Source organism: Lolium perenne, chromosome 1 (assembly GCF_019359855.2).
Source record: "Lolium perenne isolate Kyuss_39 chromosome 1, Kyuss_2.0, whole genome shotgun sequence".
NCBI classification, from domain to species: Eukaryota; Viridiplantae; Streptophyta; class Magnoliopsida; order Poales; family Poaceae; genus Lolium; species Lolium perenne.
The window spans coordinates 56,790,388-56,861,203 of NC_067244.2; the positions used below are offsets into that span (position 1 = coordinate 56,790,388).

Genomic DNA, 70,816 nt, shown 5'->3' on the forward strand with positions numbered 1-70,816 from the left:
TGAGTTGGGAAAGTTCAAGATGAGCATCTCAAGAGGATCACATGCTTGAAGCTTGCCGTCCATTTCATGATAATGGACATGTGAAGATGTGCTTAATGAAGCTATCCCATAGTGGCGTATGGGGGAGCAAATCATGGGTCTTCACGAAACAACAATGATCAAGTGATGCACTCTGGCTTGATGAAACTTGAAGCGTTGTCATCAAGATCAAGCGGGATGCGCAAGGAAAATCTATGGCCTTGCTAGATTTTCCTTTTACCGGTCTCAAGGTGGTTGTTGGGAGACCAGGTTACAGGATAGATAGCCGCACTATCAAGAGAGGCTTTCGGTTGGGTAACTTGATCACATCGTCTTAGGGAGATCAATCATTTGCATACTTTGCATATCCCTATTTCTTCTTGGTGTTTCTCTGTGTGAGCTTCTTAAGCTTGTTTCTAGCTTTACAATAAGCTAAAGTTCTTCGAAAACGGAATCCATATGCATCTTCTATTGCATTTTCAAGTTTGGAGGTTTTACCGGTGTATCTTTTATAGATAGGTCAAAACATTCATCTTGTGGTTTTTTCTCTGTGGGTGGACAATGATGTTTCTATACATAAAGTTGTAGGGCTTATTGTTCTGATTCCAACAAGCCCAAGATCATCAAAATCGAAGTCCGAACGCAAAAGTTATCACTCTTTTTGTAAACATATGTTCCTGTTGGTGAGGCTCCTGGTCGACTGGCCGCCCCACCGGCCCACCCGACACCACGCCCGGCAGTGCCAGCTGCCTCACACCGGTGCACACCGGACGCAATCCAGGGGCACTCAGTGCCCGCCTGGTGTCTTGCCCAGTTTTTGCCGGGCTGGCCCGGTGCCACGCCCGGCGTGACCGGCCCACCCACCAGGCGGCCCGGTGCCACGCCCGGTGTGCCGGCCCTCCCACCAGGCTGCCCGAAAACTCTCAGATTTGCCCCCAAACGGTCATATTTCTTTTGGCTATAAAAGGGGCTTCTTCCCCAACGGTTTCCTAGTCTTCTAGAGCACGTTTTTTACCACCATTGTTGAACCTCTTGAGCTTGCTTCCTCTCCCTTCCCTCCTATGATTCTTGCATATTCTTGGGGGATTTGAAAGAGGAGATCTAGATCTACAACATCCTCCAATCCATTCCTCATCTAAGTGAGGGGAACTCCTGGGATCTAGATCTTGGAGTCATTTGTTGATTTCATCCATTGTTCTTCCTCTCTAATTCCATCCTAGCATTTGTTGCTTTGGTGGGATTTGAGTGTGAAGGATTTGAACACATTTGGTGTTCTTGCTTTGCATCATTGCATAGTGTTGAGCTCTCCACCACGATTAGTTCGAGTGAGAGACCGTGAGCTTGCTACTCTTGGAGGGTGACCTCCTAGTTAGCTTGGTTGGTGTCCCGGTGACCTCTTCGTGGAAGGTTGTGAAGGGGCCCGAGCTTCTCCTTCGTGGAGCTTGTGAATTGGTTGTGGAGCTTGCCATCTCCGAAGTGGAGAAAAAGCTAGCCATAAGGAAAAGGGCTATTCTTTCGTGGGATAGGCTCAGAGAAGAAGTGAGCCTTCGTGGCGTTGGGAAATCCTTCGTGGGATCCCCACATCTCCAAACGTGACGTACCTTCTTGCAAAGGAAGGGAAAACGGGAATACATCTTCGTCTCCACGTGCGTCGGTTATTTCTATACCCGAGTTTACTTTCCTTGTGATAGCCATCGAGGTTGAAGTATATATTATATCTTGCTATCATTTGTTGTTCATATATATATCGTGTGCCTATCTTGCTTAGCTCTAGTTGTTGTTGTTACACTTAGTTGAGCCTAGCATATTTAGGTTTTGTGCTTGTAAAATAAATGTTAGTTTAATTCTGTATCCTTACAAGCTAAATCTGTAAGAGTTTTTAAAACGCCTGTTCACCCCTCCCCCCCCCCCCCTCTAGGCGATATCTCATCCTTTCAAGTTCCTACGGCGAGCAACGAAGCTGGAGGCCATAGTTTTTGGCTTTCGGATGCTGGTATATCTGGGAGGCGAGGAACGATGCAAGGAATAACCAACATATACCTGATCCGTAGCAAACCAGTTTGAAGATCATGGCGTATGTGGATATGATTGTGCGGCACAGCTATAAGATCAAACCAGGTAACATGTGTGAGTCCAGCAAGGTTCAGAAATGGTGACCACCGCCTCCTGGGGAGATGTCGATGCAGCTTTATTCCCTGAGCAGCGCCTGTCTGCCGCCGAAGCAGTCTTCCGAGACAATCATGGGCATTGCATTCTTGCTGTCATTGAGCCTCTCCCAGGTTTTCCCACTCCTGAGATGGCGGAGGCAATGACAATACAGTGGGCGGTGCAAATTGCAAGTGATCGGGGTTTCGACAAAGTGATCTTCGAGTCTGATTGCCTCTCCCTTGTCAAGCATTCTCTCTCTGCTGAACGTGATCGGTCGATGGTAGGAGTGGTTATCTCGGATATCAAGCAGATGATGGCGGGTTTTGCATCAACATCTATCAGACATGTTAAGCGTTCTTGTAACGAGGCGGCACATATTTTGGCTAGGTCGTGTGATTTATCTAGTCAAGGTTTTATTTCCTTTTCTGCTCCAGTGTCAATTCTGAAGACTCTTTGTATTGATGTTTTGTGATCAATAAAGTACCGTTTTTCTGTCAAAAAAAAATGTTAGTGTGGTGTGCCTCTAGAGTGTAACCGGGAAACTATTCATTGTACGTATAATCTATTTCTTGCCTGGCATTGTGTTGTCTTCCAGAGTGATCCCTCTCGTGGGCCGTCGGATCTGCATCTTGCGACACAAAAGAAAAGGCAGAAACGGACAAATCGTCGGCAGCAAAATCTCTCTTCCTCTCCCTTTTCTCCTCGCACCTGCCCGTTGGGGTTCATCCCATTCCCCTCTTCCTGCTCGCTCCTCGCGACCTCCGAAATCGGCGATTCGATCTCGTCGGCGGCGAGCTCCCCGACGGAAATCCGTGGCGGAGTACATCTGGGCAGTTCGAGTAGTGCTGGACCTGCCTGGTCGGCGCGGAGAAGCAGATCAAGCCGTTCGTGGCGCGGACGCGGCCGTGCTTGGAGGGTTCCTTCGGCGGCGGGGCGCGGTCGTGCTTGGAGTGTCCCTTCGGCGGTGCGGGCGCGGCCGTGCTTGGAGGTTCGCTTCGGCGGCGCCGTGTTGCAAATCCGACAAGTCTAGGTGGGTGAGGCCGTCGTCCGAGTGATTTCCGCCGCTGCTCTGGGAGTCGACGCTGTCGCGGCCGTCATCGTAGCAGTCCTCGAAGCAGAGCATCCGCATTTCCGTTGTTGGTTAGTCCTTCGTTCCTACCTTTTTCGATAAAGGGCGATTTCATTACTTAAAAGGTTTAAGTATTACACCCGGCCTCTGCATAGCTAAGATGCACACAGCCGCAACACAAAAAGCAGACAATTCCATGTTTGACCAAACGAAAAGAAGAACGCAGGACGCAGCCTGGAATACTAAGGTATCGGTGGAGCAATCCTGAGACTATGCCGCCACCCATGTAGGGAAATAAAATCCTTCGCCGTGTCCTCCAACCGTGTACACACCTCCGTAAAGAGGTCGCGGTCCTCCATACGCTGCAGCAACGACCATGAACGGAGCAAACTGGTGCACCGGTAGACAACCTGCAAAAGATTAACATTTGTGTTATTAAAAACCTTGTCATTTCTACATAGCCACAGCGACCAAATAACAGCAATCGCTCCCACCCTAATAAGTGTTTTGTACCTATGGTCCACCCCATTAAGCCAATTACCAAAGATATTGGGAACGCTACGTGGTGGATATAAGGTAGAACTCATTTGGATGATTGACCATATAGACTTTGCAAACCGGCACTGGAAGAATAAGTGTTTGATTGTCTCATCTTGATGACAAAAAACACACGATTTACTTCCTTGCCAGTTGCGTTTAGCAAGGTTGTCTTTAGTAAGAATGACCCCCCGACGAAGATACCAAGCAAAGACCTTAGTCTTCAGAGGTATCTTCATCTTCCAAATTAGCTTATTATTAGATACCGGCTCGACGGGTTGGATCAAGGCCGTATACATGGATTCAACTGAGAATATTCCATTCTCATTTAGATTCCATCTAAAAACATCTGGCCCATTTGTCAGCTGGATAGCTTCCAAACGCTGCAATAGGGTATTCCATGATGCTAGCCTTTGTCCATTAAGATTTCTTCTGAACGTCATATTAGGTGGAGAAGACTCCATTACCTTGGATAAGGTATCACCTTTATGACGCACAATATTATATAAGGCTGGATATTGTTGTCGGAGAGGGTAATCTCCAAGCCATTTATCCTCCCAAAATCTTATTTGTGTCCCATCATTGATCAAGAAAGATCCAAATGGGAAGAAGTATCTCTTCGTCGCCATCAGGCCAGCCCAAAAGTGTGAATCCCCGGGTTTCCATGAGACCTGGGATATAGCCTTTGAACCAACATACTTTCTCTTCAAAATGGTTTGCCACACCCCTTCTTCAGTGAGTAGTTTAGCCAGCCACTTCCCAAGCAGGGCCCTGTTCTTAACCTGAAGGTCATGAACACCGAGCCCTCCTTGATCTTTCGGCCGACAAACAACTCCCCACTTAGTAAGCCGGTATTTCTTTTTTTCGCTATCCCCTTGCCAAAAAAATCTTGATCGCAAATAATCTAAGCGACGCAAGACACCTTTTGGGATTTGGAAGAATGATATCATATACAGTACCATATTGGTTAATACTGAATTAATGAGTACCAATCTTCCACCTAGGGATAGCAATTTACCTTTCCAACTACTTAACCGTTTTTGCAATCTTTCCTCGACATGTTTCCATTCTGCCAACGTAAGTCTCCGGAAATGAATCGGGATACCTAAGTATGAGATAGGAAACTGGCCCAACCCGCAGCCAAATAGTTCGGCATAAAGGTTTGCATCGTCTTGGGCCTCACCGAAACAAAACAATTCACTTTTATGGAAATTAATCTTCAATCCCGATAGTTGCTCGAAAGCTGATAAGATCAGCTTCATATTTCTTGCTTTATCGAGGTCATGTTCCATAAAGAGAATCGTATCATCGGCATATTGAAGGATAGACAATCCACCATCCACGAGATGGGGAACCACTCCTTCAATTTGCCCATCTGCTTTAGCACGCTCTATCATGATCGCAAGCATATCCACCACAATATTAAACAGAATAGGGGATAGCGGATCACCTTGCCTTAAACCTTTTTTTGTTTGAAAATATCTACCAACGTCATCATTGACTTTAATGGCGACACTTCCTCCAAAAACAAAGTTATGAATTAGAGCTCGCCACTCCTCAGAAAAACCTTTCATTCTGAGGGTTTGCTGAAGGAAAGACCACTTAACTTTATCATAGGCCTTTTCGAAGTCGATCTTTAGGATAACACCACTCATCTTTTTACGATGTAACTCATGAACTGTTTCATGCAAGGTAACAACCCCATCGAGGATATATCTTCCTTGCATGAACGCCGTTTGAGTAGGGCGAACCACGTGGTCGGCTACAGAATTAAGCCTAATAGTAGCTGCTTTTGTAAAAATCTTGAAACAAACATTAAGAAGGCAAATCGGCCTATATTGTTGAATCCTTTCAGCCTCATTAACCTTAGGCAATAAAATGATCTCTCCGAAATTTATACGGAAGAGCTCTAGTTGGCCCACATGAAGCACCGCAAAAAGATCCATCATGTCCTTTTTGATTATGTCCCAGAATGTCTGATAAAACTCTGCTGGGAAACCATCCGGACCTGGCGCTTTGTTGTGCTCCATTTGGAAAATTGCTTTCTTTACTTCCTCCTCCGAATATGGGGCGGTAAGAAAAGCATTTTCCTCGGCAGAAACTTGAGGTATGTCATCTATCCGGTTCTCATCCATTGACAGATTACATTCCTCAGGTTCACCAAACAGGCCTTTGTAATAATTTGTAATATAAGATTTGAGCCGCTCGTGACCTTCGATAGTGCCCTCTTCTTGTACTAAAGAATGAATAAGTTTCTTCCCCGTGTCTCGCCATTGGCTACACTATGGAAGTATCTTGTATTCGAATCTCCCTCCAGAAGAAATTGAGCTTTCGATCGTTGATACCACTTGAGTTCCTCCTCACGGAGAATCCCAGCTAACTTTGCATTTGATTGACTTTTCAGTTCAATTTCATGTGTAGTTAGTGGTCTCACCTCCGCTAGAGCCTCAATATCATCTATAATTGAAGACAATTGGAGCTTCTCATTTTTTAGCTGCCCAGTCATGTGTCTTGCCCATCCTCCAAGGTATCTATGCGTAGCGCGTAATTTGTTATTCCACCTTTGAATAGGGTCAAGGCCAGCAACCGGTTTCTCCCATACTGTCCTCACCAGATCGACAAATCCTTCCCTGTTGAGCCATCCAAGTTCAAATTTGAACGGACGTTTGCTCAAAGGCCTATGATTGCCAGTGGTGATTAGAATGGGAGCATGATCCGATAAAGACTCAATACGAGGTAAAGCGCGTACAGAAACCATAGGGTATTTCAATTCCCATTCAGAATCCATTAGTACGCGATCCAACTTCTCATATGTAGTAGGCGAAAGGGAATTTGCCCAAGTGAATTGCCTGCCACACATTGTAACCTCTCTCAAGTCCAGACTATCGATGACAGCATTGAACATGAAAGACCAATGCATGCTCATGTTTAGTTTCGTTTTGGCGTTTTGGTCGATGCGATGTTCGATTTTGGTCATGGAGGTGCCATGTTTTGCTTGTCTAAAACGGCTGTGCTCAAACTCCAATTAGCCACAGAGAAGGATGATCTAGTTGTGTGCAGTAATGAGGTTCTCGTCTAGTATATAAGATCACATAGTGTAGTCATGGTTCTCGTCTATTTCTCTGTTGATTGAGCATGTTTATTTTGCAGTCATGGTGTAGATTGAGCATGTTTAATTGCAGGAAGTACGATTTTGGTAGTCTATACATCCTTGGCATATGGTCTGTAGTATTTTATATGCTCATAGGATGTATTTTTTCTTTTTCACTTCGTGTTATATAAACCATAATCAATTACTAGTCTAAGGATGTATAAATGAACAATTTATACATCTTAGAAGCCTGAATTTAGTTTGAATGACCCATGTGGGATGTATTTTCTAAAATTACCTGTAGTTATAATTATTTTTTACATACATTGGATTTATATGCATGTATCGTGCGATGTACAAATTGTGTAATGAGTTCATTTTCTCAGATTGTGTGTATCCATAGGATGCATAATTTTTTTGTTAAATCATAGCCTACTTCTGCGTCTATTTTTAAACTACACAATCTGCAGATTTGTAGATTTGTAGAATAAGCTCCATACAATTGCCACCATGGCTTCTCACATTTTAGAGTCGAGCAGGCCAGCGCTGTTGCTTGCTCATATTTCTGCCTAGGCAAGTGGTGCTTGCCTTCTTTCTGGTTAAGTTCAGTTTAATTCATTGAATAGAGAAGTTCAGAGTAGGCAATGGCAACAACTGCCGCTTTCCGTCCACTCGCAGACGCGGGGGCGGAGGAATATGACCCCATGTTTTTTGCTATCCAGGATGAATATTTTCACTCACAAATAACTTGCGAACTGTACAATGCTGTAACCATGGTCACATTAGAGGAATCTCTGTTGATTGTATATGTTTTTTACTTAATACATCCTGGATGGTTTTTTGTATGCATTTAATACATTTTTGATACGTACATAGTACAAATCCAGGATGACTTAAATTTCTGTATTAATGTACTTTTTCTACGAAAATTACATATTGGCTTTACGCAAACTTAGTCTAACCAACATTCCTTCTTGTTCTGCCTTTCCTTTTTTTACAGGAGTGTTCATTTTGTTTTTAGAAGTAATTTCTGACAAAGGAAACCACTGGTCGATATAATGGTATGGACGTATCTACACTTTTTTATTCGTTAATTATCTGTGTTTCTATTAAGCTTATTTTTTCAACTTCTCGCTTCTTCCTTGTTTCTGTGTTTTAGAAGCCTGCACACACACCGAAAAATGTTGTTAAGGTGGGACACTTAAAATTTAGCAACATGAAGAAAAAACTGAAGTTAAAAGATAAGGTAGATGAAGAAGTTCTGAACCAGGAGTCGGATGATGTTCCAATAAAACAGGATGTTCCAGATGAAGAAGAACATGATGAAGTAGCAACTGAAAATGTTGATGAAGCTCAGCCAGATGTGTTGCCACGTAAAATTAAAAACCAGGTACATGTAATTTTTGCACATGCCTAATATAATAATTGTTTTTCAACTATTTATTTCACACTTGATTTTAACTTTCTTTTTTCTCTAATCTAATGTAGAGCAATCTTTTCAATCGCTCGTCACCCATGAAGCTTGTCAGGGTTTGTAAGAATATGACTCCAGAGCAGAGGAGTTTGTTAACAGATGCAAATTTCGGAGCCATGATCCAGATGAAGTGCTCCAAGCTTATCCCAGAGTTGTGCCGGTTCTTGATGGGATGCTTTGACCCAGAGAAATGTCAATTTGACTTTGGTGACAGGGGCGTGATACCAGTAACAGTAGAATCAGTTGTCAAGGTTTTGGGTCTTCCTATGGGCAGCTCTCCCGTCCCGTACCATGTAGATGCTAACGCCACAAGCTTGGTGCTTAATATGCTTGGGATAACAGATGGTGTGCAACCCAATGTCACAACCTTGGAGATGGAGTTAGGAAAAGAGCACCCTGCGGATGATGCTTATCTCCGGAAATTTGTCATATATATGATTAGCTCTGTATTTGCACCAACAACCTGCATTAAAGTCAGTCCCAAGTGTTATCCTTCAGTGTCAAATATAGAAGCCATCAGTACCTTGAATTGGGCAAGATTCATAATTGACATCCTAATTGAGACGGCTAATGCAAAGGACAAGAAGAATTGGTTTAAGGCCTGCATGCCATATATCATGGTGAGAATTCATGAAAGTGCATCATAATTCATTTTCCTTTGATGACAAGGGGCGTAACAAATATGTGTGTTTTTTTTTTGGCAGATCCTCTATGTTGATTCTTTACAAACAGAGGAAGTTGATCTTCCAGATGATGTGACTCGATGCATAGTCTGGACCAACCAGCTTATATCACTTGTATCTGGTTTGGACAAGACCAGCAACGGATCATTCGGTGCATTAATTCAATGACTCATATATATGCATATTACATTTGTTTCTCAGACTTTCTTCTTTATGTTCCTTTTTTAGTTACATAGCATGCTTATATTTTTTCTACATGTGCAGCTCAAGCCTTGTTTCAGGAAAAAAATATTTCTATTCAATCCTGAACCTGAACAAGTGGATATGTTCATCAGGCGGCATCTGCCAGGAAGTCACACCAATGAGGTATGCTTATCTTTTCTTTTTATCCCACATCCGTTTTTTGATTTTTGTAATTACTGTGTTTGCTTCTTTTGTCATCTACTATTTTTTTTTTTTGATTAAGCACCTGTCTTTTTCAAATGAATTTATCAGGATTTGGCAAAGTACAGGCCAGCAGTGATGAACATGTGTTCTGTTCTTGAAGATGGTCTGGCATGTTTTATTCAAACTCTTGGAGAAAATGTACCCTCTACTAAACCTGCTCAACAGTCAACAACAGATTGTCAGCATGTACCAAAGGAAAAACCAAAAAGGAGGAAGTATGTTCGTTCTACAAACATCAAGCAATCTGAAGGAGGAAAAAAGGAAGAAGTACAAGATGAGCCAGTTCCATTGGATACAGTACATGAAGATACAGTTCCATTGGATACAGATTTCTCAGAGACAATACCAAATGCCAATGAAGATCAATCAAGAAAGCGGAAACTTGTGGGGAATGAGCAAGATGATCAACCGGATGCTGTAAACCAGGATCAAGTTAAAGAGAAGGTTTGTTCTGAAGATAAACAAGTTGTCAACCATATAGCACAAAGTCCACTTGAAGAAATGGTAGGAAAAAAGGAGGATGTAGCTATTGAGACAGATGTACATGCTGGCAGTATAGGGAGTGCATCTAACTTCCGGGATGTAACTCCTGATGCTCTGAAGCAGCTCCAGAGCTATGGTTCTGGTTCCAATTCCTCTGGGAGTAGTTTCATTCCGCACAAGGGAGCCGAAGCAGATTGTGCACCTAGCAAACCAATACAGCAGTTCCAAGATAAAGGTCATGAGGGGAGCATCAGTTGCACTGTACCAAAAACAAACTCATCTGTGAAAGGGAAGAAGAGTGTTACATTTGTGCTGCAGGCAGAACATAATGCACCGGCTCAAGTTCCAGAATCCAATGCACCGACTGTTGTCCCTGCCAAAGAAGCTGTACAATGCAATCCTGTTTCTTCTTTGAAGCCATCTGAGAGCAAAGAATGTACTCCAAAGCTGAAAAGAAAGCGGAACAGTATTGCAATGCAAGTTGCTGATAGCCCTAGGAGAATGACAAGGTTTGCTACAGCTGAAGCTAGGGAAAAATCGAGGAATGCGGAGATGCCTTTGAATCCAACCATTGATGTGCAAGATAGCATGAACAAGAAATTGGAGCTGCAGTTCGAACTCTCTGAGAATCGACCAGAAACATCAAATCAAAGGAATCAACGAGCGCTACTGGAGTACTACCCCTCCTTTGATCTAGGCTTCGATGAACATAACACACAGGAAACTTCAGCTGTAGTTTCCAAGGAAACTGAAATACCAGTCAGTAACAATGATGAGTATGTAGTCATCTCTAGTAATGAAGAGAGTGGGGACTCTTTAGATAAAATTTACGCCAATGTTGAGATGCCAATCAGGACTCCTATCATTGGGAAGCAGCGTGCCCCCGAGGACGATCATGGGATATCTGTCGGCCAAAACAGTTCCACCCCCATACCTGAAGCTCATAAAAAAAGGATTGTCAAGCCAGCCCAAACTCAGAAGTCACCATTTGTAGCAGGAAGCAAGAAGGAGACTGCAACAAAATTTGCTACTGAGGTTTACAACAGGCTTTGTTCCTATGGCGGCGAAACTACAGATGAGTTGAACAAACAAAGGATCATTGATGATGGTAAATTCTTCGTCTACGTCAAAGACCTAGCAGATTCCATTAGGCCAGGAGCTTGGCTAAGCAATTCAACTTGCGAATTGGCAATACGTGTTCTAGCTCCTGAGATGGAAAAGCAGAAGAAATTTGTGATGCCATTGATGATGGCAGTGAGTTTCTAACTAGAATCATTTTGCTATTTTCTACATCCATTCTAGATTTACATATAATCACCTATGTACTTATGTTTTCTCATGGTGGCTTCATGCAGACGAAGCTTAGGAATGTTATGTGCATTCACGACAGAGTAGCAACCAAAGCGTTCAAGATGACTCCTGAAAAAAGACTTGATCACAAAGAGCAGGTTAATTTTGTAATTTCCTTTCTGTTTATATCTTTTTAATTTTGGTTTCTGCACATGTATTTTTATTCAACTTTTTTGTAATGTTTTCATATAATGCTACAGGTACTGTTCCCGGTTTTGCAAGACCTCACCCCAGATATTGATCTGTTCAATGGGCATTACTATCTGATCGTGCTAAACCTAAAGGCCGAGAGGTTCGAAGTGATGGATTCACTAAGATCTAAAGGGAACCGGGGACTGATAAAAGATTACAGGTCCATAATTGGGTCAATTAAGTACTTGTGGGCTGAAAACTACTCGGACTCTAACATAAACATTGAGAAGTGGCCAACAGAGCACATTGTCACCCCAATGCAAAAAACATCGTAAGTCAAAATTCGTTTCCATGATGTATTTTTCATTACTGCCTTCTTCTTTTTCATTTGTGAATTTAATTTTATAAATCCTAAAAATCATTTTTGTCATGCAAGGTATGATTGTGGGTTCTTCATGCTCAAGTTCATCGAGCTCTGGAATGGTAGAAAACTGATCAATTCAATCAACCCAATGGAGATACCAATAATTAGGAAGCTACTCACACTCAAGTGGCTTCAGTGGGTCGATAACAAGATCTCCTGGCAAGAAATGTTGTTCTGAAAAGATCATAATCATCAGGACAGGTAGTTTTTTCATTAATGGTTCACAAGATTACATAAATAAAGTCTACATTTTATTTCCTCGTCTACTACTGTTTGTTTTTGCTTTTCTAGTACTGCTTGTTTTGCTTTTCTAGTTTTTCTGCATAATATCGCCGCCATTAATAATTGCGAAATCAATTTTGATAGTAAAAGTTAAATGTAATAAATTCCTACAAAATACTTCTCATATTCAATACATCCTTAATTTGACAACCATAAAGCAGATAGATATCATACAACCCATATTATGTGTGTCCACACAAATAATACATCCTACTGTGCCTCTCGCTTCACATGTATGTAACAATTGATACGAAGATCATTTAACGTACGAAACTACCTTGTAGTAAGCACATTGTTGGACCTAAAACTAAATTCATACATAAGGACTTTTCAAAAGGACTTGTACATGCTATTGATTCGTTACCTTCACAAACTCATAGTACATGCATTTTTATACCAAAACATTGATTTAACCATCACGATCAGAAAGTTACAAAATCTCTTGACCATATCACTGCCTCAAAGTCTAACAAACCAAACATAACACACCATCAACGAAACAACCTGCACTGATATTACATTTAAACTCCTTCCTAATGACCCTAATCTAGAACTAAACCATATCGCGGAAGAAATCGAACTCTTTCTGTTCTGGAGCAGGAGTGATCTTTGATGGGCATGCTGCTGTAGAGTGTTGTGCGGAACCACAACCTCTGCATTTCTGCGGTTTTGAAGCCTTCAAATGCAGCCCTGAATTTTTCCTCTTCTCTTCAGGACGGCCTTTAGTTGTAGTAAGTATAGGGTCCCTCACATGCTCGTACTGGGTACTGCTACCTTGACCACCATCACCACCAATTTCAGTCTCGGGTGTCACTCCATCATTTTTGCTTGCTTGTTTTTTATCTTTCCTCTTGGCTGCAGCACTAATCTTCATTGCGGCTAATTCTTTACCCAACTCACGCATGTACTTTTCAGCTAAAGCTGTAGCTTTCTCTGATTCAGCTACAATTTTTGCATAATCAGTCCAGTTGTTGCATAATGTGCCATATCTTAGTAGTTTCCTTTCTTTGTTGGACAACTTCCTGTCAGTTGGCATAGGAGGCAATTCCACTTTTTCTGGTATAATATCATCCGGGGGTACTGTCCACCTAGGCAAAATGTAGTGCGCTGGAATCTCATTCACAGCACCTAACTGCGCCATTACCCTCAATGCATGGCAGCACAATAATCCATCCCTGTTTATTTTAGAACACTCGCAAATGTAGATGCCTTCCTCTGAATTAGCTTCCACTCTGTAGGTCCTTTTGCCATACCCAAAAACAGAACCAGCAACTGGAACTACATCAAAAATCTGCCCAGCCACATGGTTTGCATTGTAGGATGTAACTTTCCGAAGCTCAGCCCGGAAACGCAAGTATATAGGCATTGTGTAAACTTGGAAAGCATGCTCTTCCAGAGGCCACTCTCCCCAAAATCTGAAGATTTTGTCTTCCTCCTTGAATTCATTTGAATCTTCTGCCACATCAATTTTCTCCTGCAGCTTCATGTATTGTTCAAAGAAATGGGAGAGGCTGTTGTGTGGAGTGACATATCTTTTTAGCACCGCATTAAAACCCTCGCTGCGTGTTGTAGTTTGTAGGAATGGAAAAAATCTGTCCTTAAAGTATGCAGGGACAAAAGAAGCTCTCATGTCATAAAGATCCTGCAAGTGTTTGTTGTCTGCAACATTGTGCTTCAAAATCATCTCTGCCCACCTAGTTTCAAACTCCTCAACTGTCATGCTGTAGTCAATGGTAGCATTAAACTCCAGCCTTAGGGGTTCATTTTTAGCCATGTCATTACCCAACACACCTTGGGCATTCTGCATAATGTGCCATCGACAATTCCGGTGACAACAATCAGGAAATACACTCAAGATGGCACTTCTCATTGATGCATCCTGATCAGTGATAATATTGATTGGTTGGACTCCATCCATAGCTTCAAGAAAAGCCTCAAATAGCCAAACATAATCTTCTATCTGCTCGTTGCGTAGGAAACCACATCCTAGTTGAATAGATTGACCATATCTATTTATGCCAATGAATGGTGCAAATGGCATGCTATAGCAGTTTGTCATGTAAGTTGCGTCAAACGACAAGAAATCATTGTATTTCTTGTATGCTGCTCGAGCTGGCCCATCAACCCAGAATATCCTTCTAACCCTGTCATCATGGTCAAGATCGATTTTCTTGAAGAAGTCTGGATCATGTACCTTTACTTTCTCAAAGTGTGCCAGTAGCAACGACATGTCATTGTTCTTCCGTGCTGCAGTATCAATGGAGGCCATGTAGTTACTGACATCTTTTCGTTCATAAGGTACATTTGCAAGCTTCCCATACAGTTTTGCCATTATGGACATCACCCGACCAGCAGAAAGATTAACCTTGTGCAGTAGCTTCACAAATTTCCTTTCTTCCTTAGGAATTCCTTTATGTGACCTTAAGAACCTTTTCAGCGAAAACTTTTTAAGACATGCATGATTGTGTTCCTCAATGAACATTGTAACGCGCCATTTGTCGCCCCTTCTCTTTACTCGAAGACGTGCTTTACAGTCAGTCTTCTTAGTAATGGTACGGTTACGCTGTCGAACTGGTGGAACTTCCTGCTTGTTAATGTCAATGTTTTTCCCACTCTTGTTGCATACAAAGAGGTATTTGTCTGTTTGTTTGTCAACAGTAGATTTCCTTGAGGTACTTGACTTGATTGAGAATCCAACATGCTTAGCATATTTGTTGTAGCACATTTTTGCTTCTTCCCAACTTGCAAACAACATATCTGGGTACGGCTTCTCTACTGGAGTAAGACTTGGTGTAGACTGGACTTCATCCTCTTCACCAGAATCATCAGTTGACATTGTATTCCCTGTTTCAGCATCTACAGACTCTACAGATGCCCCTGCATCCATTCCAGAATTGCCTGTTGGTTGCTCCCCTTGCCCTGTAGTTTCCTGTTGATGTTGGACTTCTTCCTTCCTAACTTGCTCTGTATTATCTTGTGCATTACCCTGATCATATCCCTCATGTTGTACTGGCTTGTTTAGGTCAATTCCAGGAAACCAAAATTCCATCCTACCACCTGCTAAAAATTGAAGCATGTTACACAAGTATTTTTGTTTTACACATACTTTTGTTTTAATGCCATGCTTCCATGTTCTGCACATAATGTTACACCATGACTATGTATTTAAATGACATGCTTAATATTTTTAGTCCATGCAAATGAACAAATCAGACAGATTCTAATGTTGGTTCTTATGTTCAATTTTTTTCAGATTCAAGGGCACAGCAGTTCCAGTTTCAGTGGCACAAGCTCATGTTGTTTACAGCTTTTGGTAACACAAATGTGCATCCTCTTCTACATTCCAGGTTCTTATGCAGATTTAGATGACCAAGGTGGAAAGTCTACTGGTGGCATGTATTTCCCTTTTGGTTTACTGCTAAAGTCTACTGGTGGCATTGTAGTTATGATGCTAAAGTCTGTTCCTGGGATTTTGTTGCAATCATGTGTTCTCCTGGATAAATCTCTATGTTTTTCTATCCTCTAGTACTATTAAACCTGTTCACTTTTGGTTTACTGCTAAAAGATCAAGATTGTACATCCCCAGATTCAAAGTTCCAGCTTTTTTCTCATGTTTTTGGATTTCCTACATGCATGGCAGATGATTTCCTCTACTACTTCATGGAATTCTTCAGTTTTTACATGCATGACAGATGATTTCATACAGTTGGTACCAAATCGTCAGGCAACACCATGATCTGGTGTTGTAAAACTGGAGTTTTTCTACATGGAAAAACTAGATCTGGGGTTGGAAGAGAAAGAATGGTTGCCTGTAACTTACCTTTTTCTGAGTTGATTTTCCACAGTACTGTGGAGGTAGATCTTGATGTCCTTCCCCTTCTGCTTCTTTTCCTGTTGATTTTTGCTGCCTGTAACTTTTGGTCAACGAACTGGGCAATCCATGAAGTTTCTGGTTCCAATGGAGGAAGGTGGAAGAAAAGGGATCGGAGGAAGAAGAGGTAGCAGGTAGGGTTTGTTTTCTGGGATCCAGTTTTGGTCCTAGCTGTAATTCTGGTGGTCAAAAAGTGTGCAACGGCGTGGTCCCTAGCCACCCAGATCGGGACAAATCTTGGCCCGGCGTGGTCCCTGCACTAGTTTCCTTTTTTGGTGCCTGTCGCTTTCAACTGGTGGGCCCATTCCATTTTAGGAAAGAAAACGAATCAGACAGGGGGGGCACCGGGTAAGACTAAATGGTAACCGGGCACTCTGTAGCCACGTCCTTCATTGTAACATTATGTCTGGGTGACTAATAAAGCACACACATTCTTTAAAGAAAAGGCAAACTGTTTAATTTAAGGGCAAACTCGGTCGACGATGAACATGCACATAGCCAAATTCAAACAAAACTCATAAAACATAGTATGATCACAATGTAGCCGGTCTCGAAAATATATTTAGAAGCCTCTTTTTTGTGATATATATTTGCTGGAATTAGCGTTTTGCGTGTGTAACAACATCAGTTTGTACCCGTCCTAGGGGCACCGGACGTTCCTGCCTGGCCCGCCGTAGTAAAAATAGCTGCCCCACTCGCCGCCCTGGCCGCCGGCGATGTCGTAGCACCCTGGGTGATCGGCGAGGAGCCGGAGCCCCGCCGCCGGTATAAGGTTATTGTCCCAGTCCACCACCTGCACGTTGCGGAAGTAGGCGGCGCGGCCGTACCCTTCCCCGGGGAACCTCCCGCTGCCCATCTGCGTGGGCGTGTGCGACCCAGACGGCCGCGTGTTCACCGCCTCGCCGCCGAACTGCACCATGTCGGCACCTCCCCGGCCGCGGGAGCCCAGGTGGGTGAAGAGGGACGACGGCCAGTACCCGACCAGCGCGCCCGACGGGCCCAGCTGCAGCCACCAGTGGCCCTGCTTCGGGTCCTTCCAGATGAGGAGCGTGATGTCGAACTGGTGGCCGCCGTAGGCCGACACCGGCGAGATGGCGGCGCCGATCGCCACGCGGCTGTTGGTCTGCACGAAGCCCGCGCAGTGCAGGTTGTAGCACCCCGTCTCCTGGTACGCGTCGTTCTGCAACCACATTGCGCAACAGAATTGAGTCTATGTTCTTTATGTTTTCCTTATAAATTTCATGGACGAACACTCAAAGACAAAGGAACTTGTTCTTAAATTTCATATGGTGAAGTGAACTTACGGTCCAGTAGGTGAAGAACCTTGGGCTGTTGTCCCCGTATAGCTCAGGGCTTACCTGATGATAATTGACAGACAGAGATCACGAATTCAGATATTTTTTGTTTTTAAAGGCATGGTAAATAAAATGTACTCATATCAGAAGCATCTCTCGTAGAAAAAGACTTTATTTTGAGTAAAAACTAAATTATACACTCCTATGAGAAACTATAAGATAAAGTTTTCAGGCAGTACAAGTATTTTCAGAAACACAGTGTCGCAAGGGTGATGGAACAGAGCATGTTGGGTTGGGTTGTGTACCTGCCATCCGGCTTCAATGGTGTTGAGGTCGTTGCCGAAGGAACCGGAGATGACCCAGATCTGGGACAGGCTGAACTCAGCCGGCGAGGACACCTGCGCCGGCCACACGTTCAGGCTCGCCTTGGCGCCGTAGAACTGACCGCCGGTCACGTACCCCACCGCGTGCTGCATACCAGGAAAAATTACAGTGACCATTTACCTAGTGCTGCACTTGTACAGTGAGCGAAGGTGTTTGCCATATCCTTTTGTCTGCGTCCGTGTGCCGAATCCCAGTGACAAATGGAGCCCTAGCTACTGATTCTAGCAAGTTCTTGTAAGACAAGAGGAAGTGCAATTCAGAGAATTGCTGTGTCTAAAAAGTATAGAAGTTTGAGCAGACTGCATCTTTGTGCTAAGTACCTTATACATGCATTGCACAAAACAATGCAGGTAACACTCTACACAGTTGTGGGTTTTCTCTCAGTTTTCTAAGATGGTGTAGCTGGTGAAAATTAGTGCAGATTACAACTCTTTACTGAAATGCAGCAAAGTTTTACTACTAAACAATGTTCAGTTCAGTGTACTGCAACTTTTTGTTTAGTAAAGTAATGCATTTGTTTCAGACAAGGGAGAACTAGCCAAACCTTAAAACGAGAAACAAAGTGGTCATGGGAAGCAGGTGTTAACATAAGTTCGCGTCACCGTGTGATACCAAACAGAGTCTGAATCGAGGGGTCATCGTTCTGGGCAGTGACTGACCTCATGGCCGTTGCTGGTGGAGTCCCTCCGCACAGCGGCGCTCTGGGTCTGGGGCTTCATCCCGAACCTCCCAACGGAGCTGGCCCTAAGCAGATCGCCCTCCGTCGTCCGCCTCACCGGTATCGTCCCTTCCGGACACCACTCGCCCGAGCTCCTCCACGTCTGCGGCAAGGCCTCGTCGTCGGCACCCACCAGTTCAGCATCGCCATTCCCTGGCCGCGCGGCGGGCTCGTCCTGCGGCCGTGCACGAGACATTGGTTTGATCTCCTCATCAGCGCGAGAACAAGATGCACACTCGCCAAGACATTGCAGTGTCATTCAGTCAGTGAGTCAGAATACCACGTACCGCCGGTTTCTGCCCTCTCAGCTTGGGATGGTCGAACGCGGGTTGCAGGTGAGAAGGCACGCAGTCTATGACGTCGCCGTCAGGACTCTGCAAAATGATCCGCCGAGGACGAAACAACAGCAGCAGCAAGATCAATTGTCTGGCAGAAATGTTGCAGTGTGAGGAAGGAGGAATGTGTTAAACATACCTGAATCGTCTTGACGGAGGCTTCCCTGACCCTGGCAAGCTGGGCCTTCATCTGCTGGAACCTAAGCTGCTCCTCACCGGAGCGGAGCAGCACCTGCGCCGTCGTGCTGCCATTGCCACCTCCGCCGGTCGCGGAGGCCGAGGAGGAGAGGAGAATGGGGATGAGGAGGAAAGAGACGAGGGTGGCAATGATTGGGCAAGGTTTCTTCTGCCAGCAGCAGCAAGACGCCATCGATATCAGCCGCCTGAGTTTCGTAGCCGCCTAGGATTTGAAGGAGAAGAAGCTTTAATGCTCTTCTGAGGGGTCGTCAGTATGTGCACACATCGGCGTGGTTGTCTTCTTCCTGCTCTCCTGCTTCCTATAAATACACCGATAGCTAGATCGATCAACAAATAGATACCTGGGAGTATGGCACTAACGGACTAGCAGTGACAGTATCATCGATCAAGATGGCATTTGGCTCTCAGTCTGAAAGTGTGGTGGCTGGCCGATCACACCAACCTGCAGGCCTTTTTTCCCGTACCAAGGACCAGCATAATTGTCTCGAAATGAGAGCGCCCATCGTAGCCACGCTTCCATCATTCTCGTCTCGAGCTATATGGCTACATTGTCCCCTCTCCTAATCCACAAGGCTGCCTGCCTTTGGTCTTTCTTTTACATCTTAGTGGAGGCCAGTCGTCACGCATGCAGGATATAGCTTTCTATCTCTAGCCGGGCTGAGGTGCAGCTAACTTTTTCTTGGGGATGCAAGCCAAGGTTGGTGCTCTCCATGTGCCAAAGGGTTTAGGCAAAACTGCACAGGGTCAGTAGCATCTTCCAGCGTTTGCAGCGATGCATTCCTTGGCTATGCAGCTGCAGCATCCTGGTTACTCTGAGTTTTTTTTTTTAATTTGGTCACTCTGAGTTTAGTGCATAGTTTTAAATAGCCGGCTATAGCCTAGTTATAACCTTTCGAAAAGGTGCCGCTAAGTGCATTAACCCGTTAAAGAGTGGTGCGCTATAATCCCGTTATAGCCTTTCTCGTAGCCCATAACTTATAGCTTATAGCCCGCTATTTAAAACTTTTGTTAGCATCATGGAGCCAATGCAGTGTTGTCCTAAGGTAAGGTTGCTGCCATTCAGGAGCGACCATTTTTATTAATTAAGAAGAAAGAGAATTGCTCAGGGCTAAAACCAAATTGGTTCTTAACAGGGTCACAAAGTTTACTTACCCTGTCGAAATTCCAACTTTCCATTGCAAGATGGTAAGTGCGCCACCGTGCAAGAATTGGTAAGGTGTCAAACCAAATTAACATGTTGGCCGTGCCAGTAACACTATCACCCACTTTTCAATATTTCTTTCTTTTCATCATCGAAAGCAAGACAACAGTTAACCGGGGCACATACACGTAAACTCGCTTCTTACTTGACAAGCTACACCCATTGTCGGGTTTGTAGGTGTTTAGGTGGTAGCTTCGGATTTTGTGTTGTATGCTTTTGACAAGTTTTTTGTTGAATAAAGTCTAACTAAAGTTTATGTGCATCTCTTCAATGCACAGGTCCCACCCTCCAATTTTTTCAAAAGCTGCAAAACCCTGGTGTATGTATGTAAAACAACATGCATTAGTACCCTGATCGATCTAATGGAGGACTCATAAGACACATAATGTCATGGGCTTGATTGGACTTGAGCTGCAAGGAAAAAGACACCATGGAAAGTGAAGTAGGACCATCGCAAGCACGGTCATTCTCCAGCCTGCACCACCACTAGATCTTGCCATTTGCGCAGTGCATCCTGCTCTTTTGGCCGCTCTACGCACCCACCTAGAGGTACAGGGCCACGGGGGGGACACTAGTCACACTGCTCCTGCTGCATTGTTGGTGAATTCAGAGCGATAGCGCATGTAGCGCAGCTGCCTTTTAGAAAGAAAGAGTGGTGTGGGGGAAAGGATAAAGATATCTCAGTGGGAGCAATTGCTGTGCTAATGCTATGGTGGGGTGCATTCTAGCAACAAGATCTTGTACAAGATCACCACTTCACCTGTTCTGAAATGTCCTGTCCATTATTCCCCTCAGAGCAAGTATTAGGGTGAACTAATCGGTGGTCTGCAATTCAATACGGCACAAGACGCATCACAAGGAGGCCTTAAGTTAGAAACCTGGCCGCTATATTATCAATAATATGCACGGCCTGCTTCGATCAAACATCTAAGTCGTAGAGGAGCATATATACGAGGGGAGTGTTGAAATATATTGTCCACTTCTTTTTTTCTCGTCTCAAGCTTTTGATAAGTGAATAATAACTCGCTAAAAGGGAGTGTATTCATGGTATGTTAATAACGCAAGGATTTTTCTGTACACAATGAACTATTGCGGGAAAAGGGCAATGCCCCGAATTAGGGAAATTTATGTGTTTGAAACACGGCCGACAATGGTGGTGTTTTTCATTGATTATTTTTATTGACTGACAGCACACTCCAATGTCTGGCTAGGGTGTTACCTACATGCCATTTTGTACCTTACCTACCAGTTTATATATTCCTTTACTCTTAGTAGCTTAGGCTTTGGCTCCAATAAAAAGGAAAGCAATAGCTTAGGCAGGCGGCAGGCCTATCAATTCTTCAAATGATACCTTCTTTCCTTTCCCTATTTAGGCTTGAGAATAGAAAAAACATAAGATTAGAATGTCTTCTTGCCTTGTTGATCCCATGAGAATCAACACCACATGAATTGCAGAGAAGAGGTCTTTAAGTGATGGAGTACACAGAAAAATGCATGAATTTTGAGATTAATGGTTACTTGATTAGAGGGAGAAGAGGCAAACAGTGAAGACAGTGAGGTTAAGCCTCATGTTTGATTTCCTCCATAATCTGTAGAAAAAAAATCATATCCTACAATATTCCTTCAGTGTCATCCTAAGATACAAATTGTTTGAGTAGGGAATTTTCTTAGACAGTAAGATTATTGTTTTCCTCCAAATTCCTTTGTGCCAAATAGGCTGTTGTCAAGTGCAGGTTTGCGTAGTTCAAACTTTATTTTTCCTTGTGTTCTCATTTCGTGTTGTGAGTGCCTAACTATTGTGTCGCCAAAAATAGATATTTTGTCTAACCTTATTTGATTGATTTCAGTTGATTCTAGGATCTTTAACCAGTTTCTCTTGGTTTTTTCATTTAATATGAAAACAAAACACAATAATGTTCGGACTGTAATGATTTACCTGAGTAGTCAAAATTGATTGTTGGATCCTGAGTTTCTTCGCGAACTTTCCTCTAGTTCAAAAGTTGGAATCATTGAAGGACCTACAGATGATACCTGCAATTTTACTGTAGAAAACTGGGACAGATCCTCCAGCTTCTTTCACTTCTGTGTCAGAAAATACTACTTGGAAAGAAGAAAAATGTTCTTCTCCACTTTATGCATGACAGAACAAGAAAGAGCTGCCAACTTTAAAGGCATGCTTGCAAAACTCGGAACAAATTTCTCAAAAAAAAAAACTCAGAACAAAGGCTTGCAAAAATGCCTTTCCAACGAAAAAAAGGCTTGCAGAATGAACAGGAACAGACACAAACCCCAGCCACACACCATCATCTCACTCAGGGTCTCAATTTTAATTTACCTGCTTCCTACTTCGCAAGCAAATTGCACCAGTTTTTAGCACTGCAAATGTAAAATGGATGGTAGTATTAGCACGATGGTTCAGTTTTGTCTTACCGTGAAGCTATAGACTAACAGACGTACTAGGCAGTGTGGATCACAACGACAGTTAAAATGCAGAGCTTGAAAGAGGCACAACTGCACAAGGCCAGCAAGCAAACTAACGTGCATTCCCCTTTCTCTTTTTCCCCATCTTTAGTACCACAAAATTCATTATATAAATACTGCAATAGATCCACCCAGAAAAGGAGAATTGGAAGGAAGACATGCTAGGCAGTCAAGTGTAGGACTAGTAATCTAACATGAGAGGCAAAATAACAAACAGATGAAGCTGCTGGAGCAACACATGGACAAATATGATTCAGACATGGGACAAAAAATCATTTAGCTGCAAGGGTCATGATCAGGTCGAAAGCAGCATACATCATGTTTATGATGGTGCCATGCCGGAGTGTAAGAGCATCTCCACTCGTCTCCCCGACGAGGCCCCCGAACGACGTTTTTTCCATCCTGACGGCGTAATTCGGCCCAGTCGCGCCTCCGGTTCCTCGTTTTCGTCCAGATTTGGGCCTAAATTCATCCGGCGATCCCACGCCACCCCCGGCCCCCCGGGGAGCGCTCGGGGAGTCCGGACGAAACGAAAGCGCGCGTGGCCCCAACTTGTCGGCGACAATGGCCTGGGTTTGTACGGCAATACCCTCGTCTTCCCGATCTACGGCAATACCCTCGTCTTCCCGATCTACGGCAATACCCTCGTCGAACGAAAGCTTTGAACTCTCAAGTGGTGCAACATAGATAGATTATATATATTTCGAATATAATTCGAATGAACATAAAAATTACATATAAAAACTTTAAAACAAACTTAAACTACTTCTTCTTCCTACATGGCCCCGCCTCATCGTCGGGGCGGCGACGCTTCTGGCTCGTCACCTCCTCGTCGGAGGAAGTTGGGTCCTCCTCCTCGTCAGTGTCCTCAGCCTCTTCGTCGTCCTCCTCCTGCTGCTCCTCCTCCTCTTCCTCGGCCTCTTCCTCGGCCTGCTCCTTGGCCTCTTCGTCCTCCTCCTCGTCGTCATCCCATGCGTCCTCCTCCTCGTCGTCATCCCATTCGTCCTCGCTGGCCGGCGGGGGGGAATCGTCGCTGCTGGACGATGCAGCTTTATCCCACCAATGGCGCCATCCAGGCGGCTTCCCCTCGCTGTCGGTGTCCGATGGCCAAGAGAGATCGCTCATGGTTGACGGAGGATGGTGAGGAGAGAACAGATGAATGGCGTCGGCCGTCGTAAACCGTATATGTAGGTCTCTCGACGAAGAGAGCGGCGGTTGCTCTTCCGCGGAGTTCGTGCTCCATTACGGCGGTTCTCGCATCGAGGCCACTTCGGCCGTTCCCGACGAGTCGTTTGGGCTCTCCAGACCACTTTGCGACGGTTCAATGCGTCGAGGGCACTCCGACGATTGCCCTTCCCGGTGACTGCGCCGTCGCTATGCACGCGGTGGGTGCGCGACCATGGGCTCGCGGCTGGGAAAATGGGCCTCCCCAGGCCACAAAATACATCCATCCGGCGATAAATAACGCCGGATTTCGGGGGAGCCCCAACGGCTGGGGATGCTCTAACATGTCATTACGTCAGATGCCATGTGAACACCTCAACTGACCATGTTAGATTGCTGAATAGCAATTGGCACAGTGAGGATTGCAGCTCTTGCCATTGACATGCATGTTATCTCAATAGTGTGTACTTTAACTTGGAAAGTTTACTAGTACAACTACAATCATAACTGCACAAGACCTCTGATGAACTGGGACTATTGAAATCCAAAGAAGTAGATAGGTCCCCTGTGTTCTGATGAAACAGAATTCTGACCATCTAGATCATTGGCAAATATGATATGGATTGATGTGGACAATTCAGTTCAATATGTTTGAGGCGCATAAAGATGTGCATTATTTCACGGATAAATTCAGTCAAGGACACACGCACACAAAATGCTACTACTGCACAAAAGAACAATTAGAAGAAATGTGCTCTTTAGCTCTTCTTACTCATCCATGAGTAAATCATATAGTTTTTTATATATGCCATCACCACGTCAAAGGTAGTTAACTATATATATTAACAGTAGAGGACTACTGGATGAAATCTCAATAGCTGAACTGCACGATTACCTATTGAATCAGTGGAACATTACTGGATCAGTCTTCTTTGCTTTAGAGTACTAAAGTGGATCAATCGACTACCATATATGAAGATACTCGATTTTGCAGAGAACAGGCAGTAAGATAGAATTTTGCTGTCATCACATAAGCTAATAAACAACATAAGAAATTATTGAGCTGTGAACCACATTCATGGCTACATGAAAACAGTAGTTCAGAAGACAACAAACATGGAAGCAAAACATTATGCGCAAAAAAAAGTTAAATATAAAGATAGATTTAGTGATCGGTTCTCGGGACAGTAGAACTCTACTACTCTAGATAGCTGATAATTCACATCAACCAGTGTCACATCCGGCGTCAATAACAATAAGTAATAGTACAAAAGGCAACCGTAGAATCTTAATATAGTTGCGAAGACATACTTTTACAGCACTGAAAAAATAGACTAGATGACACTCCAGGAGCCAGCTTGTATCTGTTAGTGCCTAACTCTGTTTGCATAAAGAGTAGCCTGTAAATGTAGCACCTGAGATCAATCTTGGCAAAAATGGATACAACACTAAACTGAGGGTAAACATTCTAACCATTTTCTGGGCTTAAATCATGATATAACAGATTTGCAACACAGCAGCATTCAAATCTGTTACCTTGCTGGCTTGGCTGGGCATTGTAAGCCCTTGATTGGTGCAAACCAGAGGAGGCTTATAGTCTTTACCAGCCATAGTATTTAGAGGAAATAGTAGGCACTATAAAGAAATTGTACTACTGCATTTTCAGTTTTGATCAGCTGTGCGTAGAACTCCACGCATCAGCCATTAGGTCATTCTAAAATACAGGAGAAATATGAAGGAACAAACTAATACAAGCTAGTAAATCATGAATTACTTTCACGACAGTTAATTTCTTCAAAACAAGATACTGCAGAAAGAGCAATGATTTTCAAGTTACAAAAAATAGATTGAGCAACCAACAACTAGATCCGAACTGCATCCCCGGCAGTGATCAAGATATTGTGGCCATCAACAACTCTAAAATTATTCCCCACAAAAAGGTAGTACACTCTTGTCATTCTGCAGAATGGCCTGATATAGCACTCACTGGTAATTCAATGCATCTGTAGAATGGACTGATCTCACCCAAGTTCTTAACCATGCCATGCTTTTTTCTCCACTAAAGGATGGCATGGACATACCAAGATTCATGACTCTAATGATTAGCATCACCAAGTGTTAGCTACGACTAAACCATCATGCAACATACATACTATACCAGGCTACCAAAGTTTAGTTAGCCAAGAATAATGAAACAAAGCATACCACACCGATAAATATTTTTCAAACTTAACGCCATATTCTTGGTTCATGCAAATCTGAACCTGGTGGGCACTTGTCCTCTGCAAGCATCAGCATAGTCTTGAGCAAGGTGTGGCGCAGCATCCTTGTGAGGGTATATGTACTTCTTCACAAATACCTTCTCAGACCGCACGGCCGCAGAAAAGTAATCGCGGCCGCTCTGTATCAACCCATTTTCCTTGAGAAACTTGAGAACGTAGTACCGGGGCCTGAGCCGGCCCTCCAGACTAAGACCGAGCATTACCGGACGATGAGCAATGTATGCCGGTTCCAAACCCACCTCAGAGATAAGAAACTCAGATTTGCTCTGCAGTATGTCCCTAGACCTCGCCAGCACCAGTGGAGCCTTACAAACAGCAAAGCCCACCTCAGCATCTGACCACCTGAACATCTTCTTCAAGTACTTGACTCTGACGGCGATCTTCTCCTCGCTGAGGAATGAGACAGCCTGCAGTGCTTCCTTGAACATCCCAGAGCTGGGGGGCACACCTAGAGATTCAGCACGTGCCGCCATCGCTCGGACGCGCTCCGGTTTGGTGCCGAGTATCCACGACAGCGAGGCAAGATCGCAAACACCTAGCCCGCACTCCTCCTGCAGGAACGCAACATTGGGCTTCACCACCTTCTCAAGGTCGGACGAGAGAAGGTTTAAGCCGCACACCCGGAGGAAGCTTTGGAAGGAGCCAAATATGGGCAGGTAGTAGTGCGTCTTGGAGACGATGGATCTGCAACGGAAGCAGACGGGGGCAAGCGAGGCAAGGCGTGTGATCTCGGAAGGCGATAGACCGAGACCGGTGAGCCCGGCGAGGATAGGGGCCGGGGTTCTCTCCACGCCGGTGCAGAGGAACTTGGGGTCCTTGGCGACGAGGGCGGTGACGTCGGTGCTGGAGAGACCGAGGCCGGCGAGGAAGGAGAGGACGGCGTCGGGATTGGTGGGCGACTTGACGTGGGAGAGCTTCCTGGCGGCCTCCAGTGCCTGGGCTCGGCTGAGGCCGCAGGTGGCGACGAGGTACTCCTCCGCCGCGAAACCAGGGTTTGGGGAAACGGCCGGCGCCGCCGCGGAGATGAGGCGGTGGTGAGGGAATGGGATTGGAAAGGCGGCAGAAGACGAGAGAAGACGGGCAAGGATAGACCTTCGGACGCGGAGCATGGCGGCGCCGGCGGAGATGAGAAGCGGGGACGGTCGCCGCCGGCTGTCTGTGCAAAGGTAGTGAAGACTGGTGGTCTGGTCGAACAACTCGTGTGAGGGCATCTCCAATCCTGGACGACATTCAAATTGTCCACGAGGGTCCGTTTGCTCGTGCGTCTGTTTGCGTCAGGTGGTTCTAGCGGGCCGACGTATTTTCGGTGGGCCTCTTCATGAACCAAGTTGTGGTGTCGTCGTCGACGCTGCTCAAGTCGGCTAGCATGATACTTGTGTCCTGTGCACGGGTCTTGGCCTCGCCGTCCATCCTCCTGGCCTTGGCGTCACGCAATTTGGCATCGGCGTCTGCCGTTTTGGCCTCGACGTCCATCTTTTGGATCTCAATGACCTCCTTCGTGAGGTTGAGGTAGATGGCAGCTGCGGCCTCTTTTTCCGGAAGCTTCTTCTCGTCCCTAGCAGCCATGGCGGGATGATTGTCGGCCATCATCTTCTCTAGGCTCTGGGTGAACGCAATGGCCTGTGCCTCCCGGGTTAGATCGGCCTTGGTAGCCTTATGGCCTCGGGGACGAGGTGGAAGGGCATGACGGCCATTATCGTCGTCTTCGTCGTCGAGGTTAACTGCTGTCACATTCTTCACAGCTTCATCGTAGGCCGCAAAGTTTGTCTACCACTTTTGCGCGCCCTTCAGCTTCTCCCAGCAATGGACCATATGGTAGCCCTTCTTATGCACTGCCTTGAACCTGTCCAAGGCCCAGGATACCTGCAATCACGCCAACGCTGCTAATGATGTACATAGAATGATGTAAATAGATTGGTGATGGTTGTCTCTTGTTTACCACTGAAATCACACCAGCGCCGCTAACGGGGTGGTTGATAGTATGTTCGACGGCCGAGCAGAACTTGATTGTCTCTTGTTTGATGTAGTTCCATCTTTTTCTGATGGACTCTTCCATCCGAGGGCTTGGGTTGTGGTAGGGCTCGTGCATCTTTCTCTCGTTGTACTCCTGCATGATCTTGGCCCAGTACACCTTGCCCTTTTGTTGGGCGCCATTAATACAGTCATGGCTTGTTGCCAGCCACGCGTCGCACAAACACTTGTCCTCATCGTCGATGAATCCTTGTATCTTGTGGCTCTCCACCTTCTTCTTGGTAGCGTGGTGAGGACTGGCCTGTTGGCGCGTCCTCAAAGTCGTCGACGCACACGGGTGTTGGCTGCGTGGGCTGGGTGGAGAATAGTCGTGCGCCATCGATGTCCTCCGCATCTTGCGTTGGTGCCCACTCATCACGCGGGCCTGTCCCGGCCCCGGCGTCGCCAACGAAACCGCCTACGAAGATCATGGCCTCGATGTCTTTGTTATTCCGGTCCTTCCAATAGGCCTACGAATCACCGGACATCAGACGCATGATACACGGTAGTCGCACATATTGAGAGAGCTCACGTACCGGGTCGTCCATCGTCGGGGCAGTCGGTACCATTTCGTCAAACATGATGCGGGGCACCGGCATGCTCTCCTCTGGCAGCTGACGCGTCTTGTGTGTCGCGCCCGGGCACGAGTCACCGCTTGTCCGGTTGAGGTCGGGAACCGGCGCCCCGTTGAACTGCACCGGCGCCACGCCGGAGGCGAACCGCGACGCCGAGTGGACCTGCAAGCGAGCGGGAGTTCCAAGACGCAGCTGGGAACCTACCGAGCTCACCGACGAGGCCGGAGGAGGGATGCCGGCGATCCCCTCTCGCTTGACAAGCATGTAGGCCTCCGCTAAGCTCGGATGGAGGCCTACTTGCGCGGCGCCGGCTTTCAGCTGCATCTGCCACGCCTGCTGGCTGGCCTCCAGGGCGGCGGCCGCTGCATTCCTCTCCTTCAGGTTCCTGCGCCGGCCGCGACGCTTAGCAGCCTCGACGCCTTTCTCCTCCCTGGACAACACCTTCTTTGCCGCCTTCGGCTTAGTGTCCCGGCCGCCGGTGGCGGCCCGCTTTGCTTCCGCCGGAGCTGCAGCCTCCATTGTGGCTATGGGAAGTGTGGGGCGACGGCGGGTGCGAGGGTTACCTCGGAATCCATGGTGGTGGCTGCGGCGGCGAGGACGTACATCGCTTCAGGACTGCGCGCCGATCTACTTTGATTTTTCGCGCGGGGAATGGCCACTGGCGGGAATGTTATCGGCCTCCCTCCCACTGACACGCGGGTCCTACGTATGTTTCGGCGAGCACTCGGCGCGACCGCGGAACATCCGCGGAGACGTAAACCTGGCGCATATTTCGACCAGATTTGCGTCACCGTGGACGGCTCGGTTACTTAGGCCGGACGCATTTTCGGTCACGACGGATGCAAACAGTCGCTCAGCGTCCGTTTACGTCGCCCCGTTGGAGATGCCCCGAGGGCTCTGGGCCATGAAAGCCCAAAAATATTTCCCCTCCAACTGTTAGTGCGGCAAGTAGGGCTGGACATAAAGCTCGAAGCTCGACGAGTTTAATGAACACTCGTTTGCTCGACTCGTTTGAGCTCGGCTTGTTTTCTTAATGAGCCGAGTCGAGCAGCAAATTTTGCTCGTTAAGATTAACGAGCTAAACAATCAAGCCGACGATGTTCGTGAGCTACTCGTTAAGATCGGTAACAACCAAGTGATCACATTGTTGTGTCCTTACGCTCCTGGCCCATCTGAGGTGAAGCAACAAGGCAATAACCAAGCCCGTAGAGACCAAATAAGCGACCAAACAATCTAGTGCATATGCATATCAGCTCATACAATGTACTGATGTGAATGCATGCATCATGTGTCTCTGTACTAGATTATGTCGTTGGTTAATCCTAACGATTGATAGCTGGCTAGCTAGCTTAGCTGCGCATGTCTATTTTATTCTTTTGATCTAAATACTGATGTAGTATAAAAATATGCTTAACTGCATGTGTATGTCATTTCTTAATGATTCTTAATGAGCTGCTCGTGAGCGCTCGCTAGCACATAACGAGCCGAGCCGAACAATAATTTTAGCTCGTTATTCTTAATGAGTTTAATGATCTGAGCCTTAACGATCACGAGTCTTAACGAGCCGAGTCTTAACGATCTGAGCTGCTCGTTAGTCCACCCCTAGCGGCAAGGTCATTGTCTCATGGAAGGATTTTATGGTCTCTTTAGGTTCCAAAGCAGCATGGATTAACTCTCCTGATGATGTTAGATTGCTGGAATAGCCATTGATGGGACTATGTGAGAACATTCATGGTATTTACAGGCTTGTGATCGGGTATCCATGTTTTGATTCCTTCAGAAAAGTACAAAATTATGGCATGAAAGAAGAAAGAGTTTAAAAACCTCGGAAGATTTGAGTGTTTTGTATAGACTATATTTTGTAATCGCCAGAATAGCCATTGTTAAAAAAAACTCTCCCGATGATGTTAGATTGCTTTTTTTTTGGGGGTCGTAAGAGCTTTTCATTTAAGCACACGTGGCAGGTACAATTTGCAGTAAGGCTCTTTGTCATCCCTTGCCCTAACAAACCTACTATTTGAAGTAAGGTCCTCACACTGTACACAAAGCACCCTATAATTACAGAGTAAAACGTAGAGTAAAACGTGATCAAGGACAGTGCCTCAGTCGCCGGCAAGTTCGAGGCGTCTCCGCCGAGCTCAGAGAGCTGCATGCTCGAATACTCTTCACCGACGAGAAGATCCAGCCGTTGGCAACCTCCAGGAGACCGGGGACGCACCACTTGGCCCTCTGGAAGCGGCGAGCACCAGCTGCAAAATCGGAGGGCCAGGATGGGCCACCTTGCTGGCCAAGAATCACGGCGACGAGCTTGGTCGTTGTGTGTTGCGCTCGGGGAAGAAACCGTGCTCCAGGGCTCCAATCCGTTAATCTGCCGATGAGGATATCTTCAACTTCACCACCACGGTGACCAAGAAGAAGATCTAGGCCCGCTCCGCCCAGATCGAGAGAGAGAGGAAGAAGAGCTTTATTAGAGGGGTCGTGGAAGCGCCGCCGCCGTTCGCCTCCGGCTCCCACCATCGGAGTACCGCGCCCAGCCACCACACCACCACAGGTCACCGGGAGCAGCTCGAGCTCCACCATGGCCAAGCCCCCAATGGCATAGTGCCAAACTCCACAAGGGTAAAACCTAAACAAGACTAAATCTAAGGCTAAACCTAACCCTATCTACTCCGGCACCCATCTTTGACCACCTCTGGCCGGCTATTCCGGCGGAGAGGCCGCAGATCGGCCCGGCCAACTAAGGTCGACCCTCAAGTTCCTGTAGCAGAGGGAGAGGGGAGAAGGGGGGGAATGAGCCGGTCGACCGTGAATAGTGTACTTGTTACTTGGTAAGATGTGCATTCAGAGTTCCAGACCACCAAATAATGCTGAACGAATGCACATGATGCAGGATATACAAGATACAGCAGCTTCAAAACGCAAGTGGTTCTTCCAGATCCAGTTACAGTGCTAAGCCGTGAGCTAACATGTGTAGTAACCTAGGCACTAAATGAAGCAAAAGTTTATCACTTTACAACAACTACTATTGCACTTTCCAGAGTGCAGAAAATTATATCTAAGATTCAAAAAATCGCTGTTATATTCTGTCCCCTCCACCCCTTTCCTTTAGGTATATTCAAAATGACAGTATTCTGCTTGCAAGGGAGAAACCTCTACATGGCAGATGCCTCCCAGACTATATTCATCATCAATTCATCATACTGCTATAAATGACTGCAAAAAGGAAATAGACAAAGAGGAGTTACATAAAGAAAGCACAATGTGATTTGTTAGGCCAACACACAAGGTCCAAAGTTTGGCTATATTTGTGCATGCTCATGCGCAACAAAAGTCCAACATCCCGAACTTACCGAGTTAAGAAGCTTCAGACCAGCTCCACGTGTAAACTTCCTTGCAAAAAGGAAGCAAGGTGCTGGTTTTTCATTGCTTGTGCACCACTCCCTTCTGTATTCAGTCTCGTAATATATATTATCAATATCCTACAAAATTACAAAATAGATCCCCAGGTAACAGTTAAGAATCGCCCTATGCAGTTCTTACAAACAGGTTATTTTGACAGATATGCAGCTTTTTTTTCCGGGTAGATATGCAGCTTATTATGGTAGAACTAGAGCTTATCTTGAAAATTCGACACAAAGAGCAACATGCTTCCAAACTGACATATACTCATCTATTTCTCATTACTGATTTTGCCATCTTTCTTGCTATAGATAACAACCTTTTATTAAATAGCATGACTACCAAATGGTAAAGCACCCTTGGTATGGAATGAACTGTTCAGATGTGAAGGAAACCTATACCTTAATGGATTTTACAAGTGCAGGAGTAGCATCAGATACTTTGTACGTTACAGGATGCCATCCACGCCTTTCGCGGTCTTTAGAAGATGATAGATCCCATGCGCTATGTGTAACCGATCTCCGCGTAAGTTCTTCTTCAAGACCACTTTGCTGCAACCAAAAATGGTCATGTGCATCTGTGCAGAGAACAGATTCAAGGCATGTTGCAATTATTATCGACTTACTGCAAGCAATGTTTGAACATAGTGCTCATCTGGTATGCAGTTGTGTGCCTTCCATGCCTCGGCAGGCTGGGTAAAATGAGGACACAAAACACGTAAGAACCTAATAAACTTTTTTTTCTGTGAAACCACCACAAACAGATGTAGATATTGAGTTCATTAGCAAAGGCTTAGGTAGTTATTTGTTTAAGATAACATTTTAAGAAATGTAATAATCAGAGTATATATATGAGAAGTGCTTCTGTGCAATCTGAAAAAGTAAAAATTTATTGTGTGCTTAAGTATGGTTTTACTGGCACAAATATGACATTGTGCAATTATGACAGACCTAACACAGATGAATGCAACTTCTTGTTTCCACTTCTGCATACTTGATCCTTGTGAGTGCATAAAATATCACATGTAATGTTATCTATTTCCTGTATAAGTTAACTTCTCCATCACTTTAGAATTCAATGCCTCTTTACTATGCATACAGTTGATAAAGACAAACAAAAATCTATTCACTTTAATACTTGCTATCCAACACTGAAGCAAATACAAGGGATTAAGTTCATTCATGCAATCAATGTCTCAAGAATAAAGCCAAACAGTAACTTCAATGCCCCGTGACCAGAGCCCCACATTGAACCCTGATTATTCATAGTGAATAGCTTCACTTTTTTCTCTAATCTATCGTAAGTATTCTAAACATGCCCCAGGTGCAAACTAAGTTGAAAACAAACATGAACAATTTTCAAGGAAGAAACAAATAAACATCAACATGAAGCTCCATTCAAGATAATCTAAAAGGTAAATGGATCACTATTAAAACTCTCACTTACAATAGGTTTGTCCCAGTCCCGCCAGAACTCTGGTAACGGCCTTCTCTGTGGTACATAAAAGAATTAATTTCATTAATAAGAACAAACATAGAGAAGGGATCGACTTCACAGGATGTACACATGCAAAAACTCTCATTTGCACATATACAGAGGGAACTATAGACTGTATGTATGCACAAAAAAAATTCCATAACAAACTAAAATGATTACTACTTGTCAAGTTAACAGCCATCGTAAAACCATGTTACTATACTGAATCTTTCTTCATATAGTGCATAAAATTATTGAGGCACATACCCTGCAATGCTTCTTGAATTCTGGCAACACCACATCATCATAAACCACAACTTCAGCATGCTTTTTAATTAACACAGCCCACTGCATGGCAGGGAGTAACATCATAAAGAGTTAGTTAGACGCAGAAAAATTCAAGTCAAACTCTTATATTTTTCTTCATCGGTACAACTGAAAAGATACCTGTGAGCCTTTTCTCCAGTTCTCCACTGGGATAATTGGGTCCATTCGTGGATTGTATCGGCCCTGTTTATTATCGGCAAAACTGCCTCCAGCATTACACAATTGGATGCTATTAGTACTCAGGCTATGACATGAGCTAAAAGAAAAGCTGATGCGTTAATATGGACAAATCTGCAACGTGCATACACCAAAGTTTATGCTAGAAATCCACATCTAAGAAGTCAGGGTGCATACAAACACTAAAACAATTTAAAATGGAAAAGGCTGCAATGAAGTTGTAATATCATTCACAAATATAACAGCTTATACGCCTCCAGAACTCATTGTTAACCAAGGCCAGGAAACCTAATGCAGAAGTGAAATGTTTATACCTGTCCACAAAGCTGGTTGATGCAGACATTATGTAGTCGTAAGTGTAGTTGAAATTATACAGCGGTACACAGCTGGCAGAGAGAGAAGATCCTAGTAAGCACGATTTAACATTAAGATAGGTCAATAGATGATGAATGCTTGGTAAGAAAATGTTGGTAATATATGTCAAATTTGTGAGGTATTAGAAATATTGAGGCAAACACCAGAGCTGCAGTCCTGTAGCTAAATATGCAGCACAGCCAAATTTGGCCAAATGCATACAGCTAGCATGTTGATTCCCATTATAGACGGGTATTATCTGATATATATAACTAATGGAAAATCAGGACAGTAAAACAAGTATTACACAAGATCCACTTCCAACCATAAGATGTCCAACTATTTGTTAGTACTACTACATTACAGTTTTTAATACTCCGTACAAGCTTAGAACTGCGGAAACCACTGATCATGTGAGCATGATGTATTACTCATATGTTGCAAATAACAAAAAAAACTTTCAGGAGATGACAAAATCAACATTTACACAATCTCAGGCATATATGGCAGATTTAGTACACTTCCTCTGCTCACTAATGTATGCAAGACCGTTTAGATTTCAAAGTGGACCAGCTACGGACCAAAATGAGTGAACCTGAACACTAAAAGTAGACTAGATACAAACCAAAATGAATGAACCTACAAAAGGTCTTACATTAGTGAACGGAGGGAGTAGGGTTTTTTTTTTTTTCTTCAAAACAGATTTCCGTCTTATAATGCCCATAATTTTTCGAGGTCTTTTTCATTTCGAGAAGAATATAATGGTCATGTTTGCCGATAAGTTAGTGTTGAACAACTTACTAGTTATTAGGACTCCTTTCTTTCAGAGGAAGACATTACTGATTAATTTTGTAGAAGAAACTGAAGCACGCTGTAACTAATGTGTAAAATAGTTCCCTCCGTTCCAAATTAGTTGAGGCAGCTTTTTTCCAAACTGAGCGAACAAATACATGTCTAGATACATGCTTATGTAGACCAAATCTAACCAAAGCTGTGTCAACTAATTTGGAACAGAGGGAGTATTAATTACTCTGCTGTCCAGAACTAGGAATTGCCATTTTAAAGAAGAGCCTACCTGTCGGACACAAAAACGAAGCGCTCATTGAAGGGGTCCTTGAGGGCGTGGCTGAGAAGGATGCGCTCGGCCTCGATCATGCTGGCCTCCCCCCAATCCACCTGAACGTACGGCAGATAGATCAGGAAACAAAAATCATGTCGCAGCGTTGAATGTGAAGATCATATGGTGGGAATTGCTAGTGCTAACCTGGACGCTGTTGTTGACCTGCCGGTTGTAGAAGAAGCGGGAGCGGGTGGTGGCGCGCGTGAGCACGAAGCCCGGCCGCGAGTGCACGTAGATGGAGAACCTCCCGTCATCGTCACCCTGATAAGAATCACAGCCAGCGCGATCAATTTGGGATTTAGCCAGACAGGCATTGGTGCATTCGAGGTGGAAAGCAGGGCGGGGCAGGGCATGGGAGAGCGTACCCGGAAGAAAGCGTCCCAGACGAGGTCGAGCGGGAGGCGGTTGCGGGCGATGAAGAGGAAGGCGACCCTCGCGTTCCCCGGCGGCAGCGGCGCCTCCTCCACCTCCGCCTGGACCACCAGCGCCTCCTCCCGGCTTCGCACAGCGGCCGCCTCTTTCTTCCCTTCCTCCGCCTCCAGGGGCGGGGAGGAGCCGTGCAGCAGCAGGAGGAAGACGCCGGTGACGCAGAGGCACAGCACCAGCAGTACCGCCGCCGCCGCGCTCCTGCCGCCCCTGCCGTACGAGTGCCTCCGCGGCCTCATTTCCCGAGACGGGTCGGCAGGCCTGCAGGCTAGTACAGAATTACCGGCTCGCCGCCGCCGCCGCTCCTCCTGCTCGCGGCATTGGGCGCGGAGCAGAGCGCGGGTCAGCTCAGATCTCGAGCTCCCCGCAGCTGCGTGGCGGAGTGCGGTGCGGCCTCGTGATCCCGGGAGGTTGGTGGTGGTTGCACGCGCGCGCGCGCTCCAGCAGCTGGGAGGCGGGGAATCGAATCTCTGCTTCCGCTTGCTTTGCTTGCTTCCCGGGGGAGCGCGGCAGTGGCAAGTAAAGCAAGCAGGAAGCAGCCGGCCTCGTGAAAAAGAAGAGAGGAGCCTCGACGACGGGCTAACTACCGGCGACGGGATCCACCACCGACCGCCGCCGTTCTGGGGGCACACCGGGCAACGGTGCGGATCCAAATCCGGTACGGGGCGGGGCGGGGCGGGGAACAACAGTTAACAGAGGCCACGTTGTGAGCTGACAGTGGCACGTGAAGTTTCCATTATTCACATTGACTAGACCGCACAATGTGTCCAAGGACCCATCGGTCCAGTCCATCATAGCACATGATTTACTGTTTTTTTCTAAGATCATCTTCAAAGAGGTGACATTTCGAATGTCTAAATTGTTCACGCGCGTTCGTTTTCGTCGCCCGCGAGTGCCGAAATAGTCGCTAACGTAAATTATCCGTTGTGTCGGGGGGGGGGGGGGGGGGGGGCAACCCTAGCGGTTCGACGCATTTTGGAGAAACTTAAGTAGAATCTATATATTGTTTGATCATGCCATGCGAAGTCGAATCGAACAAGTTCAAACAAATTTAATATACAAATTTAAACTAACTAATTCTTGTACTTCTTGTTAGAAGGTCCCGCCTCGTCATCCTCACGGACGCACCTCCTGCTCGTCACCTCCTTCGAAGAGGTACCGCCGGTCGACGCGTATGACGAGTTTGAGTTCCCCTCCGACGAGTGGCCATCAGGGTCTTCCTCGTCGTCGGTGAACGAATGACGAGCCTCCGCCCTCGCCCGGGTCCTTGCCGTCGCCGCGTCGTCGTCCGCCTCCAGCTGTGCCTACCTTGCGGCTGAGTCCTCCTCCTCGTCCTGGCCGTCGAGGCCAACGGCGCCCCCTCCTCCTCGCCCTCCATCGGCGGGGAGCTAGGGTTGCTCGGCGTGGCAGCCCTATCCCACCAATGCCGCCATCCCGGCGGCTTCTCCTCGCTGTCGGTGTACGATGGCAACGTCAGGTTGCTCATGGTGGCTAGCCGGTGTTGGAGAAGAAGAAGAATGGCAGCCGGTTGGAGATGAATTAGAGCATGCGCATGTGTTTTATTCAGCAGGGACTAATGGCGACGCGTATAATGAAGAGGTCTGCGGTTGCTCTTCTGCGGGGGTTCGACTCTCCATTCTGGCGGTTGGCGCGTCGATCGGCGCAGTTGCCACTCCGACAGTTGCCCTCCCGGCAGTTGTTCTGCTTTAATTCGCACCGGCTTGAGTCAGGGTCGCTGCCAGGCGGGCCCGTGGGAGAAGCGAGCGAACGCTCGGCGCGACCGCGCAACATCCGCGGAGACGCAAACGTGTCACATATTTGCGCCGCGTTTCCGTCTCCGCGGACGTCCTGGACACAATGCGTCGCCCCGCTAGAGCAGGGTGCAGACACATTTCCGGTCCACGCGGACGCAAACGATCGTGCAGCGTCTGTTTACGTCGCCCCGTTGGAGATACCCTAAATGGAAGCGCCTCAATGGCATGATAATTTTCAAAATATCAGATTTATAATTTAAGCATTATACATATGTTTTTTTTAACTTGGGTTAGCCATCGTAGATAGCCCATACAACCATCATCACACGATTGCACCCACTATTTATAGACTTCAGTTGCTTCAGGTAAAGGTAAAATCACATATCAATTGAAGCCGTCTGAAAAAAAAAAAGGTTTTCCACTCTGTTAAGGAAAACATCGCTACGACAAATTGCTCAATCTAAAGCGCGGACTTTTGTCACGCCATTGCACTTTATCCCAGATCAGTTTGAATCCTTCTGCGTGGCGGTGGTCAAGCCTGAACCTCCAGCTCAAGACCTCCATGATCTGCTTCACCTTGTCAGTGATTTCATCATCAGCATTGGCTATGAGGTGATTAATTTCCAATCTTGGTTTTATGGAGTTGGTTTATACCAGATGCGTAGTCCTGTTGCCCGTGCTGCTCTAGTTGATCATCCTTTGAGAGATTTTGGGCCAAATCACTTTATTCGTTTTGGAAACCACAATGAGGAGCCAGGGTATCGTGTTCACCGGGGGGAACACAATGGTTGGATTATGTTCATTGGAGTTCTGATGGATTTCCGTAATGATGGCTGTATTAGAGAGGCAGTGAATACTTAGGGTGATTTTCACTATTGGTTTTCTCGTGATCCAATGAGATGCAGAATTTTAGTCTATGTGACTTACTCCTCTGTTCATCTGGTGCCTCGCGATGTTGTCTTGAGGCATCCTTTAGTGGGTAGATTTACTGGTAGCAGAAGCTCTTGGACAACTCATGTCTATGTTCTATCATCGGAATTTGCTGATGTTATTCCTGCTAAGGAAGATCCTATGCCAGTTGATGGAAATCCCCACCCTCTACATGGGGGTTTGGTTCCTTGTTTGTGCTACCCGAGTACCCTGCTAATGGATGGAATGATGCACCTCAAGCTCCTTTACCTGATCATGGCCATCCCGATGCTCCTGTTGATATGCCTGCTGATGTACCTGCTAATTCAGCTTCTCGAGTCACTATTGTTCCTCCTTTCTCCCATGTGGTTCAGACAGTCATGATGAATGAGCAGCTTGATGTTGAGCTCCCCCTCATGTTGTTCTGCAACAAGCTGATTTGTTGACTAACCAGTTGCAAGTGGATGCTTTGACAGCTGATGATGTTTTGCCCCAACCTGAGGGTTTTGCTGCAGCCCTTGTTGATCTTGTTGCGCCCCAGGTCCAAAATGTTGTTGCACCTGAGGAATTTGATGCAGTGGAAATTGCTGTTGTGGATGTACTCATGGAGTTTCAGCCAAAGGAAAATATGTTCTTGCAACAACATGATTTGGAGCCAGAAAATTCAGAGAGAGCTATCATTTTGTTTGTGCCACCTGTCTCTCAGCAATTTAAGGAAATAAATAGGGCTCTTGATGCCATTCAAGCTACTGCAACTGCTGGCCTTGTTGCTGATCTGGATGTTCAGATGCCATCTAAGAAGAGATCCTGGGACTCGGCCTTCACTGACAAGAAATCTGCCGATGAGCCACCTGTTATCTTGCATCTTGATAGGAAAATTGTTCCCATTAGTTCCATCAAAGTTATTGATAATATGAAGCCACCCACTATCTTTGTGGTTCAATCCTCTGATGTTGGCAAAGACTTGGTGTTCTCTGCTATGCCACCCTAGGAGGAGCATGTGAAGCCTAGGCGTGTAGCTGTGGAGAAGATGAAGGAAAAGAAGGTTAAATAGTCTCCCTTGGTGGATGCTGGACTAAGAAGGCGCACTAGAGGTTCAACAGCTAAGGAAGGGTACATAAATCCACCTATAACTGATATTGCACCAAAGCCAAGGAAGAGAGCAAGAAAAGATATCCCTGCTACAAGAGGTGATCAAAGCCAAGAGAAGAAGGATAATGATGGTCCAGCTGTCACTCCACAGATCCCAGTCAGAACGTTGCAGTGCGTTGGTGAACTTCTTGAAATTGAGCCAGAACTGTTGACAACTGACAATCTTGCAGCAGTGTCAATAGATGAAGCCTCTACTAGTGGCTAAATGTTGTGCACTAAGATGTTGCTATGAGGTGGAAATGCCCCCTCTCACTTTCTTTATCTTAGGTGCTTTTGTCTTAGTCTATGCTGTCAGTTATCTTTGAATGTAGGTTGTGTCTGCATTGTCATGATCAAACTTTATTTGTATTTCTATGGATTATAATCGTAAGTTGAAAACTTGGAAGGTTCTGGATTGGAATATTCGTGGGATAAATTCATAGGCTAAGGAGTTAGCTATTCGTAAAAAAATGAAAGAAAGTGGATGTTCTATGATGTGCCCAAAGCGCTTTCATAATTTTGCTTTCTCCCCTTCGGTTGGTGCGTCTGGTGGTATCTTGGTTGTGTGGAACTCTCCAGTGTTCAAAGGAACTTTAATTCAAGTTAAAATATTTGATGTTGTAATTGAATTTGAATCAACTCACTCAGACAAAAAGTACTCCGCTTTCTATGTATGGACCCTATCAGGGAGACTTGAGGGATGAATTTATTCAATGGCTCTTTAATTTAATAATACCTGATGATGAATTTATGGCTAGTCATGGGAGATTTTAATTTTATTCGCTCGCAAGAAAACAAAATTTACCTGATGGTGACATGAACGATATTTTCATCTTTAATGAATTAGTCAGTCACTTGCGCCTCTTGGAATTGCCTCTGAAAGGAAGGTCGTATACATGGTCAAATATGCAGCAGAATCCATTGCTTGTACAACTAGACTGGTTTTTTACTACTCCAAATTGGACTTATGTATATCCTAACACTTTGGTGCTTCCTCTTGCTAATCCCACCTCGGATCATGTGCCATGTGTAGTAAATATTGATACGGTCAGAGCTCATGCAAATATCTTTCATTTTGAGAATTGCTGGGTGGAACATAAAGGTTTTATGAAAGGGATTTCTATTTTCGTGCCCTCGGGTTCTTAGTTGTGCTCAGTTTTCCCCAGATCCTTAGTTTTTCCTCAGTTTTCCCCAAGACCTTGTCTAAAACCATCACAGGTGCTGTAACGGCCGGTTGCCCGACGGGATACCGTTATCTTCTTACTAGTGGGGCCACGTAGAGCCTGCAAAGGCACGTCGGACCATCCATCTTTATTTGACCGTAAGCATCGCTGTATCCTTGACCAAAATGCGAACGAGTGGGGCTTCGGTATATCGAATGACAAGTGGGGCCATGATGTTGATACACGGGGCAATACACGGGTAGGATTAGTTTTTTAAACGAGCTCTACAGCGATGGCACGGAGGAGGTGGCCTGCGGGGTGTCGAGATGAGATCGACGTCCACAAAGAACTGTATGAGGCGAGACGAGACGCATTAGATAGATATGAACTAGACGCGTTTAACTATGCAAAGAAGAGAAGAAATGGTCGACGACATCGACGACTACCTCAAAACTTTGACTGACCGTGTCGGACACGAACGCGAGCAATGTAGAGAAAACTAGTGTCTCTCCTTTCTGACGTGTATAGATGGGTGCTAGAAGAGTGTGGTGGCGAAGGGAACGACCTCGCGGTGGTCTGTGGCGTCCAGCATAGCGGGGCGGCGTGGTCGTGCCCACATCGGCGTGCATGCATGTTCGGCATTGGCATCAGCATGTACATTCGGCATTGGCCTCGACGGTATCTCTGGTGTGTCAGTGATCGAATGAGGGGACGGCATTGAGGGTGCACCCCGACGGTGACCTAGCAATGGCGGCGAGCATAGCCGTTCTGACCATGCCGATATCGGTATCGGCATCGTTTAGGTTGTGGTGCTTGAATCAAGGTGGGATTTATTTCTTGTACGCCAAAATGAATTTGAAACAAGTTTCATGTTGAAGGTTAGGTAACGAAAGTTTGTAACTAAAAATTATACAAGCGCCATGGTGAGGTTCTTTTTGAAAGAGCTATACGGTTGGGAAAACTTTTTTAATACTTTTTAGATAGGGTTCCTTGTTGTTGCACGTATGGCATCATGTATGGCAAATTTGGGGTCATTTGGAGATGTTCGAAAAAATCACTTTGCTTAAGCGCATGCCGTTTCGTCTCACTGAAACCAGCTTTTCTAACAAGGTGATTTTTTCTACCTTCTCTAAATAACCTCAAATTTCATACAGATGATCTTCTATACATAGATAAATAGATTGTTTCGTTTTTACATTTTTTGAACTTTTTATTTCCCTTTATAATACCCAATTGATTTTCAGGTCAAAACCTCGAAAAACAACATCATGTATGGCATCATTTTCACCCTAAATTTAAAATTTTGTGAAACTTTCCCTTTTAGATATTCCTTGTTGTTATAGGTATGACATCATGTATGCCAAACTTGGTTAGGTCTCACTGAAACCAGCTTTTGTAACAAGTTAGTTTTTTTTGACCTTCTCAAAAGGGATTTTTTTTCTACCTTCTCTAAATGACCTTAAAAATCATAAATACGATCTTCTATACAAAGGTAGGTAGATTGTTTTGTTTTTACATTTTTTTCGAACTTTTATTTCCCTTTATAATACCCATTTGATTTTCAGGTCAAAACCTCGAAAGTTAACATAAGTAGATGGTGAACCCTCCCAAACTTCAAATACAGAGATAGATAGATTGTTTCGTTTATCATTTTTACCGTGAATAGTAATGGCTACAAGAAATCGGTGATGGTTTATCATTTTTTGCGTGAAAAGTAATGCTACAACAAATCGGTGATGGTTTATCATTTTTTGCGTGAAAATTAATGGCTACAACAAATCGGTGATGGTTTATCATTTTTGCGTGAAAAGTAATGCCTAAAAGAGTTGGGCTTTAGCGCGTGAAAAATAATACAGAAAACCGCCCTTTAGCATACTTAGAGGGTGGAAGGTAACCGCCGACAAAGAGAGAGGGGTTATCCTGGCCGTTAGATCATACGATCAACTGTCGGCGGGCACGATCCGCGTGACATAGGCTAGACCAATCAGGGCAATGTTGCACGTCTGCGAGAATTTGTGAAGGGAGAGGGAAAACTGAGTAGTATCAAGAAACCAAGGGCACCTGAGTAGTAAACATGTAGGGATTCGTTGCATAGAAAACAAAAAATTTCCTACCGCGAGAACGCAATCCAAGCCAAGATGCAATCTAGAAGATGGGAGCAACGAGGGGATGATCGAGACTAACCCTTGAAGATTTCCAAATCCTATAAGAGTAGGCTCTTATTGCTGCGGTAGACGATCACTTGCCGCTTGCAAAAGCGCGTAGAAGATCTTGTTCACGGTGCCACGATCGGGCAGCACCTCCGTACTCGGTCACACGTTCGGTGTTGATGAAGACGACGTCCTTCTCCCCGTTCCAGCGGGCAGCGGAAGTAGTAGCTCCTCCTTGAATCCGGCAGCACGACGGCGTGGTGGCGGTGGCGATGGAGAACTCCGGCGGAGCTTCGCTAAGCGTTGCGGGAGAGGTGGAGGAGAGGGGGCGGCTAGGGTTTGGGAGAGGGGGTGGCCGGCCACTATGGGGTGCGGCCTCCTTGAGGGCTTGTGGTGGCCGGCCCCCTCCCCTATGCCCCTCATTATATAGATGGAAGCCCCAAGAGTTGTAGTCCAAGTCTTCGAATAAGACCCCAACACCAAAACTTCCCAAAGGTGGGAAACCTACTCAAGGGGGGAGTCCTACCCAAGGTGGGACTTGTTGGAGATATGCCCAAGAGGCAATAATAAAATGGTTATTATAATATCTTTGAGTTTATGATAATGTTTACATACCATGCTATAATTGTATTAACCGAAACATTGATACATGTGTGTTATGTGAACAACAAAGAGTCCCTAGTATGCCTCTTAACTAGCTTGTTGATTAATGGATGATTAGTTTCATAATCATGAACATTGGATGTTATTAATAACAAGGTTATGTCATTTTATGAATGATGTAATGGACACACCCAATTAAGCGTAGCATAAGATCTCGTCATTAAGTTATTTGCTATAAGCTTTCGATACATAGTTACCTAGTCCTTATGACCATGAGATCATGTAAATCACTTATGCCGGAAAGGTACTTTGATTACACCAAACGCCACTGCGTAAATGGGTGGTTATAAAGGTGGGATTAAGTATCCGGAAAGTATGAGTTGAGGCATATGGATCAACAGTGGGATTTGTCCATCCCGATGACGGATAGATATACTCTGGGCCCTCTCGGTGGAATGTCGTCTAATGTCTTGCAAGCATATGAATAAGTTCATAAGAGACCACATACCACGGTACGAGTAAAGAGTACTTGTCAGGAGACGAGGTTGAACAAGGTATAGAGTGATACCGATGATCAAACCCCGAACAAGTAAAATATCGCGTGACAAAGGGAATTGGTATCGTATGTGAATGGTTCATTCGATCACTGAAGTCATCGTTGAATATGTGGGAGCCATTATGGATCTCCAGATCCCGCTATTGGTTATTGGTCGGAGTGAGTACTCAACCATGTCCGCATAGTTCGCGAACCGTAGGGTGACACACTTAAGGTTTGATGTTGAAATGGTAGAACTTGAATATGGAATGGAGTTCGAATATTTGTTTGGAGTCCCGGATGAGATCCCGGACATCACGAGGAGTTCCGGAATGGTCCGGAGAATAAGATTCATATATAGGAAGTCATATTCCAAGTTTGGAAATGATCCGGTGCATTTATGGCAGGTTCTAGAAGGTTCTAGAAAAGTCTGGAAGAAATCACCATGGAAAGTGGAGTCCCGGAGGGACTCCACCTTGCATGGCCAGCCAACCCTAAAGGGGAGGAGTCCAAGGTGGACTCCCCAAGGGTGGCCGGCCAACCCCACCTAAGGAAAAGGTGGGAGTCCCACCTTGGGTAGGACTCCCTCCTTGAGTAGGTTTCCCACCTTTGGGAAGTTTTGGTGTTGGGGTCTTATTCGAAGACTTGGACTACAACTCTTGGGGCTTCCACCTATATAATGAGGGGCATAGGAGAGGGAGCTGACCACCACAAGCCCATAGCATGGCCGCACCCATAGGTGGCCGGCCACCCCCTCTCCCAAACCCTAGCCCCCCCTCTCTCCTCCTCTTCTCCCGCACGCTTAGCGAAGCTCCGCCGGAGATCTCCACCGCCACCGCCACCACGCCATCGTGCTGTCGGATTCAAGGAGGAGCTACTACTTCTGCTGCTCGCTGGAACAGGGAGAAGGACGTTGTCTTCATCAACACCGAACGTGTGACCGAGTACGGAGGTGCTGCCCGATTGTGGCACCGTGATCAAGATCTTCTACGCGCTTTTGCAAGCGGCAAGTGATCGTCTACCGCAGCAATAAGAGCCTACTCTTATAGGCTTTGGAAATCTTCAAGGGTTAGTCTCGTTCATCCCCTCGTTGCTCCCATCTTCTAGATTGCATCTTGGCTTGGATTGCGTTCTCGTGGTAGGAAAATTTTTGTTTTCTATGCAACGAATCCCTACAGTGGTATCAGAGCCGTGTCTATGCATAGATGGTTGCACGAGTAGAACACAATGGTTTTGTGGGCGTTGATGCTCTTGTTATCTTTAGTTTGAGTACTTTGCATCTTTGTGGCATAGTGGGATGAAGCGGCTCGGACTAACTTTACATGACCGCGTTCATGAGACTTGTTCCTCGTTCGACATGCAACTTGTATTGCATAAGAGGCTTTGCGGGTGTCTGTCTCTCCTACTATAGTGAAGATTCAATTTACTCTTCTATTGACAACACTAGTATCACCGTTGTGGTTCATGTTCGTAGGTAGATTAGATCTTACTCGAAAACCCTAAACCACGTAAAATATGCAAACCAAATTAGAGACGTCTAACTTGTTTTTGCAGGGTTTGGTGATGTGATATGGTCATAATATGATGATGAATATGTATGAGATGATCATTATTGTATTGTGGCAACCGGCAGGAGCCTTATGGTTGTCTTTAAATTTCAAGTTGAGTAGTATTTCAAAGTAGTTGTAATAGTTGCTACATGAGGTGAACAATCATGAAGACGGCGCCATGAATCTTGACGCTACGCTGACGATGATGGAGATCATGCCCGTTGATGATGGAGATCATGTCCGTGCTTTGGAGATAAAGATCGAAGGCGCAAAGACAAAAGGGCCATATCATATCACATATGAACTGCATGTGATGTTAATCCTTTTATGCATCTTATTTTGCTTAGATCGCGACGGTAGCATTATAAGATGATCCCTCACATTAATATCAAGATAATAAAGTGTTCTCCCCTCGTATGCACCGTTGCATTGTTTGACGTTTTGAAGCATCTCGTGATGATCGGGTGTGATAAACTCAACATACAACGGGTGTAAGCCATGTTGCACACGCGGAATACTTGGGTTTGCTTGACGAGCCTAGCATGTACAGACATGGCCTCGGGACAACGGAAACCGAAAGGTTGAACACGAGTCATATGGATGATATGATCAACATGTTGATGTTCACCATTGAAGCTACATCATCTCACGTGATGATCGGTTTTGGTGTAGTGGATTTGGATCGTGTACCACTTAACAACTATGAGGGATGTTGTATTAAGTGGGAATTCATTAGTAATTAGATTAAAACATGAACTAATTATCATAAACATAGTCTGAGTAGTATTTTGAATTAATTTTGTAGTATTGGCATCCGTTTTCTACCATACGCTAGTCTTGTAATTGAGATAGAAATATTGTTAAGTCTGATAAGAAACTTTACGGACTGGTACCGTATTTTTAAAGAATCAAGAAATGATTAAGACCTATTGCAAACTTTTAGTAAACCTCACATTGTTGATTCAAAGAGTTGTGGTTTCAATTAGTACCTAAAGTTATCTTGTCTCCGTGAAACTTGAAGTTCAAATCTGTTTGAAAAGTAAGGAGCTGAAAATTTAGTTTTCAGAAATAATCAAGGTATGAGATATATGTGATATCTAAGACCTTATTGCAAGATGATAGAATATAATTTGGTGAGACTACATAAACTCATAAGTTTTATGGGAATGTACGAAGGTTGAAGACGCAAGGCGTCCCAATCCTCCAACTATTAGGGCACTAACGATATTCGCATATCCATGAAGTGATTGTCCTTAGTATGCACCGTTGCTATGACTCGTCGTTTCGAAGCATCACGTGATGATCGGGTGTTATAGATTCTACGTGTACATACAACGGGTGCAAGCTAGATTTGCACATACGAATACTAAGGTTAAACTTTACGAGCCTAGCATGTACAGACATGGTCTCGAAAATTCGTCATGATATGATGGATAAAATTATGAGTGAAATTGTTCATCATATTAAAAGGTTATTAATAGAGAAATCTGGAACACTTGTCATATGATGATCAACTTCAAAGTAAGAACCTCAAGGTTATTGGTATTTGACCAACAAACCTACAAGTTATTGATGTTTAAGTGTTTTTCTGAATAATGAGAAAAGCTAAAAGAGAAACTGCAAAAGATATTTTGGCAAAAAGAAAAGAAAAGACTAGAAAGCCTAGCTCAGGTGTATATAAATGATATACATGTTATGGTTGTATTCCTAGTTAAGTCACACTATGAAATTCTTGGGTATTAGTACTATATTGGTTGGTATGAAGTGTCATACAAAACAACGCAATACAAGAATACAATGGCCTAAGTGACTGACAAGGAATATGATAAGAATGCACGTCTGGAACAAAATAAAGTGTTATTATGATTGTCGTTAGCATTCTATCTAGCCCTTAGAATTTATAATAAAGAACTTAATAATTGTTATTTTGCTCTGGTCAAATGAAAACAATGAGTTTTTTCAAATTATGACATTACTCCATGTATGATGGATAAGTTATTATAAATCTTAATGGTGAAACACACATACATAAAACGGACGCTAAAATGCCATAAGGCAAATGATTTGAATTCCACTTATTTGTGGAACCGCCATTTAGGTCATGTTAGAAAGGAACGCATGAAGGAACTCCATGTAAATGGATTTTTGGAGTCATTTGATTTTTGAATCATTTGGCGCTTGCAAATCTTTTCTAAAGAGAATGATTAAAATACCGTTCATAGGCCAAGAGTTGAACGGGCAACTAACTTAGTGGAAAAATACATGATGATGTATGTGGTTCACTTGGCATAGTTGTGTGCGGGAGATTCTTCTACTTCATGAAAACTTTCAACAATGAATTGAGTATATATATGTGGATATATTCAATAAGGAAGAAGTTTGAAACATTTGAATGGATTCAAATAAATTTCAGCATGAAGTGGAAATCATCGTAATAGAAAAGTCAAATATCTATGATTGGATCATGATGGAAATATTTGAATTACGAGTTTTAGCGAACATCTAAGAGAGTTATGAAATTGTTCTACAAACTCACGTTTCTTGGAGTATCATAGTGATGATGAAGTATCCAAGAGATGTATCCAAACCTTGTTGGGTCAATGATGAGATAAAATATTGATGTCATTATATTTTTGTGGATTATGCTTTAGTGACTACCGCTTTTACACTGAATAGAGCATCATCATGATCCGATGAAATGACACCATACAAGTTATGGCATGGGTATAAACCCTAATAGTCCTTTCTTTAAATTTTGGTCTAAGAGTTTACAACCAAAATCGGATGAATGTCTTTGTTGGTTATCCCAGAGATTTAATTGGGAATTCTTCCCACGAGACAAAGACAAAAGTGTTTGTCAATGTTTCTTATTTCCGAGAAATTGTTTCTAGTGAAGTATTTGAGTGGGAGGACAATATAATTTGATAAGGTTTATGAACCTGAGCATAATGATCAGAGTAGCGCAGCATCGGAATTGTTTTCGGAAGCGGCCACAACGATCATGGCTCCCATGACTACAAAGTGTTTTAGCCATGGAGATCGAAGTACATATTGAACCTTGTAGGTATGGTTTACTTTGTGATCAAATAAATGATTTGTGAACAAAGGATTAATTTTGAACAATGATAAACCAACTACAAACAAAGAAGTTATGATGGGCCCTGACTCCGTTAAAATGGCCATGCGCCATGAAATCCATAATAGATGAATACTTTTTGAAAGTAAATGGATCTATAGACTTGGATGAAATATCCTTGAAGAAGCTCGACTTGTCGAAAAATTGTTTACGACAAAGTTCAAAGAGTTGACTACGATAAGATTAGATCTTCCATAGCAATGCTTATAATCTATGTGGATTATTCTAGTAATCACTACATATTTCTTTTATGAGATATGCTAGTAGGATGGCAAAATACATTACTTATCAGAAGTATGTATTAAAGGTGTATACAAGATACAACCAAGAGTTTTGCTGGTTTGTGGAATACTAGATAGGTATACGAACTTCAATTGGATGAAGTAAGTATCGCGGAGTAGGAATCTTCACCAGATGAAATAGTCAAAGAGTTTTTGATTTCATCAGAGACGATGAAGAGGCTTGCATTTGCAAAAAATTAAGTGGGAGCGCTAAGACATATTTATAATACTTTATGTAGGTGATATATAGTTTGTTATAAATGGTGTAATTATATACTTGATTAAAAGGATTCATTGAGAAATTAACTTCAATGAAAGGATATGGACTGAAACAAATTTAGTGTCAAGATCTATGAAGATAGACTGAAACACATAATAAGTTTAAGTCAAAGTACATAGAATGGATATTGAAGTAGTTCAATATAGAAATGTTAAGAAAATGTTCTTGTCATGTGAAGGTTTAACAAGACTTGAGTGTATCTGACACTCAATGAGTAAAAACACATGAGTGATTATAAATCACGAATAATATGTACACAATCAGATGTCCTATGCTCTAAATGTGTTATGAGCATGTACCAAAATGATTCATATGATGATCATTGAAAAACAGTAAGAATATTCTTGAGTACTTAAGAAGAACCAAGAATATATATATTTTTGTATGGAGAAATGACAAACAAATCGCTGTAAGGTGTTGCACCGATATTTGTTTTGTTACATATGAAAATTTCAATCTCAAATTAGACTAAGTGTTGTTTAAAAGGTAGCACAATGAGCTAGAAGTTGTCTATGCTAGATTTAGAAGAGTTCTAAATATTGTGACGGATTCTACAAAAGAAGGCAAAGTATGTCATTGTTTTGACAATGACAAAGGTTGTTAAAGTCAAGAGGTTCTTTGAGAACTTGGTGTAGTTGCGACAGAGTCAGAATTTTGAAGCTATATTGTGTGTGACAATATTAGTGACATATTTCAGACCGCGGAATTAAGGTTCCACCAGAAGACCAAACATATTTAATGCCGACTCATTTTGAAATGAGTGATGCGTTGAGACGCAAATGAATTACAAAATACATACGTTTCTGAGCGTGTCAGATCCGTTGACTAAAACCTCTCCCGTGAGCAAAACATGATAAAGCACCAGAAGGCCAAGGTGTTATATCTTTACAAATGTAAACTAGATTATTGACTCTAGTGCAAGTGGGAGACTGTTGGAGATATGCCCAAGAGGCAATAATAAAATGGTTATTATAATATCTTTGAGTTTATGATAATGTTTACATACCATGCTATAATTATATTAACCGAAACATTGATACATGTGTGTTATGTGAACAACAAAGAGTCCCTAGTATGCCTCTTAACTAGCTTGTTGATTAATGGATGATTAGTTTCATAATCATGAACATTGGATGTTATTAATAACAAGGTTATGTCATTTTATGAATGATGTAATGGACACACCCAATTAAGCGTAGCATAAGATCTCGTCATTAAGTTATTTGCTATAAGCTTTCGATACATAGTTACCTAGTCCTTATGACCATGAGATCATGTAAATCACTTATGCCGGAAAGGTACTTTGATTACACCAAACGCCACTGCGTAAATGGGTGGTTATAAAGGTGGGATTAAGTATCCGGAAAGTATGAGTTGAGGCATATGGATCAACAGTGGGATTTGTCCATCCCGATGACGGATAGATATACTCTGGGCCCTCTCGGTGGAATGTCGTCTAATGTCTTGCAAGCATATGAATAAGTTCATAAGAGACCACATACCACGGTACGAGTAAAGAGTACTTGTCAGGAGACGAGGTTGAACAAGGTATAGAGTGATACCGATGATCAAACCTCGGACAAGTAAAATATCGCGTGACAAAGGGAATTGGTATCGTATGTGAATGGTTCATTCGATCACTGAAGTCATCGTTGAATATGTGGGAGCCATTATGGATCTCCAGATCCCGCTATTGGTTATTGGTCGGAGTGAGTACTCAACCATGTCCGCATAGTTCGCGAACCGTAGGGTGACACACTTAAGGTTTGATGTTGAAATGGTAGAACTTGAATATGGAATGGAGTTCGAATATTTGTTCGGAGTCCCGGATGAGATCCCGGACATCACGAGGAGTTCCGGAATGGTCCGGAGAATAAGATTCATATATAGGAAGTCATATTCCAAGTTTGGAAATGATCAGGTGCATTTATGGCAGGTTCTAGAAGGTTCTAGAAAAGTCCGGAAGAAATCACCATGGAAAGTGGAGTCCCGGAGGGACTCCACCTTGCATGGCCAGCCAACCCTAAAGGGGAGGAGTCCAAGGTGGACTCCCCAAGGGTGGCCGGCCAACCCCACCTAAGGAAAAGGTGGGAGTCTCACCTTGGGTAGGACTCCCTCCTTGAGTAGGTTTCCCACCTTTGGGAAGTTTTGGTGTTGGGGTCTTATTCGAAGACTTGGACTACAACTCTTGGGGCTTCCACCTATATAATGAGGGGCATAGGAGAGGGGGCTGACCACCACAAGCCCATAGCTTGGCCGCACCCATAGGTGGCCGGCCACCCCCTCTCCCAAACCCTAGCCGCCCCCTCTCTCCTCCTCTTCTCCCGCACGCTTAGCGAAGCTCCGCCGGAGATCTCCACCGCCACCGCCACCACGCCGTCGTGCTGCCGGATTCAAGGAGGAGCTACTACTTCCGCTGCTCGCTGGAACGGGGAGAAGGACGTTGTCTTCATCAACACCGAACGTGTGACCGAGTACGGAGGTGCTGCCCGATTGTGGCACCGTGATCAAGATCTTCTACGCGCTTTTTGCAAGCGGCAAGTGATCGTCTACCGCAGCAATAAGAGCCTACTCTTATAGGCTTTGGAAATCTTCAAGGTTTAGTCTCGTTCATCCCCTCGTTGCTCCCATCTTCTAGATTGCATCTTGGCTTGGATTGCGTTCTCGCGGTAGGAAATTTTTTGTTTTCTATGCAACGAATCCCTACAGGACTCCCACCTTTTCCTTAGGTGGGGTGGCCGGCCACCTCAGGTGGAGCCCACCTGGGACTCCTCCTTTAGGGTTTGGCCGGCCAAGCTTGTGGAGTCCCTCCGGGACTCCACCTTCCATAGTGCCTTTCTTCCGGACTTTTCTAGAACCTTCTAGAACCTGCCATAAATGCACCGGATCATTTCCAAACTTGGAATATGACTTCCTATATATGAATCTTATTCTCCGGACCATTCCGGAACTCCTCGTGATGTCCGGGATCCCATCCGAGACTTCAAACAATACTTCGAACTCCATTCCATATTCAAGTTCTACCATTACAACATCAAACCTTAAGTGTGTCACCCTACGGTTCGCGAACTATGTGGACATGGGTGAGAACTCTCTCCGATCAATAACCAATAGCGGGATATGGAGATCCATAATGGCTCCCACATATTCAACGATGACTTTAGTGATCGAATGAACCATTCACATACGATACCAATTCCTTTGTCACGCGATATTTTACTTGTCCGAGGTTTGATCATCGGTATCACTCTATACCTTGTTCAACCTCGTCTCCTGACAAGTACTCTTTACTCGTACCATGGTATGTGGTCTCTTATGAACTTATTCATATGCTTGCAAGACATTAGACGACATTCCACCGAGAGGGCCCGGAGTATATCTATCCGTCATCGGGATGGACAAATCCCACTGTTGATCCATATGCCTCAACTCATACTTTCCGGATACTTAATCCCACCTTTATAACCACCCATTTACGCAGTGGCGTTTGATGTAATCAAAGTACCTTTCCGGTATAAGTGATTTACATGATCTCATGGTCATAAGGACTAGGTAACTATGTATCGAAAGCTTATAGCAAAATAACTTAATGACATGATCTTATGCTACGCTTAATTGGGTGTGTCCATTACATCATTGATAACCTTGTTATTAATAACAGCCAATGTTCATGATTATGAAACTAATCATCCATTAATCAACAAGCTAGTTAAGAGGCATACTAGGGACTCTTTGTTGTTCACATAACACACATGTATCAATGTTTCGGTTAATACAATTATAGCATGGTATGTAAACATTATCATAAACTTAAAGATATATTATAATAACCATTTTATTATTGCCTCTTGGGCATATCTCCAACAGTCTCCCACTTGCACTAGAGTCAATAATCTAGTTTACATTTGTAAAGATATAACACCTTGGCCTTCTGGTGCTTTATCATGTTTTGCTCATGGGAGAGGTTTTAGTCAACGGATCTGACATGCTCAGAAACGTATGTATTTTGTAATTCATTTGCGTCTCAACGCATCACTCATTTCCAAATGAGTCGGCATTAAATATGTTTGATCTTCTGGTGGAACCTTAATTCCGCGGTCTGAAATATGTCACTAATATTGTCACACACAATATAGCTTCAAAGTTCTGACTCTGTCGGAACTACACCAAGTTCTCAAAAAACCTCTTGACTTTAACATCCTTTGTCATTGTCAAAACAATGACATACTCTGCCTTCTTTTGTAGAATCCGTCATAATATTTAGAACTCTTCTAAATCTAGCATAGACAACTTTTAGCTCATTGTGCTACCTTTTAAACAACACTTAGTCTAATTTGAGATTGAAATTTTATTTTCATATGTGACAAAACAAATATCGTTGCAACATCTTACAGCGATTTGTTTGTCATTTCTCCATACAAAACTATATATATATTCTTGGTTCTTCTTAAGTACTTCAAGAATATTCTTACTGTTTTTCAATGATCATCAGATGAATCATTCTGGTATATGCTCCTAACTTTTTAGAGCACAAGATATCTGATTTTGTACATATTATTCATGATCTAAAATCACTCATGTGTTTTTACTCATCGAGTGTCAGATACACTCAAGTCTTGTTAAACCTTCACATGACAAGAATATTTTCTTAATATTTCTATATTGAACTATTTCAATATCCATTCTATGTACTTTGACTTGAACATATTATGTGTTTCAATCTATCTTCATAGATCTTGACACAAAATTTGTTTCAGTCCATATCCTTTCATTGAAGTTAATTTTTCAATGAAACCTTTTAATCAAGTATATAACTACATTATTTATAACCAACTATATGTCTTCTACATAAGTATTATAAATATGTCTCAGCGCTCCCACTTAATTTCTTGCAAATGCAAGCCTCTTCATCGTCTCTGATGAAATCAAAAACTCTTTGACTATTTCATCCGGTGAAGATTCAAACTCCGCGATACTCACTTCATCAAATTGAAGTTTGTATACCTATCTAGTATTCCACAGACCAGCAAAACTCTTGGTTGTATCTTGTATACACCTTTAATACATACTTCTGATAAGTAATGTATTTTGCCATCCTACTAGCATATCTCATAAAAGAAAAATGTAGTGATTACTAGAATAATCCACATAGACTATAAGCATTGCTACAGAAGATCTAATCTTATCGTAGTCAACTCTTTGAACTTTGTCGTAAACAATTTTTCGACAAGTCGAGCTTCTTCAAAGATATTTCATCCAAGTCTATAGATCCATTTACTTTCAAAAAGTATTCATCTATTATGGATCTTATGGCGCATGGCCATTTTAACGGAGTCAGGGCCCATCATAACTTCTTTGTTTGTAGTTGGTTTATCATTGTTAAAAATCAATCCTTTGTCCACAAAGTAAACCATACCTACAAGGTTCAATATGTACTTCGATCTCCATGGCTAAAACACTTTGTAGTCATGAGAGCCATGATCGTCGTGGCCGCTTCCGAAACCAATTCCGATGCTGCGCTACTCTGATCATTATGCTCAGGTTCATAAACCTTATCAAATTATATTGTCCTCCCACTCAAATACTTCACTAGAAACAATTTCTTGGAAATAAGAAACATCGATAAACACTTTTGTCTTTGTCTCCATAGTGGGAAGAATTCCCAATCAATTCTCTGGGATAACCAACAAAGACATTCATTCGATTTTGGTTGTAAACTTATTTACTTATGCTATGCATACCAAAATTTTAGAAAGGAGTATTAGGGTTCATACCCATGCCATAACTCCTATGGTGTCATTTCTACGAATCATGATGATGCTCTATTCAGTGTAAAAGCGGTAGTCTCTAAAGCATAATCTACAAAAATATAATGGCTTTATTTTATCTCATCATTGACCCAACAAGGTTTGGATACATCTCTTGAATACTTCATCATCACTATGATACTCCAAGAAACGTGAGTTGTAGAACAATTTCATAACTCTCTTAGATGTTCGATAAAACTCGTAATTCAAATATTTCCACCATGATCCAATCATAGATATTTTACTTTTCTATTACGATGATTTCTACTTCATGCTGAAATTTATTTGAATCCATTCAAATGTTTCAAACTTCTTCCTTATTGAATATATCCACATATATATACTCAATTCATTGTTGGAAGTTTTCATGAAGTAGAAGAATCTCCCGCACACAACTATGCCCAGTGAACCACATACATCATCATGTATTTTTCCACTAAGTTTGTTGCTCGTTCAACTCTTGGCCTATGAACGGTATTCTAATCGTTCTCTTTAGAAAAAGATTTGCAAGCGCCAAATGATTCAAAAATCAAATGACTCAAAAAATCCATTTGCATGGAGTTCCTTCATGCGTTCCTTTCTAACATGACCTAAATGGAGGTTCCACAAATAAGTGGAATTCAAATCATTTGCCTTATAACATTTTAGCGTCAGTGTTATGTATGTGTGTTTCACCATTAAGATTTATAATAACTTATCCATCGTACATGGAGTAATGTCATAATTTGAACAACTCATTTGTTTTCATTTGACCAGAGCAAAATAACAATTATTAAGTTCTTTATTATAAATTCTAAGGGCTAGATAGAATGCTAACGACGAACATAATAACACTTTATTTTGTTCCAGACGTGCATCCCTATCATATTCCTTGTCAGTCACTTAGGCCATTGTATTCTTGTATTGCGTTGTTTTGTATGACACTTCATACCAACCAATATAGTACTAATACCCAAGAATTTCATAGTGTGACTTAACTAGGAATACAACCATAACATGTATATCATTTATATACACCTGAGCTAGACTTTCTAGTCTTTTCTTTTCTTTTTGCCAAAATATCTTTTGCAGTTTCTCTTTTAGCTTTCCTTATTATTCAGAAAAACACTTTAACATTATTAACTTCTAGGTTTGTTGGTCAAATACCAATAACCTTGAGGTTCTTACTTTAAGTTGATCATCATATGACAAGTGTTTCAGATTTCACTATTAGTAACTTTGTAATATGATGAACAATTTCACTCATAATTTTATCCATCATATCATGACGACTTTCTGAGACCATGTCTGTACATGCTAGGCTCGTAAAGTTTTAACCTTGGTATTCGCATGTGCAAATCTGGCTTGCACCCGTTGTATGCACACGTAGAATCTATCACACCCGATCATCACGTGATGCTTCGAAACGATGAGTCTTAGCAAAGGTGCATACTAAGGATGATAACTTCATGGATATGCGAATATTATTAGTGCCCCAATAGTTGGAGGATTGTGACGCCTGGCATCTTCAACCTTCATACATTCCCATAAAACTTATGAGTTTATGTAGTCTCACCAAATTATATTCTATCATCTTGCAATAAGGTCTTAGATATCACATATATCTCATACCTTGATTATTTCTGAAAACTAAATTTTCAGCTCCTTACTTTTCAAACAAATTTGAACTTCAAGTTTCACGGAGACAAGATAACTTTAGGTACTAATTGAAACCATAGCTCTTTGAATCAACAATGTGAGGTTTACTAAAAGTTTGCAATAGGACTTAATCAATTCTTGATTCTTTAACAATACGGTACCAATCTGTAAAGTTTCTTGTCAGATTTTAACAGTATTTCTATCTCAATAATAAGACTAGCGCATGGTAGAAAACGGATGCCAATACTACAAAATTAATTCAAAATACTACTCAGACTATGTTTATGATAATTAGTTCATGTTTTAATCTAACTACTAATGAACTCCCACTTAATACAACATCCCTCATAGTTGTTAAGTGGTACACGATCCAAATCCACTACACCAAAACCGATCATCACGTGAGATGATGTAGCTTCAATGGTGAACATCAACATGTTGATCATATCATCCATATGACTCGTGTTCAACCTTTCGGTTTCCGTTGTCCCGAGGCCATGTCTGTACATGCTAGGCTCGTCAAGCAAACCCAAGTATTCCGCGTGTGCAACATGGCTTACACCCGTTGTATGTGAACGTTGAGTCTATCACATTCGATCATCACGAGATGCTTCGGAACGATTTAACCGTACAACGGTGCATACGAGGGGAGAACACTTTATTATCTTGATATTAATGTGAGGGATCATCTTATAATGCTACCGTCGCGTTCTAAGCAAAATAAGATGCATAAAGGATTAACATCACATGCAATTCATATGTGATATGATATGGCCCTTTTGTCTTTGCGCCTTTGATCTTCATCTCCAAAGCACGGACATGATCTCCATCATCAACGGGCATGATCTCCATCACCGTCGGCGTAGCGTCAAGGTTCATGGCGCCGTCTTCATGGTTGTTCACCTCATGTAGTAACTATTACAACTACTTTGAAATAGTACTCAACATGAAATTTAAAGACAACCATAAGGCTCCTGCCGGTTGCCACAATACAATAATGATCATCTCATACATATTCATCATCACATCATGGCCATATCACATCACCAAACCCTGCAAAAACAAGTTAGACGTCTCTAATTTGGTTTGCATATTTTACGTGGTTTAAGGTTTTCGAGAGAGATCTAATCTACCTACGAACATGAACCACAACGGTGATACTAGTGTTGTCAATAGAAGAGTAAATTGAATCTTCACTATAGTAGGAGAGACAGACACCCGCAAAGCCTCTTATGCAATACAAGTTGCATGTCAAACGAGGAACAAGTCTCATGAACGCGGTCATGTAAAGTTAGTCCGAGCCGCTTCATCCCACTATGCCACAAAGATGCAAAGTACTCAAACTAAAGACAACAAGAGCATCAACGCCCGAAAAACCATTGTGTTCTACTCGTGCAACCATCTATGCATAGACACGGCTCTGATACCACTGTAGGGATTCGTTGCATAGAAAACAAAAAATTTCCTACCGCGAGAACGCAATCCAAGCCAAGATGCAATCTAGAAGACGGGAGCAACGAGGGGATGATCGAGACTAACCCTTGAAGATTTCCAAAGCCTATAAGAGTAGTCTCTTATTGCTGCGGTAGACGATCACTTGCCGCTTGCAAAAGCGCGTAGAAGATCTTGTTCACGGTGCCACGATCGGGCAGCACCTCCGTACTCGGTCACACGTTCGGTGTTGATGAAGATGACGTCCTTCTCCCCGTTCCAGCGGGCAGCGGAAGTAGTAGCTCCTCCTTGAATCCGGCAGCACGACGGCGTGGTGGCGGTGGCGATGGAGAACTCCGGCGGAGCTTCGCTAAGCGTTGCGGTAGAGGTGGAGGAGAGGGGGCGGCTAGGGTTTGGGAGAGGGGGTGGCCGGCCACTATGGGGTGCGGCCTCCTTGAGGGCTTGTGGTGGCCGGCCCCCTCCCCTATGCCCCTCATTATATAGGTGGAAGCCCCAAGAGTTGTAGTCCAAGTCTTCGAATAAGACCCCAACACCAAAACTTCCCAAAGGTGGGAAACCTACTCAAGGGGGGAGTCCTACCCAAGGTGGGACTCCCACCTTTTCCTTAGGTGGGGTGGCCGGCCACCTCAGGTGGAGCCCACCTGGGACTCCTCCTTTAGGGTTTGGCCGGCCAAGCTTGTGGAGTCCCTCCGGGACTCCACCTTCCATAGTGCCTTTCTTCCGGACTTTTCTAGAACCTTCTAGAACCTGCCATAAATGCACCGGATCATTTCCAAACTTGGAATATGACTTCCTATATATGAATCTTATTCTCCGAACCATTCCGGAACTCCTCGTGATGTCCGGGATCCCATCCGAGACTTCGAACAATACTTCGAACTCCATTCCATATTCAAGTTCTACCATTACAACATCAAACCTTAAGTGTGTCACCCTACGGTTCGCGAACTATGTGGACATGGGTGAGAACTCTCTCCGACCAATAACCAATAGCGGGATCTGGAGATCCATAATGGCTCCCACATATTCAACGATGACTTTAGTGATCGAATGAACCATTCACATACGATACCAATTCCCTTTGTCACGCGATATTTTACTTGTCCGAGGTTTGATCATCGGTATCACTCTATACCTTGTTCAACCTCGTCTCCTGATAAGTACTCTTTACTCGTACCATGGTATGTGGTCTCTTATGAACTTATTCATATGCTTGCAAGACATTAGACGACATTCCACCGAGAGGGCCCAGAGTATATCTATTCGTCATCGGGATGGACAAATCCCACTGTTGATCCATATGCCTCAACTCATACTTTCCGGATACTTAATCCCACCTTTATAACCACCCATTTATGCAGTGGCGTTTGATGTAATCAAAGTACCTTTCCGGTATAAGTGATTTACATGATCTCATGGTCTTAAGGACTAGGTAACTATGTATCGAAAGCTTATAGCAAAATAACTTAATGACATGATCTTATGCTACGCTTAATTGGGTGTGTCCATTACATCATTCATACAATGATATAACCTTGTTATTAATAACATCCAATGTTCATGATTATGAAACTAATCATCCATTAATCAACAAGCTAGTTAAGAGGCATACTAGGGACTCTTTGTTGTTCACATAACACACATGTATCAATGTTTCGGTTAATACAATTATAGCATGGTATGTAAATATTATCATAAACTTAAAGATATATTATAATAACCATTTTATTATTGCCTCTTGGGCATATCTCCAACAAAACAGACTAAGGGATTCAAATGTGAGATTTAAAAAATGGAAAATGCGTGTTTTGTACAATGAAACCCATCTTGGCCTACCTCGAACTATTTGCAATACAAATATACATGAGTGTGAGAATTGTGGCCTCATTTAGAAAAAGTATGTTTTGGGGAAAGCTGTTTTGGGAAGGACTTATTGTGGAAAACCATGCACCATCATAGCTACTAGGTGATTTGAGAAGTGGCAATTTGTGGTAAAACTTGATTTATCTATGACTTATCTATGATTTTAGAAGTGGCAATTTGTGGTAAAGACTCCATGAGTAAGTGCCACTCTTTTCCGGAATTTTTTGCACATTAAATGACTCATTTAACTAGTTAATCCCATTTGTTGACTCTCTGTTGACCAGCCACTTGAGGGTAAAACTGAGCATATTGCACTAGCCAGTATTAGCACTCAAGGGGAAAACTGAGCACACACAAAATGCTAGTATAAGACTCGAGGGTATACCTGAGTATATCTAAATTTCCAGGGTTAGACTCGAGGACGCGTGTTGCGGTGCAGAAATGGAAGACGTGCAATTGTTGACGCGTAGATGCGGGTCGCGGTGCAGAAGTCGAAGACGTGCAATCGTGGACGCGTGTCGCGTTGCAGAAGTCCAAGACGTGCAGACATGCAACGGTGGACGCATAGGATGCGGGTCGCATTAACCACCCCGCGCGCTATCTCTGTCACTCTCACTCGCTCACGCAACACCGCCTCTCTCACGTCCCATCATATTCTCCAAAGCAAAATAAACCCAATCCCTCTCCCTCTCCCTCTCCTCTGCCGGCGAGATGGACAAGGAGAATGCCAATCAGGACAATGTTGCACGTCTGCGAGAATTTGTGAAGGGAGAGGGAAAACTGAGTAGTATCAAGAAACCAAGGGCACCTGAGTAGTAAACAGACTAAGGGATTCAAATATGAGATTTAAAAAATGGAAAATGCGTGTTTTGTACAATGAAACCCATCTTGGCCTACCTCGAACTATTTGCAATACAAATATACATGAGTGTGAGAATTGTGGCCTCATTTAGAAAAAGTATGTTTTGGGGAAAGCTGTTTTGGGAAGGGCTTATTGTGGAAAACCATGCACCATTATAGCTACTAGGTGATTTGAGAAGTGGCAATTTGTGGTAAAACTTGATTTATCTATGACTTATCTATGATTTTAGAAGTGGCAATTTGTGGTAAAGACTCCATGAGTAAGTGCCACTCTTTTCTGGAATTTTTTGCACATTAAATGACTCATTTAACTAGTTAATCCCATTTGTTGACTCTCTGTTGACCAGCCACTTGAGGGTAAAACTGAGCATATTGCACTAGCCAGTATTAGCACTCAAGGGGAAAACTGAGCACACACAAAATGCTAGTATAAGACTCGAGGGTATACCTGAGTATATCTAAATTTCCAGGGTTAGACTCGAGGACGCGTGTTGCGGTGCAGAAATGGAAGACGTGCAATTGTTGACGCGTAGATGCGGGTCGCGGTGCAGAAGTCGAAGACGTGCAATCGTGGACGCGTGTCGCGTTGCAGAAGTCCAAGACGTGCAACGGTGGACGCATAGGACGCGGGTCGCATTAACCACCCCCCGCGCTATCTCTGTCACTCTCACTCGCTCACGCAACGCCGCCTCTCTCACGTCCCATCATATTCTCCAAAGCAAAATAAACCCTATCCCTCTCCCTCTCCCTCTCCTCTGCCGGCGAGATGGACAAGGAGAATGCCAATCAGGGCAATGTTGCACGTCTGCGAGAATTTGTGAAGGGAGAGGGAAAACTGAGTAGTATCAAGAAACCAAGGGCACCTGAGTAGTAAATAGACTAAGGGATTCAAATATGAGATTTAAAAAATGGAAAATGCGTGTTTTGTACAATGAAACCCATCTTGGCCTACCTCGAACTATTTGCAATACAAATATACATGAGTGTGAGAATTGTGGCCTCATTTAGAAAAAGTATGTTTTGGGGAAAGCTGTTTTGGGAAGGGCTTATTGTGGAAAACCATGCACCATCATAGCTACTAGGTGATTTGAGAAGTGGCAATTTGTGGTAAAACTTGATTTATCTATGACTTATCTATGATTTTAGAAGTGGCAATTTGTGGTAAAGACTCCATGAGTAAGTGCCACTCTTTTTCGGAATTTTTTGCATATTAAATGACTCATTTAACTAGTTAATCCCATTTGTTGACTCTCTGTTGACCAGCCACTTGAGGGTAAAACTGAGCATATTGCACTAGCCAGTATTAACACTCAAGGGGAAACTGAGCACACACAAAATGCTAGTATAAGACTCGAGGGTATACCTGAGTATATCTAAATTTCCAGGGTTAGACTCGAGGACGCGTGTTCCGGTGCAGAAATGGAAGACGTGCAATTGTTGACGCGTAGATGCGGGTCGTGGTGCAGAAGTCGAAGACGTGCAATCGTGGACGCGTGTCGCGTTGCAGAAGTCCAAGACGTGCAGACGTGCAACGGTGGACGCATAGGACGCGGGTCGCATTAACCACCCCTCGCGCTATCTCTGTCACTCTCACTCGCTCACGCAACGCCGCCTCTCTCACGTCCCATCATATTCTCCAAAGCAAAATAAACCCAATCCCTCTCCCTCTCCTCTGCCGGCGAGATGGACAAGGAGAATGCCAATCCCACCGTCCACGACACCGTCGGCTCCAAGCGCGACGCCTCCCTCTTCGACGCCGTCCCCTCAATGACCATCGCCGCCGGTGCATCGGAGGCTGCCTCCGGTGGCAGTCAGATCCTGGCAGGATGGGACCCCTATGAGGAGGTGCCGTACGAGGCGCCCCCGAACCCCTACGACACCTTCATGGACGACCCATGGAAGGAAGTAACTACGGTTTGCTCCCTTTTTTGTTCTCCATTCCTTTTTGAACCCTATTTTTGCTTGTGTAGATGGATCTGTAGATGGATGAGTATTGGGTTAATATTTGCGCCGATTTTATTCCATTTTGTTTTGATCCCTTCTTGATTTTGTTTAAGATTTGGGGTTCGGCCGTTTGGTTAATTTATGCAACTAATAATGGGATCTCAATCAGTTAATTTATGCAAGTAATCACGGGATCTCAATCAGTTATTTTATGCACGAATCAAAAGATATCAACCGTTTAATTTTGCAAATAATCTGGAATGTTTTCAAGTTCAGATCTGGAATCTGTTTCTTTGTCTATGATGAATCGTTGGGCACAAAAAATTTACAGGGAGGGTTCAGCGAACCATTGCTGTGTACAAATCTGTTATGCATGAGCTTTGGTTCGCTAACCCCTTCCCTGTAGATATATAATCGTGTCCACTCTAACTAAGGATGGCTCTGTTTTTCCTAACTTTGTTATCATGCTCGTTTGTCATCGTTGCAACTCATTCACTCATAGTTTCCATTTGATATGGATCAGCTGTCTGGCAGCGACGTCGGCAGCGATGACGAGCACCATGACACCAAGACTCGGCAGGTGATGCGGAGGCTGCAGGTCGGCCAGTACGTCTCCTACTTCGCCAAGGGTGTCTACAGGTGCCCCTTCTGCACTAGGAGACTCGGCGGCACCGACTTCAACTGCCTCCTCACGCATGCCGAGAACATTGGCAACACCTTCCCCAAGGTCGGCACGACGGTAAACCCCTACTCCATCCGCGCCAAGCACAAGGCGCTCGGCATGCACCTCTGCAGCTTCCAGCGGGTGGAGATCTCCGCCGGGCGCATGCCTTCGCTCAAGCCCAAGGTGCCCAAGTGGAGCAACAAGTGGAGGCAGCGCCAGATGGGGTAGGCGAAGTCCTGGACGTGTGTTGCTGCTTCCTCCATTTTGTTGTTAGCTAGGGATCCCTTGTTGTTATGTTGTTAGTATGATGGTGCTGTGAAGAACCTCGAACCTGTTACTATGTTGGCTGTTGTATGCAGCTTATTATCTAGGGAGGGATCCCTATTATCTATCCCTATTCTACTATATGACTGTGTGAATTTATCGTACATTACCCTGGAGATTTTCTTCTAGATTTAACTACATACATATGGAACAGAGAGAGTGCTAGATTTGTTGCCATATTGGGCAAACAACGAGGGCCAAAAGGCACAAATAATTAAAGAAAGACAGAAATGCAAGCTTCTCTAGATTTGATACTAATTAGGTGAAAAAAGATAGAGAGAAAGAGGGGGAAAAGGTGCTCTTAAAATGCCAATTTGGGCCGAGAGAGACAGAACCCAACTCCTGCTCATGTGCAACCAAACGTTGTCTCGTCCTATCCCACACGGTCCCTTTCTACTAGCCCCACGCGACGCGGCCCCACATGACGCGGCCCCACACGTCAACACGGAACGGTCAACTAAATGGGAATCCTGCCATTTGAGCTCCTTCTGCGGGTTTCAAACAAGGGCTTGGGGAAAACTGAGGAAAAACTAAGAAGCTGGAGAAAACTGAGTACAACTAAGGACCTGAGGGCACGAGAATAGAAATCCCTTTATGAAATTGTGTTTCAGCTGCTTGGAATCTGGATTGTTGGGGAAGAAATGATGCTGCAATGTTGTCAAAGAGATTAAAATTACTCAGGGGAGCATTAAAGCAATGGAAGACTAGCCTGTCTAAATTGAAACAACAAATTGTCAGATGAAATATAGTCATTGCCTTTCTGGATAACTTGGAGGAAGAAAGGCCATTATATATCACCGAGAGTAATTTTAGGTAAGTGGTCAAGAATCAGTATGAGAAATTATTACATGCTCAATATATCTATTGGAAAAAAAGTTGTACTGCAAGATGGATCAAACTGGGAGAAGAAAATACAAAATATTTCCATTCTATGGCAACAATCAGATATAAAAGTAATTCAATTGTAAGTCTTATAACTGAAGATGGAAGAACTGTGACAGAACATGAGATGGCTGCTATTGCATGGAACTGTTATAGGAAAAGAATGGGAACACAAAGAGGCATTGATATGTGTCTGGATCTGCAAAATTTGTTACATAGAGTAGAAGGTTTGGATGCTCTTATAGTTCCTTTCACTCATGAAGAAATGGATAAGATAATATCAAAAATGCCCCCTGATAAAACTCTAGGGACTGATGGTTTCAATGGATTATTTCTCAAAAAAATGATGGTCTATTATTAAGGAAAGTTTCTATAAATTGGCTGAAGATTTCCATGCTAACCTGCCAAATTTGGAGAGTATAAATACTTCTTACATCACACTGGTGCCTAAATGTCATAGCTCTGAGAAGATTAATGATTGCAGGCCAATCTCATTAGATAATTGTTGCTTGAAATTTCTCACAAAATTGGCAGCATATACAGGGCATTTACAAGAACCAGTATGGATTTATCAAAGATAAAACCATTCATGATTGTGTGGCATGGGCATTTGAGTACAATTATCAATGCAAATCTTCTGGTGCACCTTGCATTATTTTGAAGTTGGATTTTGAGAAAGCCTTTGATACTATTGAACATGAAGCTTTATTGAAGTATAGTGGATAAATTGGGTTAGGGAATTCTTGAGCTTTGGTTCTTCCCCTGTTTTACTAAATGGAGTGCCTGACAAACAGTTCTAATGTAAAAGAGGTGTTAGGCAGGGGGCATCTTTTCTTACGGATATGACTCAAAGGAAAGAACGGACATTTCTACGAGTGAACTCTTCATTCAATAAACAAAGCATGATTGGAGCAAGCTGCCTTGACCAATATACTGGATCTATACCATCTGAGAAGAAAGGGGTGATTCCTACTATGACACCAGATAATCCACGAGAATAGTAAATCCTAAACTAGATAAAGCCGAGTATGCGAGGAAGCCTAGGTAGCTGTTTGATCGGAGGATTTCCCCTCTGTTGTATGTGCTAGGAGGGGATGTTCTACAATCAGTGGTTAATGATTTAATCCAAAATGATTTATTGCAGTTGCCCATTATAACGGATGATCCTGATTTTCCAATTTTTTAATATGCTAATGACACACTTTTAATCCTGCAAGCTGATACCAATCAGTTAATGATACTCAAGGAGGATTTGAATAATTTCAGTAAATCCACTGGTCTATATGTCAACTATCACAAGTCATGTCTCCTACCAATTAATATATCTGATGAACAAGCAAAGGATTTGGCACTAGCTTTTGGGTGTAATGTACAAGCAATGCCTTTCACTTATTTGAGACTTCCTCTAGGAACTACTAGGCCAAGAATTCAGGACTTAATGCCACTGGTTGATAGATTGGAAAGAAGGTTGGTGGCCACTTCAACATTTTTGACTTATGGAGGAAGGTTGCAGTTAATAAGATCTTGTCTGAGCTCCATGCCAATTTTCTTCATGTGCTCCTTGGATATTCCTCCTGGAATCATAAAGCAGCTCAATAGAATTATCATGCATTGTCTATGGAGTGATAGGAAATCAGATTTGAAGGGGAAGTCTCTTGCTGCATGGGATATGATTTGTAAACCTAAAGAGAAAGGTGGTTTGGGAATTCTGGATTTCAAGAAACAAAATGAGGCTCTACTTATGAAAAATTTGCATAAATTTATAATAAAGAGGACCTACCATGGGTGAAGCTGGTATGGAGTTATTATCCTATTGGAGTACCACAAGCAACAAACTTATGTGGATCATTTTGGTGGAGAGACATCATGAAATTAGTGGAAAAATATAGAGCAGTCTGCACTGCAAATGCTGGTTCTGGTGATACTATTCTTTTCTAGAATGACACTTAGAATGGAATGTTGTTTTCTAAACAATACCCAAGATTGCACTGTTTTTCTTTGGATACTCTGCTCTTCAAGGAGGTGGTTCAGTGTGAAGAAAGGTCTACACTATTTTATTTACCACTTTCACAACAAGCATGTGAGGAATATATTCATATGCAACATTTCCTGGAATCTGTACAACTCAATCATCCTGAGAAGAATTTGTGGAAAACAATATGGAAGCAGGGAATTTTTCAGCCCAACTTTATTATAATCACTATTTCTCCCATCTTCCAAATAACAGGCTCCATTCCTGGATTTGGAAACGTAAGGTTGTTTTGAGGATCAAGGTTTAATACAAGAGATATGCGACAGGAAAAATTGGAATGTCACTAATGATTTCACATGTGTGCTATGCCTAGCTCATCTGACTGATGATTGGATACATCTTCTGTTTTAATGTAATTTTAGCAGAAGAATTTGGGCTTATTTGCAAGTGGACTGGACACAGGAAGATACAGCGGAGGATATGTTTATCAAAGCAAGGAAATCTTTCTCTAAACCATTTTTTACTGAGGTGGTTATTCTGGCTTGCTGGCATATATGAAAGCAGAGAAATGGGGCAGTTTTTGAAAATATCAGACCTTCATTTGCCTCTTGGAAAAGACAATTTGTGCATGAGGCCTCTTTGCATGTGCATAGAATCAAGGATAAACATGCTGACATTTTCAGAACATGATTTGACAATCGATTGTAATTTTCTTTCTCTTTTCTGTAAATAGCCTTTTTTCTGTACAGTTTGGAAAGTTTTAATAAATTATTGTGGAGGGTTTTGCCCTACAGTTTCTGGTCAAAAAAAGGCTACTATTTAGAAATTTCCAAGTTTATTAACCGAACTAAATCAGTTTATTACTCGTTGCGATCCATAATAATTATCGGGGTTTTAATTTAATTTAGTCCAAATTTGAACTAAAGCTTCGACACTTATTTTTGGATAGAAGGGAGTATAATTTTCCATTTTCCTTTTCTTATTAGTAATTTGATTCACACTCATTTTTCACTTTGCCGCGTGTTTTCGAATTCAAAACATTGCGCAGCAGATCACTATTACTCCAGTGTTTTCTTAACTAGTACTAGCAGAAGACATTTAGTTATTTATTTCTTGAGATGAGCATTTAGTTAGTTATGAGAAACTAAACACTACGATTAAAAGATAACCAACAGATTCGAACAAAACCAAAAGGAACAACCACGAATCAAGGAAACCATGAGGTCTTGTTTGACACTTAGGCCTTGTTTGGTACTAGAGTTTTTGTGGGGATTAGCGGGGATAATCCGTTCGAATTTTTAAATCCCCACTTATCCCCAATGCATGTTTGGTGCTAGAGTATGAGAGAGTTTAATCCCCACTTATCCCCACTTTTCCCCGAAATTTTAGTGTAATTTTTTCAATCCCCAATACTCTACCCCTACCTAGTGGATTGGGGATGGGGTTTTGTGGGGATTGGATGACAGCAGTAATTCACCCAATACTCTAGAGTATTATCCCCAGTAATCCCCACTGATACACTAGTACCAAACAAGGCCTAAGGTGTTTGTGGGGATTAGTGGGATAATACTCTAGAGTATTGGGTGAACCCCTAGTGCCACCCAATCCCCACAAAACCCCATCCTCAATCTACTAAGTAGGGTAGAGTATTGGGATTAAAAAAATAGACTAAGATTTGAGGAAAAGTGGAGATAAATGGGGATTAAACTCGCAAATACTCTAGCACCAAACATGAATTTAGAATAAGTGGAGATTTAAAATTTGGTGGAGATTATCCCTGCTAATTCCCACTAAAACTCTAGAACCAAACAAGACCTAAATGGGCTGGGCCATAAACTCGATGCGTCAGGGTGAGCCGCTTAAAGCAGTGAATAGGAACTCCCCTCAAATGGGCAACAACTATTTTTTTGAGCAACTCTAGCAGATCGCTCGGAAGTGTCATATCTTAAAAGTGTTTTGCGGTGTGACATTGGAAAACCTTTTTGTGAATTTTCAAATTGCTTCCCGCTTCTTTTGATCACAATCATACGCCGTTTTTGTGTCCAAAACGGCATATGCTTTGAATTGCATTACACACATGTATTTATCGAATTGATCGCACCGCATGAAACTAGTAAACGAAATCCAATTTTCGCTAATTCAGAAGATAGCCAATGGATTAGCCATATTTTGAGTTCCAGCAAGCTAACAAAAGCACCAAAATAACCAAAAGAAGACAGAAAATCCCATGAACGCTATATATCTAGTGAGGTCGTGGGATGCAAGAACCACAGCAACAGCTGAAGAGAAAAAAATGATCGAGCGGCATGCTTGATGACAAACAAAAAAAAAAAGCTGAAGAGAAAAATGAAAGCATCATACAGTTCAACATGGAAGTCCATAGCTCAAGTTATCATTATACTTCCACCGATCAGTTTAACCAAAACTCTAGCCAAAATCTGGAAAACGAAGAGAAAACTGAGAACACCATACAGTTCAACAAGCCCATAACTGATCAGTCATCTTAGATGGTTCGATGTTCTTTCGCATGCTTCTTAACCACTACACATGTAAAATGTCTGACGATCTCAAATTCCATGGATTCCAAAATAGACACGAACTGGGTAGAAGAATTGATGACACTTCCGAATAGTTTTGAAGTGCCCCGATCGATCACACGGTGGTTCAGAGTTGAAACCAACGTCGTAGATGGAATAGCCAGTCAATCACTAGTTACCGACGCTCACCTCCATGGCTTCATCCATCTGGTGCGGGGCGATGGGTGGTGTGGTGTCGTAGCGGTACCTCAGGCCTGGCTCCGGTAAGATGGAGCGCTTCCGCTCCAGGGGCACCATCAGGTTGCCGTCCTTGTCCTCGAAAATCTGCATGCACAAACGTAACTCAATCAGCCGAGAAGGACGACGTAACTAGAGCTACAAGATCGTCAAGAGTAGCAATACACTGTGGGTCGATGATGGCGTTACGCACCTCGATGCCGTCGAAGGTGGAGGGGATGAACCAGGTCTCGGACCCGGTGCTTCGCACGAAGTGACGGTCGCCGTAAGCGTCGATGGGGATGACCTCGTGGCCCGCGTGGTGCGCACAGAGGTTGGAGCAGAAGCCGACGCCGCAGTCAATGCAGAACGAGTCCCTCCGGTGCGCCTCCTTTGACACCGCCAAGCCGTTCATCCGCCTGGCGGGCCTAGCGGACGCGGTGTGGTGGTCTCCGTGGTGCTCCCCGCAGCAGTGGTCGCAGAAGGGGACGCCGCCGCAGGTCTTGCACACGCGGTCCCGGGCGCACGTCTTGTTGAAGTTGGCGGCGACGAGCTTCCGCACCCACCAAGGGCAGTCTTCTTCGTCGTCCTGCAGCATGAAGGCCGGCATCGGGATGTTCGGCTTCGGCCTGTTCAGGTGCAGGGGCAGCAGCACATTGCCGTGCTCGTCATTGTAAGTCTGCAGCGAAATTCAGACCTCCACACGATCAATCAAAAACTCAACACGTCAAGGGTAGACAAACAGAACGTAGTCAGTCGAGTTCCTTACCGTGGCGCCACAGACGGCGCCGAGGAACCACGGCTCAGTTCCGGTGCACCGCGCGCAGTACCAGCAGTCTTGGTGCAGGTCGATGGGGATGACCTCGTGGCCCTCGGCGTGGTGGTGCGCGCACAGATCGGAGCAGAAGGCGACGCGGCAGGGGATGCAGAACGAGTCCCTCCTGTGAGCCGCCGCTGGGGGCTCCTTGTCGTTGGCGTCGGTGGCGGCGGCGGTGTCATGGCCTTGGTGGTGCTTCCCGCAGCAGTGGTCGCAGAAACGGGCGCCGTCGCAGGTGTTGCAGACGCGGTCCGTGGCGCATGTGAGGCAGAAGTCCTGGCAGATGAGGGAGGAAAACCACGAAGGGGTCTCCGGGATAGGCGGCCCCTTCCAGAACAAGGGCACCAGGAAGTTGTCATCCTCGTCCCGGAAGGTCTGCAACCCAATCAACGGTGAACTAGTACCAGATCGACCAG

General features: G+C 43.8%; 7 protein-coding genes across 7 annotated transcripts in view; 1 reads left to right on the top strand and 6 right to left on the bottom strand.

Annotated features, from left to right (window-relative positions):
• Positions 1 to 2,167: 2,167 nt before the first annotated feature.
• Positions 2,168 to 2,638, top strand: LOC139832227 (uncharacterized). The gene has a single exon (XM_071821873.1). The coding sequence runs from the start codon at positions 2,168 to 2,170 to the stop codon at positions 2,636 to 2,638; it is 471 nt and encodes a 156-aa protein (XP_071677974.1).
• A 10,053-nt stretch (positions 2,639 to 12,691) lies between these two features.
• On the bottom strand, positions 12,692 to 15,187 carry LOC127331332 (protein FAR1-RELATED SEQUENCE 5-like). The gene has a single exon (XM_051357452.1). It carries the CDS (start codon positions 15,185 to 15,187, stop codon positions 12,692 to 12,694), a length of 2,496 nt encoding a protein of 831 aa, XP_051213412.1.
• A 1,322-nt stretch (positions 15,188 to 16,509) lies between these two features.
• LOC127293095 (protein neprosin) lies at positions 16,510 to 19,490 on the bottom strand. The gene is made up of 6 exons (XM_051322653.2): positions 18,881 to 19,490; positions 18,694 to 18,780; positions 18,348 to 18,581; positions 17,610 to 17,774; positions 17,314 to 17,367; positions 16,510 to 17,189 (listed from the first exon to the last, which is right to left on the bottom strand). Exons 1-6 carry the CDS (start codon positions 19,109 to 19,111, stop codon positions 16,650 to 16,652), a joined length of 1,311 nt encoding a protein of 436 aa, XP_051178613.1. The 5' UTR covers positions 19,112 to 19,490; the 3' UTR covers positions 16,510 to 16,649.
• A 6,252-nt stretch (positions 19,491 to 25,742) lies between these two features.
• LOC127293106 (uncharacterized) lies at positions 25,743 to 27,268 on the bottom strand. The gene has a single exon (XM_051322664.1). It carries the CDS (start codon positions 27,174 to 27,176, stop codon positions 26,034 to 26,036), a length of 1,143 nt encoding a protein of 380 aa, XP_051178624.1. The 5' UTR covers positions 27,177 to 27,268; the 3' UTR covers positions 25,743 to 26,033.
• A 566-nt stretch (positions 27,269 to 27,834) lies between these two features.
• LOC139832233 (uncharacterized) lies at positions 27,835 to 28,417 on the bottom strand. Its single transcript, XM_071821876.1, has 2 exons — positions 28,007 to 28,417; positions 27,835 to 27,930 (listed from the first exon to the last, which is right to left on the bottom strand). The coding sequence occupies exons 1-2, from the start codon at positions 28,415 to 28,417 to the stop codon at positions 27,835 to 27,837; spliced, it is 507 nt and encodes a 168-aa protein (XP_071677977.1).
• A 3,127-nt stretch (positions 28,418 to 31,544) lies between these two features.
• Positions 31,545 to 36,599, bottom strand: LOC127293116 (glycosyltransferase BC10). Its single transcript, XM_051322673.2, has 11 exons — positions 35,871 to 36,599; positions 35,650 to 35,766; positions 35,461 to 35,561; positions 34,346 to 34,417; positions 33,975 to 34,056; positions 33,795 to 33,875; positions 33,498 to 33,542; positions 32,677 to 32,742; positions 32,453 to 32,602; positions 32,003 to 32,131; positions 31,545 to 31,865 (listed from the first exon to the last, which is right to left on the bottom strand). Exons 1-11 carry the CDS (start codon positions 36,168 to 36,170, stop codon positions 31,848 to 31,850), a joined length of 1,161 nt encoding a protein of 386 aa, XP_051178633.1. The 5' UTR covers positions 36,171 to 36,599; the 3' UTR covers positions 31,545 to 31,847.
• A 32,570-nt stretch (positions 36,600 to 69,169) lies between these two features.
• The window catches only part of LOC127293126 (uncharacterized), a 2,261-nt gene continuing 614 nt past the window's right edge, over positions 69,170 to 70,816 (bottom strand). Inside the window, exons 2-4 of the mRNA XM_051322682.1 lie at positions 70,353 to 70,775; positions 69,798 to 70,262; positions 69,170 to 69,691 (exon numbers count right to left, since the gene is read on the bottom strand). Coding sequence (XP_051178642.1) covers positions 69,539 to 69,691; positions 69,798 to 70,262; positions 70,353 to 70,775 — 1,041 coding nt within the window. The 3' untranslated portion in view covers positions 69,170 to 69,538. The remainder of the gene's footprint in view (positions 69,692 to 69,797; positions 70,263 to 70,352; positions 70,776 to 70,816) is intronic.

Excerpts from the sequence above, each read along its gene's own strand:
- LOC127293116 (XM_051322673.2), bottom strand. The coding sequence starts at position 36,170 with ATGAGGCCGCGGAGGCACTCGTACGGCAGGGGCGGCAGGAGCGCGGCG. Across the intron at positions 35,767-35,870 it reads TCTGGGACGCTTTCTTCCGG|GGTGACGATGACGGGAGGTT; the intron begins GTACGCTCTCCC and ends GATTCTTATCAG. Across the intron at positions 34,418-35,460 it reads TTCGTTTTTGTGTCCGACAG|CTGTGTACCGCTGTATAATT; the intron begins GTAGGCTCTTCT and ends TCTCTCTGCCAG.
- LOC127331332 (XM_051357452.1), bottom strand. The coding sequence starts at position 15,187 with ATGGAATTTTGGTTTCCTGGAATTGACCTAAACAAGCCAGTACAACAT.
- LOC127293106 (XM_051322664.1), bottom strand. The coding sequence starts at position 27,176 with ATGCTCCGCGTCCGAAGGTCTATCCTTGCCCGTCTTCTCTCGTCTTCT.
- LOC127293095 (XM_051322653.2), bottom strand. The coding sequence starts at position 19,111 with ATGGCGTCTTGCTGCTGCTGGCAGAAGAAACCTTGCCCAATCATTGCC. Across the intron at positions 18,582-18,693 it reads TGAGAGGGCAGAAACCGGCG|GACGAGCCCGCCGCGCGGCC; the intron begins GTACGTGGTATT and ends GCACGGCCGCAG. Across the intron at positions 17,368-17,609 it reads CCATTGAAGCCGGATGGCAG|GTAAGCCCTGAGCTATACGG; the intron begins GTACACAACCCA and ends AATTATCATCAG.
- LOC139832227 (XM_071821873.1), top strand. The coding sequence starts at position 2,168 with ATGGTGACCACCGCCTCCTGGGGAGATGTCGATGCAGCTTTATTCCCT.
- LOC139832233 (XM_071821876.1), bottom strand. The coding sequence starts at position 28,417 with ATGGCGCACGACTATTCTCCACCCAGCCCACGCAGCCAACACCCGTGT. Across the intron at positions 27,931-28,006 it reads GCGCTGGTGTGATTTCAGTG|GTATCCTGGGCCTTGGACAG; the intron begins GTAAACAAGAGA and ends GCGTGATTGCAG.